At 35.2% G+C, this 72,089-nt stretch overlaps 2 protein-coding genes, 1 long non-coding RNA gene and 1 pseudogene across 3 annotated transcripts; all 4 read right to left on the bottom strand.

Moving 5' to 3' along the window:
- Positions 1-49,510: 49,510 nt before the first annotated feature.
- Positions 49,511-51,305, bottom strand: LOC132272530 (uncharacterized). The gene is made up of 4 exons (XM_059773660.1): positions 50,577-51,305; positions 50,215-50,355; positions 49,932-50,053; positions 49,511-49,547 (listed from the first exon to the last, which is right to left on the bottom strand). Exons 1-4 carry the CDS (start codon positions 51,303-51,305, stop codon positions 49,511-49,513), a joined length of 1,029 nt encoding a protein of 342 aa, XP_059629643.1.
- Positions 51,249-52,126, bottom strand: LOC132273741 (uncharacterized). The gene is made up of 2 exons (XM_059774790.1): positions 51,465-52,126; positions 51,249-51,346 (listed from the first exon to the last, which is right to left on the bottom strand). Exons 1-2 carry the CDS (start codon positions 51,987-51,989, stop codon positions 51,311-51,313), a joined length of 561 nt encoding a protein of 186 aa, XP_059630773.1. The 5' UTR covers positions 51,990-52,126; the 3' UTR covers positions 51,249-51,310.
- Positions 52,090-71,703, bottom strand: LOC132272529 (uncharacterized; annotated as a pseudogene).
- On the bottom strand, positions 54,981-55,461 carry LOC132273742 (uncharacterized). The gene is made up of 2 exons (XR_009470233.1): positions 55,288-55,461; positions 54,981-55,186 (listed from the first exon to the last, which is right to left on the bottom strand). It is a non-coding gene; the product is annotated as an uncharacterized LOC132273742 (long non-coding RNA).
- Positions 71,704-72,089: the final 386 nt, after the last annotated feature.

Here is a 72,089-nt window from a genome sequence, read left to right as displayed (position 1 = left end):
AAGTATCCCAACAAAATTAACGAGTGCCCAAGCTTTTGTAGTCACAAGCTAAACTTGCTAGTCATAAAGGAAAATAAAAAAGATGAGAATGAAGGCAGCAAGGAGGAACAAGTCAAACTCGTTATATCTTAAACCTGTATTTCCCACAGCGATTCAGACTCAGACCACAAGTCGACTCCAGATTTGTAATTTACCTCTTCGATTGTTAGGTCTTTTGCAATTTTGAAACCCTACAACATGTACTTGCATAAAAAAAAACTATGGTGAGGATCATTAAACCGAAATGGATTATATGAATGTCAAATCGAAGATGGGGGTTCTTTGAAAATCGAAGAAAAAAGCATAATCCCTAAATTTTAAAAAAATAAAAATGTTGTACCTTAAGATTAAGAGTGGCTGTCGGAACGATTGGATCATTCGGCTATTGCTGGTGGAAGAGGGTGGAAGAGCCTCTGTCTTCTGCGACGGTGGAAGAGGGTGGAAAAGCCTCTATCTCCTGCCACGGTGGAAGAGGGTGGAAGAGGCGTGAGGGTTGGAGGCGGATTGAGAACTGAAGACTATTGGGTCTGAAGATCGACTTTAAGTATATGGTTGGGTTTTCAAAAAATAAAGTTTTAGGGACAGCTTTTAAGACTGTGCCTAAAAAAGAAGGTTTTAGGGATAGTTTTTAAGATGGTCTTTAAAGGATTGTCACTAAAATTCATATTTCTTGTAGTTAATTTTTATTGTTTTTGTTTTTTAAATTTTTATTTTATTTTTTAATTAAATCATAATATATTTTAAATTGCATTGAATTTTATTCTTCTAAGAAAATTAATCACAAAATTGTATCGTTGTGTCTTAAAATTATCCCTATCATATTTGTATATGCCATGCCCCCACCCTTGCATATTCAACTAGAATTTTTTTTTTCAAATCCAATACATCTCTAGCCATGTCTCCGACGACACACATTCCGCGGAGCCACATTGGGACCAATGGGGGCAATTGCACTGGAATTTCTTTTTCTTTGTATTTTTTACACATAAGTTTTGATAATTCTAAAAGTGTCCTCACTGAACTTTTAAAATATTCATAAAAGACCTTAAAAAAAACTTACAAAAGTCAACATGATACCCCAATTTTTTACTCATTTGTTGAACAAGATTTTTATATATCATTCAGAAAAAAAAATAATAATAATAATAAAAAACTCATGCTTAAGAATTAAAATTCAAAGAAGACTTCTTTGCTATTAAATTTCTGTTATTTGTATTTTCTATACACAAATCTTAATAATTACAAATATTGCCCAGTGAGCTCCTAAAAATATCACAAAACACCTTAAGAAAAACTTCCAAAATTCACAGACCTCTCATTTTCTAACTCATTTTCCAACCAAAAATTTCAAAATTCATAAAAGACCCATGTCTTTTCTCCTCTCGCATGGCCGCAAAATCTTAGGAATCAAAATTTAGAAAAAAAAAAAAAAAAAAAAAAAAAACAAAAAAAAACAAAAAAAAAACCGTTGTAGCTATTTATTATTTTGGTTCAAAATTTCTTATCATATCATGTTGTATTTGGTGTACAAGAATGGAATGCAATGCAAGTAAGAATGGAATGAGAAAGTGAATGGAATGGAATGGTCTTTCTAGCTCATTCTAGTGTTTGGTTGCAAATATGAAATGTGTAGGAATGTAATGATAATAATCACTCTAGTGTTTGGTTGGACCAATTTAAAATTTAGAACGAAATAAATTTAGATTGAATTATCCAAAATACCCGTCTTAGTAACAAATAAATTAAATTAACAAATTAAATAACATTCCTCTATAATTTTTTTAAAAGAAATGGTGGTAGTGCTAGATGGCGGTGAAAAAGGTGATGGGGGTGGAAAGCGGTAGTGGTGTATGTGGTAGTGGTGTAGGTAGTAGTGTTGAAAAGCGACGGCAGTGGTGGCAGATGATAGTGGTGTTGGTGGAAGGCGGTGGTGGAAACAGTGGTGGAAGGTGTTAGTGGGATAGGCGATGATATATAGGAAGGCAATGGCAGGGACAGTGGTATGGTGGTGGTGGAATGAGATAATGGTGGAGGTGGTGGTGGTGGAAGGTAATGGGGTGACGGTTGTGGTGGTAGTGGAAGGCAGTGGAGGTGAATTTTTTACTCATTTGTCCAACAAGATTTTTATATATCATTTAGAAGAAAAAATAAAAATAATAATAATAATAATAATAAACTCATGCTTAAGAATTAAAATTCAAAGAAGACTTATTTGCTATTGAATTTCTATTATTTGTATTTTCTATACACAAATCTTAATAATTACAAATATTGCCCAGTGAGTTCCTAAAAATATCACAAAACACCTTAAGAAAAACTTCCAAAATTCACAAACCTCTCATTTTCTAACTCATTTTCCAAACAAAAATTTCAAAATTCATAAAAGACCCATGCCTTTTCTCCTCTCGCATGGCCGCAAAATCTTAGGAATCAAAATTTAGAAAAAAAAAAACGATTGTAGCTATTTATTATTTTGGTTCAAAATTTCTTATCATATTATGTTGTATTTGGTGTACAAGAATGGAATGCAATGCAAGAAAGAATGGAATGAGAAAGTAAATGGAATGGAATGGTCTTTCTAGCTCATTCTATTGTTTGGTTGCAAATATGAAATGTGTAGGAATGTAATGATAATAATCACTCTAGTGTTTGGTTGGACCAATTTAAAATTTAGAACGAAATAAATTTAGATTGAATTATCCAAAATACCCGTCTTAGTAACAAATAAATTAAATTAACAAATTAAATAACATTCCTCTATAATTTTTTAAAAGAAATGGTGGTAGTGCTAGATGGCGGTGAAGAAGGTGATGGGGGTGGAAAACGGTAGTGGTGTATGTGGTAGTGGTGTAGGTGGTAGTATTGGAAGGCGACGGCGGTGGTGGCAGACGACAGTGGTGTTGGTGGAAGGCGGTGGTGGAAGGTGTCAGTGGGATAGGCGATGATATATAGGAAGGCAGTGGCAGGGACAGTGGTATGGTGGTGGTGGTGGAATGAGATAATGGTGGAGGTGGTGGTGGTGGAAGGTAATGGGGTGACGGTTGTGGTGGTAGTGGAAGGCAGTGGAGGTGATAGTTGTGGTAGAAGGTGGTGGTGGTGGTGGAAGGTAGTGGAGGCGGCAGCGGTGTGGTAACGGTGGTGGAAGGTGACAGTGGTGTAGGTGGTGATGGTGGAAGGTGGGGGTGGTGATGACGGCAATGGCAATGGTGGCGGTAATGGTGACGGTTGTGGAAGGTAATGAAGGTTACGCGTGGTCAAAAGTGGTGAAAGGTAGTGGCAGTGGTGGAAGTTGGTAGTAGTGGCGGTGGTAGAAGCTAGGCAGGGGAGGCGGCGGCGATGTGGTGGCTGAAGGCAGCTACAATGGTGGCAGTGGCAGTGACGATGGTGAAAGGCAATGGAGGTGGCGATGGCAGTGGTGAAAGGCGGCGGCGGTTGTGGTGGTGGTGGCAGTGGCAGCGGTGATGGTGGAAGGCGATGGCGGCGGTGGTGGTATTTGGACTTTAAACATGAGGGTTTTTTGAAAACTTGATTTTTTTTTTTTTTTTTTTCGGGAATAGAATGGTCATTACATACCAGAAATAGATTTTCATTCCAATGGAATGGTTATTCCCACTTTAGATTGCATACCAAACAAAGGAATTGTTAGAATGGGTATTTCATTCCATCACACCAAACGCATCATTATTGTTAATGTACGTGCCCGCTGAACTAAAATTATGGCTTCGCCACTGTGTCCATGTATCCAATACTGCAAGACAATATATGAAAGAGTATGAATAAATGATAAGTAGTTCGAAAGTATTTGACTATTTTATGTCAGCAGAAGATTACATCATTATGATGTCATTAAATATGATTTATTCATATAAATTTAGTAGGATGTGTTTCACTGTCGAACTCTTCACTCTCGAATTCTAAATCATTACTCAAAGAGTATAAGAAGGGTATTTTATTTCTGGTTAAAATTTTCTTTCTCAACTAGTCCATACATTATCAAGAATTGTTGTATCATTACAGTAATTCAATCATTTTTGCTATAGCAATATATAGATATGCTTAATATACCATATTGAGTTAGTTTTGTGGTGGTGTCCTATTCCATTTTCAATTGTTGAAATCCCTCTATTTTGACCTTAAAATTTTGAATTTTCAATTGCTGAAATCCCTCTAGTTTGACCTTCAAATTTTGAATTTAGCCAACTAGGTATGACCCAAAAATAATAATAATAATAATAATAATAATAATAATAATAATAATCTTAGAGAGAAACGTTTGTTTATAAATGTGTAGTGTGTACATATAGCTGCATTTTCCGATGAACATGTGTAACTTGAGAATCATGTCGTCTAATCCGTACAAGGTCCCTCTCCCTCCTCCCTCTTTTCCTCCTGGATATACGTATAATATAAGAGAAAGAGAAAAAAGAAAAAAATAATAATAATAAAGAAAGAGGAGGGTAATTAAATAAATAGTATAATATGTATTTTGTTAATTAGTCTATCAGGCGAGTGGTTGACAGTACGATTCTTGTCAAATGTGAAAATGGTTGTTATTGTTTAATGAGTAGTCACATGCTTAGGTCACGCTAGAATTTATTTTTTCATTTCCAATTTGTCAGAAATCCTGGAATGCATGGACGACTTTGTTTCGTGGAAGTTTGAAGGAAATTTCATTCATAAATAGTAGGGGTGACAAATTTTTGTTATTATTTATTACTCTTTCTGTTTTTTTTTTTTTAAAATATCCTATTTATGAAAACGTAATTTATAAATGTGTGAGTTAGGATTCTCTAAACAGAACATTTTTCTAAAATAGAGGGATTATTTAATAAAATATTAAATATTTCATTTTAATAAAGAGATTATTAAATAAGTTAACACGTTTATTCGTTTATTAAATAGGTTGGGTTGGTGTTGAAAATTTTTGACACGATTATTAAATGAATCGGATTTGAACTTACTTATTTAGTATTACCGTTATATCGATATGATACAGTTATGATCTACGAATACGAATTGTCACCATACTAAATAAATAAATATATATATATATATATATATATATATATATATATATATATACTATTTGCATATTTTTCACTTAATAATTAATGGTCCACGGATAGAACCGCACTGGGTGAGCCATTGCACTAACTCCTCTATAAATCGTAAATGCATGCTGAACTGTTGTCTTGACCAGTTCTTTAGTAGATTGAGACAAGGAGGAAGTAAATATGTTAATTTTATTATTATTATTATTATTATTTTTTTTTTTTCTAGCGTGTCAACTTGTTGAGTATTAGATTCAGTGAAAAGTTCTGTATTATATAATTTATCCAAGCGTGTCACTTTGTCATTGGATTTAGTGAAAAAAAAAAATTTATTACATTATTTACTCAATACTTTGTCATGACTAAGGCTGCACAGTTCGATTCGGTAATCGATTACAATGGTTTCTTAAAAATGAAACTGAAATTGGAACCATGTGTATATGAAACCGAACCAAACCGAATCGGTATTCACGGTTCTGTTTTACGGAACTATTGACTAAGGAAGATGAGACGTGTTACACTGTTGCTGACTTCAAGATATACAAATCTCTTTTAAGAATGTTGACAGAAGATAAGCCTCCATGAGCAAATAAGATAATATCATCATGAGTATAATATGTTGGTATTAGTCTTCATAAAACTTGGTTGATATAAAAAATCAGTACACAAAAATAATATTTTAGTATATTATCATATTATGGCAAGATTTGGACCGTTAAAAAATAAAAAATAAAATAAATAAAGAAAACATGATACTTTATTTAATATAATATAAATACCAAAATATATTTTAGATGCATACTGTTCTGGTAAATTGCATTCTCTCTATTTTTAGAGGTTCCATTTGTCTTGACAGTATAGTACTATACTTACTAATTACTATACTGACAGTATACAATTAAATATAAATATATAATATAATCAAATATAATATATATATATATATATATATAAAGTTTCGGTTCGGTTCCCACGGGCTTGGAATCGGAATCAAAACCGGTTTCCATTCCACGGTTCTTTTGTGCACTCCTAGTCATGACTCATGAGATAGTATAGATGAAGGGAAAAAAAATTAGTTATAGTAAATCCTAACAAATAAACTATATTTACAAATAACTTCTCCATCCTCAAAGATAAGGGAAGGTTCGAATCCCAAAAAAACAAAAAATAAAAAATAAACAGATTGGGGGGAGTAAACGGATAAAAAAAAAAACCCAGAGAAGTGGAAGCAATTAAGTTACAAGTAAAAAGATGTTGTAAATAAAAAATATAGTTCAAGAATTAAATTTTATTCAACAACTGCTTTAATTTTTAAAACAAATTTGATTACTTTGGAGAGAGAGATGTTATTATTACTTTGATGAAAGATTAAGATAAAAAATTGTAACATTTTAAATAAACAAAATTTAATCGAACATAATTACTAGGAACAAAATAGAAATAAATGTTTTACTAATTTACAAAAGGAGTAGTTATAGAATTTGTCATCTAACAAGTATGCATTATAATATTATTGTTGTTGGCATTCTTGTCATCTTGGTCTCACAATATTTTTGTTTTTTATACTATTTAGGAAAATGACTAATAAGAAAGGTTCATGTATTTTAATTTAACATGAAAAAACAGTAATGTATTTTTTTTTTATTTTCTTCCTTCATTGCGTTATGGACACTTATACATGTGTATGGGTAAATGTAAATGAAATAATAATAAATGATAAAAAGGTAACATTGAAACCCTGACTCTCTCACATGAGTGGCCGATTCCATACAATGTTGTGATGGGGACACCACATATGTGAGCGAGTAGGGGGTGATGTTAGGTGGTGTATCATGAAACTTTTATTTATTTGATAAGATTTGTGCTTTCAAAACTAAGCTAAATATATCCAAATTGAAAGTTTATTTGTACTACTTGAGACTTGAGTGAGTTACAAGAGTAAGTTTTTTGTTCTCTTTGTTGATAGATAATTTTTATAAATTATGAAAATATTCATCTAAAGAACAGTAAAATGTAGAATGTATGAATTTCTTTTATCAGGTTTCTTAACTAATTTTCGTCATATTATACTTGTTTTTTTTTAACTGTTATTGGGTTTATTTTGTCTATTTGGGCTAAGGCCCATGCTGTACCCGGTCTTACATATATAGTGTACAATTTGGTGAAAACCAATGAACAAATTGCTTAAGCTAGTTCAATCTTAACTTCCATAATAATAAAAGAGTGGCGCTCTGCAATAATACTCTTGTGCTCCACTTTTATTCTATAAATGAAATTACAAATGAACTCTTACATCACATAAGTTTATGTTTTTATCATTTTTAATACCATAATTGTCCTTCCCTATTAAATGAGTCTCTTCCTATTCTTTTTATTTTTTCTCCTTATATTTAAGGATAACCCTTCCTAATACACGAATTGTAATCAACTCAAAAATACATTTTCTAAAGAAGAAAAGAAAAGTAGAACAAAAGAGTAAAAATTAACATTATAGTATACATTAGAAGGGTTGGCTGATTCATAGTATATTTATATATATATGTATATCATGTATCATACTAGGATATATGTATATATTTTATTTTATTTTTCTTCCTCTTAGAAGCAGACTTGGGTTCCTTTTAGGATTAGGGCATAATTTATATATGCCTATATATATACAATTATAGTCTGCTAAGGGTTAAAACCCTATTCACATATATAACTTAGAGGTAAAAAGAACGGAGAGTTTGAGAGGCAACCGTGAGAAGAGAAAAAGAGATTTTGGCCAAGGGTCCAATGGTGAACTCTAGGAGGAAGAACGAGAGGTTGTTCGGGGGTTTAGGACTGAGCAGTAGAGGGTTCAACAGCAACCACGGTCGTCGGAAAAATCGGAGGAAGAAGGGGTTAAGGTTTCAATTCGAAGTCTTAGAGGCAAGTTATTCTCCTACTATCTCCCTTAGATTTGTGTTTTATACATGCTTAGGACAATTCCAGGATTAATCAGAAATTATTTTGATCATGTATGTACGCCTAATTAGATTAAAACAGTGAGTATATTTGTAAATTGATACCTCATTGATCTTGATTAATCTTTCATGAAAACTTGTTTTAATTAAATGTTAATGATGCATAATGATTATACATAATTATTTGGGATTGTCTGGGACTTTGTACAGAGGGTTAGAACCATTAACAGAGGCCATCGGAGCAGCTGAAAGTCGCCGGAGACGGAGAAAAAGGAGCAAAGCAGGGAGAGAGCCGGCTCTGAGGTGAAGGGAGGCGGCTCCCTTAGTGAGGAAGTCGGCTCCATGAAGGAAGGAGGCGGCTCCCTTGCTGGAGATGAGGTTTTTGACGTGTTTTTGGGACTTTTGGATACTGTTTTGGGTTTTGAGATGTTCTAGGACTATGTAGATTTAATTGGGTGTTTTAATGTCTACAATGATCACGTTAAATACTTAGAATGCATAATTTATATTCATAAATTTGGAACAATATGGAAATCTTAATTGAATTTGCATATTATTGATGAGGGATTTAATTGCGTAATTATTATTGTAGCAATTTAAATTGATATTATATGATTTTGATCATGTATCAGTAGTATAATGTGCTCAGTTAATTATCTGATTTTGTTATACTTATCTCTGGAGTAATTGATGTTTTATTTATTTCATCAATTATTGGATTGTATGGATTGATGCACCAGTATGGGACGGTGGCATTTTAGGGACGGATTAACTTATTAGTTAAGTCATACCTACCTGTGTTAATAGGGACAGATTAACTAAAATATTAAGTCCTACCTATCCTGATGTAGTAACTTTTTAATAGTATTCTCTCTAGTGTCTACCTTTTCATCATTTGCAATTGACGCAAATTTTCATTCATGTGGCGGATTGTTGGAAACAGGGCATACAAAACAAAAACTTTGGAGTACATTCCGTTAAGAGTTTTTTGCGAATCTATAGACGAACGCATTCCTCTTCGCAAGGAGATGAACTTGGTATATTTGCTTTCTCAAATCCATTTCCGGTTGAATGAGAAATTAACTTCAAAGTGAGGTGGTTGATAAGCCTAAATGGGTATGCAAAATATGGAAAGTACTTATCCCACATGGAAAAAATGATAAAACCAATTGGAGTTTAAATAAGCTAAGTTTGGGCTTGGGCTTGGTGTAATACTTCTATATTTTAAAGAAATTATTTATAGTGATTAATTATTTTTATTTCATTTAAAAATGATTTGTTTGATTTAATTGGGTTTAATTGATTTTATTTTATTTTTATATGATTTGTTTTTATTTAATTGAGCACTTAGATTGATTGTTTTATTTTAATTAAATTATACTTCGTGATTGATATGATGATTGTTGTGTGTGTGTTTGATTATTGATTGAATTATTGATATATTGATTTTATTGGTATGGTGTGACTTGGTTGTAATTTCTTATTTTGTTTATGTGATTCATGTAATTAGTTATTTTAATTTAAGTGTTTATTTAATTATTTAATTTATTTAAATTAATTGGATTTGGGCTTAAGGGAAGTTAGACCAAAGGATGTGGTCTTGGGCTTGTATGAAGCTTTGTTGGGTTAATTAATAAAGGCTCATGGTTATGTGATTTTTTAAATGATTATTTTTGTATAATTATAAATATATATTTAATTATATATAAATATAATTATTTAATAAGTGTTATGGAAGGATATATATATAGGTATATACGATTTAATTAACTAACGATTAATTATGGAAAGTATATATATATAATATAATAAATGTATAAATATATTATTTAAAGATTATTATTTTATTTGGTAGTCATAGTAGGATTAGGATTTGAAATTTAATGTGTATAAATATACACATAAGACTTTAGGATTAAAAGTTTACACGTTAGAAAAATAAGAGAGGCAGAGAGACAGAAGAGGAGAATGCTAATAAGGAGTAGGCCAGATCTAAGAAAGAAGACGTCGGGATTGGAAGAGACAATCAAGGCTTGAAGCGTCAGTTTCGTTTCGAAACCTTCAGGCGAGTTCTTCTCTAAATTTCCTCTTAAAACTCACAAAGATTTCACCTTGAGTATCAATGTTTAGATTAACTTTATTTGCTTTAAATTATGGTTAAATCGGATTAATCAAAAGAATGATTTATTATATTTTATTTTTAAAAATTTTGGATTTTAAATTGTTAGATATATGTATTGTATTTATTTAAAATCAACTTATATGCTTGATCTTTGACCGAAAAGGGTTATTTAGGGTTTATAGACTTTCTGGGATTTTTCTAAAATTTTCTTGAATTTTCTGGAATTGTTTGATAATTACTGAAATATTTTTAGAATTTATTTGTATTAATGTTTGGGCAATTATAAAATTTATTACACAGGTGGGGATGTTGCTGTGAATCAGTGCAACAAAAGGACTTGGATTTGGTGCGGCCTGGTGCGCAGCACTTCGGTGCATCTCAAATCAGGACCATAGGATGGTCCTGATAACCAGTGAAAGTTTCGATGTGTTGTAGCGCATGGGGAGATGGTACACCACTGATCTGGACTATGGGTGAAATGGATGGATGTTGGATTGATCCAGTACATCGCGGCGTATGGAGACATGGTGCGCGCATGCCTCTGGACCGTAGATAGGGTCTAGTCAACATAGGAATGATCCAGTGTGGCGAAACTCAATAAAACATGGAGTACCAACCAACCAGAGGACGCCACGTCAGCCAGAGGAGTAATTAAGCGTGTGAGCGCGTGTGTGGGTGCGTGAAGACACGTGGCTTCTTGTGGAGGCACGTACAATGGGTCTAGGTGCATGTGGTGGCACGTGGGGGCGCGTGCAGAGGTGTTTGAGGTCTCGGGAAGTTGCTGTGGAGTCCGTTGATGTCCCATAATTGATTTCAAACTTGTTAATATTGAAATCAATTAGTAGAAGAGGCATTTTAGGTATTTAAGGGCTGTAAGATGCTACTAAGTTATTTAGTTGCATTTATTTGCATAATATAATTAATTAATGATTTATTACAAAAGGAAGTGTACATACATATATATATATATATAAAATTATATATGGTTTATTTAACTTGTGATTAGTATGGTAGGAAGTATTTATATATATATATATTATATATGTGTATATATGGTTTATTTAACTTGTGATTAGTATGGTAGGAAGTATATATATATATTATGAAAGGTATTATACATACATATATATATATATATGTGTGTGTGTGTGTGTGTGTGTGTGTGTGTGTGTGTGTTTATGTATATATTATTTAAGATGATTAATATTATTAGTCTTATTTGGTATAACTGGATAGGCTGGTTATGAAATTAATTGTATGCATATGATATGCATGGAATGCCTAAGTATGAGTTGTTTTGTTGATAAGTTAATTTGCCTATGTATGAATTGTTTGGTTAATAAATTAACTTTTAAAATCTGGTACATGCTTGAATTGTAGGCATGGATGAGTTGGCAAAAGTGTAAATATATTGCCTAAGTATTTGTATGAATAAAATACATACATAGGAAGCATGGATGAATTATTAGTTTAAAAGTATAAATAAAATACATACATAGGAAGCATGGATGAGTTGCTAGTTTAAAAATATAAATATATATACTTGTCGAGTCATGGTTGAATTGCCAATGTATAAATAAATATAGTTGTAAAAGTATGGTTGAATTGCCAATGAATAAATAAATATACTTGTGTAGGCATGATTGAATTGCTAATGTATAAATAAATATACTTAAATGAGATGGTTGAATTGCCAATATATAAATAAAGATATTTTTAATGGCATGGTTGATTTGCCAAAGCGTAATTTAATTGCTATATGTTAGATGATTAAAATTTTATCCATGGTTATTGTATGTATAAGTTGGATTACGATTAGATATTCTTATATTAGAATAATCTAGTACTTATACGTTAGTTAATTATTTTATAATAGCAATAAAATATTATTGGTGGAGACATGGATGATTTGTCAAAGCTTAAGTTTTGGATATGTGATTTAAATAATTAAAATCATTATCGGGTTTTGGGATTAAATATAATATTCCTTTCTTATAATTTGTTGTTTAAATGATTAAACAACTGTTTAGGATGGAGCTAAGGTTAAGAGAGTTTCTTTTTAAAAGAAAAATAAATTGTAGATTGGTTTATGAATGATTATTAATTTAATCATTATTTATTGGTTTTGAAAAATTAATGAACCTAGCAATAGATGTGATTACTATATTGTATATAATTATTTATATATATGTATTTTATTGTATATTAAAGATAAAAAACTTTATTAGGTTTTGTTTTGGTCAGAGATGATTTGTTCATTGGTTTTCAGAGGCCTGGTAGAGAGAACTTGCTTGTAGGTTTAACCCACGATTTATTTTTCAGGTTATTAAAAATTCCGGTCTCTAGGTTGAGGATCCGCTGCTGGGAGACTGTTATTCATCTACTCATCTTGTTTACTTTGAAGTAGTATAGTTATTTATTAGATAATGTTTTTAGGGGTCCTTAAATTACGGGATTCCCGAATTGTAATTTTGGTGAAATATTAAATGTAAATTATTATTCATTAGTTTTCTTCAACGTATTATTTATTCTTTTATTTCATTTTGTAATCTGTGCTTGTTTGAAATACTTTAATTGTTTTGATATCCCCTAATTTTGTGCACTGACTTGATCAACCTATAGTCTAAAATCAGGGAGTATCACAGTTGGTATCAGAGCACTCCAGGTTTAAGTGTCCCCAGGGTGTCTTTCGTTGTGTGACTTTTGCATTGTGTATTCTTTTACTTAGAGCTTAAGTTTAGGATTCATTGTATTCTATATTTAGTCTGTTAGTGCGACCTAAATTTAAATCGTTTAGTCTTATTAACAAATGGTAGGACACCAATTTGGAATGTATTTGAGAAGGCAAGAACATAGGTGCTAGGATCGTATACTAAATCAGTATGTAGGGAGACAATATTTATTATGGAAACTGATTGAATGACATAGATTACGACGGTCAATAGTTTACGTTCACACAGTAAACACAGGTGCAAGACAGAGTAGATAACTGAATTGTGGGAAATTATTACTTCTACACTCAGTATTGTTCAGGGAGGATGAATGTAGTTTCAAATATTCTCTAACGTCAACACGATACAAAATGGTTAATATGTGGAGAAGTAATCTGGTTTAGGGGTCTAACCAAGATTGATTGAGAGTATTAAATAAAGCTCTTGAGGTTGCTTGTTGGTATGGCATTGCTTAAGGATTTGTATGGACGATCTTTTAAGATTTTCTATTCGTGGATCGTTGTTTAAAAGGAGTTGAGTTATGAGTTCTACATTGATTAAGGACATATTTATGGAGATTACTCTTTGTAGAGATCTTGTGTGCGCTGCTAGAATTCGCAAAATAGTTAGGTTATTGTAAACTTGTATATTAGAGTTCGAAAATGGGAAGCGGGTTATTATCTAAAGCATTTTTTCGTGAATAGTCTAACGTGGTTTAGTTATAAAGAGGAGATTATTACCTCATTATGTGGATGATTCATATTTTGTTTGATTAGGCAATAACCTGTTGTTGGCAATGTTATATATTTTAAGTCATGTGTGTAAAGGGGTTATTATTTGTTTTGCTGCAAGAAAATACAGCAATGGGGATAATTCCCAACGCATGTAAGTTGGTGAGGTTAGGTTGCAAATAAATGCAACGAGTATGGATTAGCTTAGTATAGTCTTAATAAATTACGAGATATGTCTGCTAATTATAAGTATGTGTGGATAGGTTAATTTCTACACGCAAAAAGGTAAAATGAAAATTTGTAATAAATAATCAAAATTTTCATTCCATAGATTCGTGAATTCCGATGACGGAATTCTTTTTGTTGAGGGTGAAGAATATAATACCCCTATATTTTAAAGGAATTATTTATAGGAATTAATTATTTTTATTTCATTTAAAAATGATTTGTTTGATTTAATTGGGTTTAATTGATTTTATTTTATTTTTATATGATTTGTTTTTATTTAATTGAGTGCTTCGATTAATTGTTTTATTTTAATTAATATATATTTCTTGATTGATATGATGATTGTTGTGTGTGTATGTTTGATTATTGAATGAATTATTGGTGTGTTGATTTTATTGGTATGGTTTGACTTGGTTGTAATTTCTTATTTTGTTTATATGTTTCATGTAATTAGTTATTTTAATTTAAGTGTTTAATTAATTATTTGATTTATTTAAACTAATTGGATTTGGGATTAAGGGAAGTTGGACCAAAAGATGTGGTCTTGGGCTTGTATAAAGCCTTATTGGGTTAGTTAATAAAAGCCCATGATTATATGATTATTTAAATGATCATTTTTGTATAATTATAAATATATATTTAATTATATATAAATATAATTATTTAATAAGTGTTATGGAAGGATATATATATATATATATATATATATATATATATATATATAAAATATATGTTAGTACTTACACGTTAGTTAATTATTTTATAATTAAAATCATTAGTACTTACACGATAATTAATTATTTTATAATAGCAATAAATATTATTAGTGGAGGCATGGATGATTTGTTTAAGCTTAGGTTTTGGATATGTGATTTAAATAATTAAAATCATTATCAAGTTTTGGGATTAAATATCATATTCCTTTTATTAAAATTTGTTGTCTAAATGATTAAACAACTATTTAGGATGGAATCAAGGTTAAGGGAGTTTCTTTTTAAAAGAAAAATAAATTGTGGATTGGTTTAGAAATGATTATTAATTTAATCATTGTTTATTGGTTTTGAAAAATTAATGAACCTAGTAATAGATGTGACTGCTATATTGTATATATTTATTTATATATATGTATTGTAATGACCCGGTCATTTTATTTCTTTTCATTTTTCTTCAAATTTTACGGATAAATTCTTTTCGCTGTCTTTTCTATTCTATGTTTGGTTCCTCGCCACTTAATGTCGTCTCGAGTGCTTGGAAATAGTTTCTGAGACTTTTTCCTTTGAATTGACAACTTCCTTTAAGGACCGAGTCATTTCTACATTTTTCGTTTTTTTGACACTATTCACTTTTCATCATTTTCCCTATTTTGTCTTTTCCCTGTTAGTCACTTGTTGGCATAACCTTACTTTCTGTGTTCGGAGTTAGTTTTTGACTTCACGTATCTTTATTCTAAGTGGTTTCTATGAAATACGTATCTTTACTTTTACAGTAAAGTACTCTGATTGCTCCCGGTGTCTATAGGGGCATGGATGCATAATTTTTCAGAATCTTTTTCTTTTCTTGGGGTATTTTTCGTAAATATTTTTTGAAGATATTTTATTTCAGTGGTTTTTAAAAAAATATTTTTTGAAGATATTTTCATTCTGGGTAATTAGTGCAGTTTTCACTTTTTTGAGGGACCATTGTGCAATTAAGGAAAGTTATTGCAAAAATGTCTCGTTTTGAGCCTGGATCCTTGTACGGGATTCATTTTCACTTTTCATCAAGTCGCGTACTCTTAGAATTACCTCCTAATCGTTTTCCCCTAGTCGTAGGGTTTCTGGCCCTAGTTGCCGTTGAACTTGTTCAGGGCATATCTTTCTACTCGGAACTCAGTTTTTGACATTATTTTTTCCATTATTCATCTTTTCTCATTTTGGTTCTTTTTCGTTCACAGAGTTTTGCCGTTTGAGCGCGTCTGCTCAAATTCCACATTTCTAGACCCAGCGAGGCCCTTTCGGGGCACTTTTAGGGTTTTCCTATAAAAAGGGGGTGAGATATTTCATTTTTGACCTTCTCCTCTCTTCATGCACGACCAGCAGCTGCCATGGCAGCCAAAGGGGGGCTGCCACCCTTCTTCTCTCAATTAAACCTCCTTAACTTTATTAAAAAGTCGTAGTGCCTTTATGTTTTGTGTTTGTCTCGACTACGCGCATCTTTCCCCCTTATTAGAACTCATTTTTGGCCAATTTTTGAGTTCGAGTTTGAGGTCAAGTTAGGATTTTGGTAGGTCCTCTTTGGAGTTTAATGTTCACGGCGTTGTCTCCGACAAAACCCCAAAGTATTGTCAAATTCGGAGCCATTTCATTTTGGTGGCTTTTGAGATTTTTATCTCAAATTGAGGTAGGGGATGTCTTAGGCTTTTATTTATGTTGTATTGATGATTTTATAAGCTTATACCACTTGTATGCATGTTTTGTATTAATTCTAGAATTTAATTTAATTATTTTCCTTGTATAGAATTTAATTCTCAAGGATGTGCATAGCTTAGAATTAAAGTATAGCGTGCTAGTAAATTTGGCCTTGGTATTGTTGTTGACATATATTAAATTTGGGTCATTTAAATAAGAATTATAACTTTTATTTAATATTTTTCTTTTGTGAAAGATTAATTCATATGGCCGTACCTTGTATGAAATTAAGTTGTGATAGGCTATTAAATTAAGTCTTGGCATACTCTTTAACATACTTTAATTTTGGAGCATTTGGATGAGTACGAAAATTTAGAGATTTTAATTAAAAGAATAAATTAAAATCGATTTAAGGGTTCCATTGGCTTAATTTAGTTTTAAACTTGATATTTGAAATGACTAGGACTTGTTTACTAGCATATATTAATTTGGGACAATTTGAAATTGCTTCAGAAGTTAGAGATTTAATTATCATGATTTAATTAAATTTTACTTTGTTGTTCCATTGGTTTAATTAAGATTTTGAATAGATGTATGTAATAACCATGCAATGTTGTAATGATCATTTGATTGAGATTTGAAACTTAGGAAATTAATTAGTTAATTTAATTAATTTCCGTTTCTATAGCGTTAATGATTTAATCATGTGTTTGACATTGGTTATATGTTTAAATCATGATTTTGAACTTGATGATTCATGAGTTTATGATTTCAATGTTGAGATATATTGTTATAACGTGTAATGAATCGCAAACTGAAGATTCGACATTTGTCATGCCTTAATAGTGGTGGATTTAGAGTATATATTGTATGTGTTTCCAAATTTGGTTGTGCATGGTAGATAGTTGATTATCTTGTATATACATGTTGATATATACGTTGTTGCATAACTTGTTGATTTTGAAAACTTGGGAATGTCGTTGTTTGACTACGGCTAGGACATGGCTCTAGTACGGGGGATTGTCCCTCTATAGTCTAGTGCGCACATAGAGAGGTTACCTATGGGCTAGTAACCCTAAAGTAACTATGGTGTCGGTTTGATTCGGTGTGATGTCCAAGTATCCACTTTGTTTGATTTCGCATTTCATTTCAAGTTGATAACTAGATAATATCGTAACTTATTGTTCTTTAATTGATTTCCCATTTTAAGTTTCAAGATGTTAACTTAGAGAAATCACCCTTTATGCATTGTATTGGAAGTTCCAATATTGGTTAAATTGCATCAATATTGTGATTTGTGTTTTGATGTTCAAATGTAACTTAGGAACGATCTTATAGATTCATTTAGAACATAGACGTTATGTGATACCCCTCGGATTCGAGACCCAAACCCGAGGGAATATCAAACAATTAATATTTTATAATGAACACGGAATACAAAATAAATTAAGAAATGAAATTAAAGCTGGAAGGAACTAAAAATAGAATCCGCAAAATATTATAATTATTAAAATCCATCAAACCCAAACTCCAAAACTCCATCAGTTTACAACTTGGGAATCCATCTCTAGTGGACCCCTATTAAACATCCAAACGGAAGATAGAACAAATGTAATAAATGTCCAGAAATAAAACTATAGAGAGAGCCCTACATCGTCAGAAGAGTGAATAGAGACCTCTGCTCAGCACAAACATGTCTAAGCCTGGAACTGTCGTGTACCTGAAAAATAGAAGTGGGTCAAGCCCACGCGCAAGTTCTATACTACTACAATCCAAACAGAGTCCCGATACGCATGTACATCCTAAACAATTCAACAATAGCTAATAGTCCGTAAATATATATATAGTCACACTAAATGACTCTCACTGGACTACAGGCCGGTCTCAACCTGAATAGAGGTAACATGCTAAAACGCACACGAAGTGGGCATATGTACCTATACCTAAACAGGGTACACCTCCAACCATCGTAGCCAGCTACACATCACGATGCATATACGCTCCCTAGCCATCGGTCCTGAGGCTCAAGCTCATACCGAGGCACCATAACAGTACATATATAAAATCCATCCAAAATCCCTGGTATTGCCGCTCAACAAGTAGTTGCCATGACAATACAAATCCACGGGACTTAACTTTTAATTAATCCCATTCTTATTCCAAGTAGGTGGGTAATGGTATTGATTTAAAAACCAAACCCATCCTTAGTATGCCACCGTCCCATATCGGTGCCTACTTTCCAATCCTCCAGTAGTCAATAATACCAATAAATCAAGTATATATCAACTAAATTCCAACATCCAACATTCAATGTTAGCAGTGATAAAATAAGCATTGATAAACAAGGTCACAACAACAACATATACATGCCCAATGTAAGTTGTTCCCTTTAGTCTGATATAAAGACAGAATTAATTAAAACTTCCATTTAACACCTTACAAATGACATACAGATATGTAGGATATGTATCACAAAATCCTAACCTCCACAGTTGATACAAACTATGATAATGTAAGCATCAAAACAATATTCACAGTATGTATGTTGACATGCTCAAATTATAGTGTTCCACAAAACCGATCTAGTGTTAAACTCAAATCATTCTAGTATTTAAGTTCCAACAGTTGCTATTACAGAAGTTAAGATAGCTATCATCTAGACCCATCCTTCCAATAATTTATACTAGCAGTGGTAAGGAAAAACGTGAACCACAGAACCACAATGCATCCACAAACATGCTTAGTCTAGGTTGAACAAACATATTACACTACTGTAACTACCAGTTTCATAGCAAAACAGATATCATTTTAGTTTGGTTTAATCTTCATTAATCCTGGAATCATTTAAGAGTGCAAAGAGTATGAAGCATAAGGGAAAAAGTAAGGATCTTGCCTCAGAAACATTTATTCAAAGTTTCAACGTCGTCTTCTTAAAAAATCCCGGCGAGTTCCAAAACCCGGTTACTGTTTACGGGTACGAAACACTATTCCCGAGGTCAAACTCTGATCTTCACCGTTCAGATTGTACATCACTGAGTCGTGAACCTCTCCTCCAAAATTCAGCTCGATCAGACCACGGACGTAGCGGGATCGGATGTTCGATGCAATCTGGGCAGAATGGAAAAAACCTGTGCGACCCAGTTACTATTTACGAGTACAAATCACTGTTCCCGAGGTTAAACTCTGATCTCCACTGTTCAGATGGTGCATCACTGAGTCATGAACCTCTCCTCCAAAATTCAGCTCGATCGGACCACGGACGAAGCGGGATCGGATGTTTGATGAAATCTGGGCAGAATGGAAAAAACCTGTGCGACCCAGTTACTGTTCAGAAGTACGAATCACTGTTCCCGAGGTTAAACTCTGATCTCCACCGTTCAGATTGTGCGTCACTGAGTCGTGAACCTCTCTTCCAAAATTCAGCTCGATCGGACCAAGGACGAAGCAGGATCGTAGCTTTGATCAAACCTTGGCAGAATGTGAAAAACTGCGTTTTTCCTTCTACACTTCCACAAAACGTGTGCTTTGTTTAAAAAAACCTTACACAGACGTCTACCTTATACTTATAGAGTTTTCCTAAACCCTAGGTTCATTTAAGTCCAACTCACAATCCTAATCGGCCCATCCAATTAACGTAGAAACCTACGACGGCTATAATAGAAAACCCTAATTTATACTGTAATTAAAACCCTAGTTAGATGTATTTACCTAATTACCCTATTCACCATTAAATACTTAACAAATAATCTAATTGAACAAAATAATAATTAGTAAACCCAATTAAACCAAATAAGACACACATAAAATAAGACACACATAGAATAATTAAACCAATTACACTTAAATCATTAATGCCAATTAAATAATTAAAACACTAACAAGTAATTACAATCAAATAACTAAAAATAAATATCATTTAAATAAATTAAATCACCACAAAAGAAATAATTAAGCACCTAATAAAAAAATAATGACACATAATCAAATAAAATGCACTTAAATAATAAATTAAATACCATTAAATACCAGGAATATCCTTTTTAAAATTAGGGGTATTACATTCTTCCCCCCTAACAAAAGGAATTTCGTCCTCGGAATTCACTCTTACATTCTTCCAATATTTCAGGAAACCGTGAGCGAATGACATCCTCTCGTTCCCAAGTGGACTCAGACTCATTGTGATGACTCCACTGAACACGAACCAAAGGAATAACCTTATTACGAAGAATCTGATCTCGTCGGTCGACAATACGACACGGTGGCTCTAAATAAGTTGCATCCGGCTGCAACGCAATCTCCCCAACATCGATATGCTGATACCGATCCTCATCTCGAAGAAATTTCCGCAACATGGAAACAGGAAACACGTTGTGGACGCGATCCAAAGTATCCGGAAGTGCCAACCGATAAGCAACAGCTTCAATGCGATCCGTAATCATGAATGGACCAACAAATCGCGGTGACAACTTCCCTTTCTTCCCAAAGTGCGTAACACCCTTCATAGGAGACACTTTAAGTAGAACCTGATCCCCAACCTGAAACTCCAAAGCCCGAGTACGACGATCAGCATAGCTCTTCTGCCTACTTTGGGCAGTACGCGTGCGATCTCGAATAAGAGCAATCTTTTCAGAGGTATCCTTGATAAACTCAGGACCTAAGAATCGATTCTCTCCAACCTCCATCCAACAAACAGGTGACCGACACGGTCGACCGTACAATGCCTCAAATGGTGCCATACCAATAGTCTTCTGGAAACTATTGTTATAAGCAAACTCCACAAGTGGCAAATATTCCTCCCAGTGGCCCTTGAAATCCAGAACACACGACCGAAGCATATCTTCCATAATCTGATTCACCCTCTCAGTCTGTCCGTCAGTCTGAGGATGATAAGCAGTACTAAGGTGTAACTCCGTACCTAAAGCCTGCTGAAAACTCTTCCAAAACTTAGATACAAAGCTCGAATCCCTGTCCGATATAATAGATAATGGAATGCCATGTAGCTTCACAATCTCTGAAATGTAAAGCCTCGCCAACTGCTCCGAAGTGTAGTTAGTGCAAATAGGCAAGAAATGAGCTGACTTGGTCAACCTATTCACAATGACCTATATGGAATTATGCCCCTTGAAAGAATTTGGCAACCCTTCCACAAAATCCATAGATATGCTCTCCCATTTCCACTCCGAAATTGGTAGTGGCTGTAGAACTCCTGGCTGCCTCTGATGATCAATCTTAACCATCTGACAAGTACTACATTGAGAAACAAAAAGAGCAATGTCCCTCTTCATACCTGCCCACCAAAACTGCCACTTCATTTTTTGATACATCTTATCGCCTCCTGGATGAACAGAGAACTCAGAGTGATGAGTCTCAGTCATCACATCCTTCCTCAAATTATCAGTAGAAGGTACCACTAACCGTCCCTTGTACCTTAAACCTCCATCAGCCCCAACATAGTAGAATGGAACCTCTCCAGAAGCTATCTTTGCGACCTTGTCGACACACTGTTGATCGGTGAGTTGTGCTTGTAAAACCTTGCGAATGATGGAAGGTGTAACCACCATGCAAGCCATAAAAGCATCCGACAACTCATCCACACTCTTTAAAGCATTCCACTGAGTAGTGAATAGAGCAGAAAGACTACCAACAGGTCGGCGACTGAGTGCATCCGCCACTACATTCGCTTTCCCTGGATGGTACTGTATAGAAAAATGATAATCTTTTACAAACTCCAACCACCTGCGCTGTCTCATATTTAGCTCCCGCTGAGTGAACAAGTACTGCCGACTCTTGTGATCACTGAATAATCTGAAGGACTCACCCAACAGATAATGCCTCCAAACACGCAAGGCAAAGACCACTGCTGCCAACTCCAAATCATGTGTTGGATAATTAAGCTCATGAGGCTTAAGTTTCCGAGATCCATAAGAAATCGGTCGCTCCTCCTGCATCAATACACATCCAAGACCCTGCAACGAAGCATCCGTGTAAACAAGATACTCTATCCCGCTCTGCGGAGTAGCCAGAACCGGTGCAGAAGTCAGCTTCCTTTTCAGCTCATCAAAAGCTCACTGACAGTGTTCATCCCACACGAACTGTACACCCTTCTTGGTCAGATGAGTGAGTGGTCCTACTATCTTGGAGAACCCCTGGATGAATCTCCTGTAATATCCTGCCAGACCGAGAAAACTCCAAATCTCAATAGGTGATGTAGGCTGTCCCCACTCAACCACCGCTGAAACCTTGGCCGGATCCACTGCTATCCCCTTTTCTGACACCACGTGACCCAGAAATTTCACCTCCCGCTGCCAAAATTCACACTTCTCGAACTTGGCATATAACTGGTGCTTATGAAGCGTCTGCAAGATTATGCGAAGATGTCTAGCATGATCGTCCTCCGACCGAGAATAGATCAAGATGTCATCAATAAAGACAATAACAAACTGATCCAAATAAGCCCGGAAGACTCTATTCATTAAGTCCATGAATACTGCAGGTGCATTAGTCGTCCCAAACGGCATAACTCGAAACTCATAAGAACCATATCGTGTGAGAAATGCTGTCTTAGGAACATCCTGCTCCCTGACCCTCAGCTGATGATACCCAGAACGCAGATCAATCTTGGAGAAATATGTGGCTCCCCTTAACTGATCAAACAAGTCATCAATCCTGGGCAAAGGATACTTGTTACGAATCGTAACCTTGTTCAACTCCCTGTAATCTATACACAGACGAAGCGAACCATCCTTCTTCTTTACAAACAGAACCGGTGCTCCCCAAGGTGATGTACTCCTACAAATAAAACCCTGGCTGAGTAACTGCTGAATCTGATCCCTCAGCTCTCTCATCTCTACCGGTGCCATCCTATAGGGTACTCTAGAAATAGGCGCAGTGCCTGGAGCTAAGTCTATCACAAAATCGATCTCGCGACTAGGTGGCAACCCTGGAATCTCCTGAAATACATCCAGGAAATCCTGTATAATCGGTATGTTATCCAATGACACAGTAATCCCCTCCTCATTTTCTTCCTCCACATGGAACAAATAGGTGCTATCGCCCCCTTTAGAACGTGGCATAGCTACTACATACATATCCTGACCAGGTATGGTAAAAATAATAGATCTGTCAAAACAAACAACTTGGGCATGGTAGTGAGACAACCAATCCATCCCAAGTATCACATCATAAGTGTGCATGTCCAGGACCAATAGATTGGCTAGAAATCTGAGTCTGCCAATATCTAGTGTCACAGGCCCATCACTCTCATGTATAATAGCTGTATCACCCAATGGTGTAGAAATACCCTAAGGTCTAGTGCATACCCTCGTCCTCATCCCAGACAAAGCAACAAAAGTCCTACCTACAAATGAGTATGTAGCACCCGTATCAAATAAAACACGTCCATGCAAACCATGAATAAGAAACTTACCCTCAATAGTCTGAGGTGCCTGAACATCCTGTGGCATGGGGTTATACACCCTGCCATAGTGCAACTGCTGTGGTGTCTATCCCTGAGTCTGCGGCGGTGCCGGTAAAGCCAGATGTGTCTGTCCCTGAATCCGTGGAACCTGTGGAGCTGGTAGAGGCACTGGCGCCCTCTGTCCCTGCTGCACATACTGTCTCTGTCCCTGTCCTTGTCCTGCTTTAGGACACTGCCTGGTGGTATGACCATACTCTCCACAAGTGTAACAACTACCCTGGAAAGTACCAAATGGCCTCCTCTATCGGTTAGCCTGTGGCTGACCCTGTCCGGCCTGTGGTCCTCCATTCTGTTGCCTCTGAATAGGTGCCCCATTCCGGTGAGCATCTGAACCACCTTTGTGCTTCTTCCAAGGCTGTTGTCCTTGGAACTTGCCTTTGTCATTCTGCCGGTGACCATTGCCATTCCCCTTTTTAGCTGACTGATTAGTAGAGTCTTTATCTCCCCGCTTCTCACCACGAGCCTGTCTGATGTCCACAGTCAACTGATACTGTTGTAGAGCGGCGTCTACCACCTGAGCATAAGTAGTATAGGCTGGACTACCTGTAATAGCTCTCTTGATAGACCACATCAGTCCCTTGACAAAACTGTTGCGCTTCTTCTCCTCTGTATCCACCTCCTCCGGTGCAAAGAGAGACAAGCGTGTGAACTGCTGCTCATACTCCGCCACTGTCATGTTTCCCTACTGCAGACTTAGAAACTCGGTTTTCATAGCTACCCTGACTGCATAGGGAAAATATTTCTCATCAAAGCGAGCACTGAACTCATCATAAGACAATGTCATCCTCTCCTCTGAGGTGGTAACTGACTCCCACCACTGTAGTGCATCCCCAACTAGCTTGAAAGTAGCAAGCATCTGCTTCTGAACCTCCGTGCACTGAACCAAACGAAGATGACGCTCAATGTCCTGTTTCCACTGGTGAGCTGCTCTCGCATTGGTTGAGCCTGAGAACACAGGTGGACTCCCCTTTGTGAAAGAGCTCCTAGCCTTTCCCCAAGAATCCGTCTGAACCACTGGTGCTGGTACAGGTGCCGGCTGTACCTGAGGCTGATTCCGAAGTGCAGCTGTTACCCCAGCCTCTATAGCCCGAGCAACGAGGTCATTGAGGTGAGGAGGAATCTCTGGATCTCTGACCTGGTCCAGAGTCTGTTGAACATTCTCCTGTTCCTCTTGAAACTGATCCATGTCATCTTGAAACCCAAGCCTTTGCTGCTCTTCCTCCATTTGCTGACGCCGTAGGAGATATTGTTGCCTATGTGCCGTTCTCCTTTCCTTCCTAGTTCCTTGCATGTTTTGTCCATTTCTAGCGTTAACCATCTGTTAACACGAAAAGACAGACGTCAGTACCCTTTCTATACGAACCATAAGGAATACAATGAATCCTAACTTAAGCTCTATTCAAGAGAAAACGCTACGCAGAAGACTTAATACGAAACATCCTAGAGACACTTGAACCTGGAGTGCTCTGATACCAACTGTGATACCCCTCAGATCCGAGACACGGGTTGATCAGGCCCAGGCCCAAACCCGAGGGAATATCAAACAATTAATATTTTACAATGAACACGGAATACAAAATAAATTAAGAAATGAAATTAAAGCTGGAAGGAACTAAAAATAGAATCCGCAAAATATTATAATTATTAAAATCCATCAAACCCAAACTCCAAAACTCTATCAGTTTACAACTTGGGAATCCATCTCTAGTGGACCCCTATTAAACATCCAAACGGAAGATAGAATAAATGTAATAAACGTCCAGAAATAAAACTATAGAGAGAGCCCTACATCGTCGGAAGAGTGAATAGAGACCTTTGCTCAGCACGAATACATCTAAGCCTGGAACTGTCGTATACCTGAAAAATATAAGTGGGTCAGGCCCACGCGCAAGTTCTATACTACTACAATCCAAACAGAGGCCCGATACGCATGTACATCCTAACCAATTCAACAATAGCTAATAGTCCGTAAATATATATATAGTCACACTAAAGGACTCTCACTGGATTACAGGCCGGTCTCAACCTGAATAGAGGTAACATGCTAAAACGCACACGAAGTGGGCATATGTACCTATACCTAAACAGGGTACACCTCCAACCATCGTAGCCAGCTACACATCCCGATGCATATACGCTCCCTAGCCATCGGTCCTGAGGCTCAAGCTCATACCGAGGCACCATAGCAGTACATATATAAAATCCATCCAAAATCCCTGGTATTGCCGCTCAACAAGTAGTTGCCATGACAATACAAATCCACGGGACTTAACTTTTAGTTAATCCCATTCTTATTCCAAGTAGGTGGGTAATGGTATTGATTTAAAAACCAAACCCATCCTAAGTATGCCACCGTCCCATACCGGTGCCTACTTTCCAATCCTCTAGTAGTCAATAATACCAATAAATCAAGTATATATCAACTAAATTCCAACATCCAACATTCAATGTTAGCAGTGATAAAATAAGCATTGATAAACAGGGTCACAACAACAACATATACATGCCCAATGTAAGTTGTTCCCTTTAGTCTGATATAAAGACAGAATTAATTAAAACTTCCATTTAACACCTTACAAATGACATACAGATATGTAGGGTATGTATCACAAAATCCTAACCTCCACAGTTGATACTAACTGTGATAATGTAAGCATCAAAACAATATTCACAGTACGTATGTAGACATGCTCAAATTATCGTGTTCAACAAAACCGATCTAGTGTTAAACTCAAATCCTCCTAGTATTTAAGTTCCAACAGTTGCTATTACAGAAATTAAGATAGCTATCATCTAGACCCATCCTTCCAATAATTTATACTAGCAGTGGTAAGGAAAAACGTGAACCATAGAACCACAATGCATCCACAAACATGCATAGTCTAGGTTGAACAAGCATACAACACTACTGTAACTACCAGTTTCATAGCAAAACAGATATCATTTTAGTTTGGTTTAATCTTCATTAATCCTGGAATCATTTAAGAGTGCAAAGAGTATGAAGCCTAAGGGAAAGAGTAAGGATAGAATCTTGCCTCAGAAACTTTTGTTCAAAGTTTCAACGTCGTCTTCTTAAAAAATCCCGGCGAGTTCCAAAACCCGGCTACTGTTCATGGGTACAAAACACTGTTCCCGAGGTTAAACTCTGATCTCCACCGTTTAGATTGTGCGTCACTAAGTCATGAACCTCTCCTCCAAAATTCAGCATAATCGGACCACGGACGAAGCGGGATCAGATGTTTGATGAAATCTGGGCAGAATGGAAAAAACCTGTGCGACCCAGTTACTGTTCACGAGTACGAATCACTATTCCCGAGGTCAAACTCTGATCTCCACCGTTCAGATTGCGCGTCACTGAGTCGTGAACCTCTCCTCCAAAATTCAGCTCGATCGGACCACGGACGAAGCAGGATCGGATGTTTGATGAAATCTGGGCAGAATGGAAAAAACCTGTGCGACCCAGTTACTGTTCATAAGTACGAATCACTGTTCCTGAGGTCAAACTCTGATCTCCACCGTTCAGATTGTGCGTCACTGAGTCGTGAACCTCTCCTCCAATATTTAGCTCGATCGGACCACGGACGAACGGGATCGGAGCTTTGATCAAACCTTGGCAGAATGTGAAAAACTGCATTTTTCCTTCTCCACTTCCACAAAACGTGTGCTTTGTTTAAAAAAACCCTACACAGATGTCTACCTTATACTTATAAAGTTTTTCTAAACCCTAGGTTCATTTAAGTCCAACTCACAATCCTAACCGGCCCATCCAATTAACGTAGAAACCTACGACGGCTATAATATAAAACCCTAATTTATACTATAATTAAAACCCTAGTTAGATGTATTTACCTAATTACCCTATTCACCATTAAATACTTAACAAATAATCTAATTGAACAAAATAATAATTAGTAAACCCAATTAAACCAAATAAGACACACATAAAATAAGACACACATAGAATAATTAAACCAATTACACTTAAACCATTAATGCCAATTAAATAATTAAAACACTAACAAGTAATTCCAATCAAATAACTAAAAATAAATATCATTTAAATAAATTAAATCACCACAAAAGAAATAATTAAGCACCTAATAAAAAAATATTGACACATAATCAAATAAAATGCACTTAAATAATAAATTAAATACCAGGAATATCCTTTTTAAAATTAGGGGTATTACACGTTAGGTGCCATGATCCACTTTAGTTATTTTCGTATTTTAGATTTTAAGTTGAGGACCTTGAGAATCTATATCTTGTTACTTTGTAAAACATGTTTCTATGTTGTTTAAATTGCATGAATGGTGTGATTTATACTAGAAATGATCTAAGGTAACTTAGGATACTCCCTGAGTCTTATCTTGACATAGACATTAGGTGGCATCAGCCCCTTTGACTTGTTTCACCTTAAGGTGATAGTTTTGTAAAATGCTAGGTCAATGCATACTCATTTCCTACGAGTAGCTTTATGTTACTTACCCTGAAGTTATTGAGGATTTGTTTAAGGTACGAAGGCTTGGTTTGTGATGCTCATCATTCCTTGGATGACTTGTAGCTTTTAAATTTCCATTTTATGCAAATGTTAGCATGAAATGTCATTTTGTAGCTTTGTATATCAAAACTTGTATATTTGATTCCATACATGTAATGTGTATATAAGTACACTATTTTCAACGTATTTGACATGTATGAGTAGAGGCCATAGGCCAATGGCATCAAATATGTATTCTATGCACTTTCATTTTCAAGGTTTATTATGAAAATATTAAAAAATGACAAGTCATTGCTTCACCATATTTGTATCGGATGTAGAAATTCCATTTTTATTTTTTCATAGGGTCTCATTAATCATGTATTAAGTGTGGCTAAGGGCCAAATGGTAATTTGAAGCCGTTTCGTAATTTTAAATTTCAAAATTTTCATTTCATTTGCATTTTCGCCTTTTTGGCCGTTGGGGGTCGGATTTTGCATCGGCAATATTTTTAAGACATGGACCATTGTAGCACATCCTAATAGGTAAGTTACATTTATGTGCATGATCGTTTTGAAGAAAAACCTCATCATTGGTAATTTGAGCCTCCTATGGACTCATTTTGCATTTTTTTTGCATAATATGATTTTAGGGCATTTTGGGGTTTTCCTTCGATAAATAAATTCCGGTCTTCACATGGTCACTTAGAAAATGTGATTTTGTGGGGGGGGGGGGAGGGGGGGGGGAGATTCTTCTTCGTGTTTTTTCAGAAAATGTCGTCTTGGTACCGGAAATCCCTCGTGAAGTTCAGTTTTCAGTTTTGCACTTTAGCAGCTTTTTAACCCTCATGACCTAATTTCATGGAGGGGCATTCTGGGTATTTCCTAATATATTTTTTTTCATCTTCTTCCATGTAACCGGGTAGAAAACTTAATTTTAGGGGGGATTTCTTCCTTGTGTTTTTCCAGAAAAATTCGTTTGATAGCCCGTTTTTGCTTTCAAATGTGGACAATTACTGTAGTAGTTCTTTTTGGCCCTCTTGACCTTTTCGGATCTAGGGTCATTTTAGATATTTCATAGTGAGTTTTTTGCATTTTCTTTTAGGTAGTCAGGTAGAAAACTCGATTTTAGGGGGGATTTCTTATTCGTGTTTTTTTAGAAAAATTCATTTTGGATCTCGTTTAGGCTCTTAGCTCTGGCTTAAACTTTTTTTCCCCTTGGCATGTCATGGTGCTTGTCATGAAGCTCGTGGGGTGCTCGTCTCGACATCGATTCTTGTTTTCGCTCGTTTTCCTTCGTCTAGACTCCAAATCGAGTGAAACTTTTTTTGAGCTTGACTAATTTTTTACTGTCTTTCCAACGGTGTGCTCGGTTGCACCCGGATCTTCTTAAAAAATTACCAGTTTTCCCTTTTAGCCTTAAGTGCTCGTTTTTCTTCGTCATGCCATTTCTCCTTCGTCCAAACTCCAAATCTTGTGATTCTTGAGTCCATCTTGATTAGTTTTTCATTGTCTTTCCAGTGGTATGCTCAGTGGCACCTGAATTCATATTTTTAGAAAATTATTATTTTGCCCCTGGGGCTTATTTGTCATATTTTCGATCTTTTGCTTCCGCATCAGTTCTCATTGAGTTCCACGACCTTATGGAAGGTCACTTTGACTTCTTAGAGTCTTGTTTTCTGTTTTCGCTTTTGCATTCAGATCCGTTATCGGGTCAATCTTCGGTTCATCACAGGACACACTGGTTTGAAAAACCAGGGCCGTCACATGTATATCATTGTATATTAAGGAAAAAAACTTTATTAGGTTAGGTTTTGGTCAGAGATAATTTATTTATTGGTTTTCAGAGGTTTGGTAGAGAGAACTAATGGCTGGTCTAACTCCTGGGCTGGCTGAGATGGCGGTGGTGGTGGAGATGGTATGTGCTCAGCCTCAGTATCACCCTGTGAAGAAGATGCCTCGTTTAAAGACTGTAGGCGGTTGTCAGCTGGAGACCGAGGTAGAGTGGGTTCCTGGGCATGAGATGGACCTGCCTCGTCGTCCAAACTCGGCCTGCCCCAGCGGTGATAGTGTCCACAGGCTACAGTCTTGACCTTAGTCATGATCTGCAAAATAAAAGGAAAAACTTACCAAGGAAGTCAGTGCCGATATAAAGAATTAAAGCACAGTTCATAGAATCATGTATGTCAAATAGAATAGACAAAACAGATAGGGAACATGAATCTATTTAAGTGACAAGGAATAAATGACATGATGTGAAACATGCTAGACAGTATAAGTATAGAATGCATCTAATGTGGAAAACACAGGCATTGGGCATGTATGAGATGGTATGAAACACAAGAGATGGTGTGTGAGATGTGTGAAACAAATTTGTGAAGTTCGATCGATCATAAAAATGTGAGATCGATTCAAGTTCGATCGATCAAGAATAAGTGAGAACGATCTGTTATAGATCGATTGAATAAAAAGTTCGATCGATCGAACTGTGAAGTGAAACTCAAAAAGTCACAGATCTGTGATGTGGATGGCATGGGGCCTTCACGAACATGGTCGTGGGCCCATCAACACAACAAATCAACCTATTGGGTCACTTGGTTTGGCCCATATTCCAAAAATCGAATCAAAATCATGAAAAATACAAAAACATATTGATAAGTGCTTAAATGTTGCACATTTCAGCACCTAAGCTAGGGTATTTCAGTCTTTGTATCTATCTTAATTTCATATTTTAGTCCTAATTTATGTTTATGTGTATTTCAGGGCAATAAAGTTAAAATGAGTTAAGAACAGTCCATTAAAGCCTTTTTAGAGTCAAGCAAAGATATTCAGAAAAAGCTCAGAAAATGGCAAAAAGGAGGTCGCAGCCCATTGCTCGTATAGTGTGTTTATTCTTCAAAAGCGGTCAATCTTAGGCCTTTGATGATGTTCCCAAATATGAAGAAGCAAACTAATGAGCCTTGGGCTAAAATGGAGCTAAATAGGGCTTAAAGGAAATTTCCAACTCTGGGAGGATCGATCCCCCAGGGTGGGGGATCCATCCCGCAGGACTTGGCAATATTATAGAGTTTTTTTATTGTTTGGGCATATTTTGTGAACTATTGGACTTCAATAGGGTTGTTACTTAAGGCCCAGTGAGTCATTAGATTAGGGTTAGTATTTATTTTATTTAGGTAAATATTATTTGGATATTAAGTTTTGAGTATTCTGTATCGATATTTTTATTCTCTCTGGAAAACACGAAGAAGAAAAAGTTAGGGTTCTTGAGAAAAGCTCAGAGAAGAAGAAGAGGAGCCAGATGAATCAAAGGATGGGGCTTGTTGACATCTTGCATCCATCAACCATGAGTGGCTGATTCTTCAACTTAGGGTTGGATAAACCCTAAGCATGTAACCTAATTCTTAACTCTTGACTTTTGGGGATTAATTTGTGTAATTTATGTTATAGCCTTGATAGATATATATTAATTCTTTCATTTGATTGTCTATGTCAATTTCATATTGTCTTATATGTTTTTGAATGATAATCAATTTCTACACTTGATTTCTTTGTGACTTGAATCTTGTGATGGCTATACATTGTATTAATTAGATGTAATTGTGTTTTGATTTGATGAAAATTACTTTTATTAGATGGGTTGTACTACAAAATTAGGTTAATGTCTTGTCTAAATAGTTTAATTTCAGGCTTAGTTAGTTTAATTCAAAGTTAATTAATTTAATTGCAATTTAATTCCTAGGTAAGTAGACAATCCATACTAGTGCTTAAAATCCATACTTATTGTCACAATTGCATTACCCTCTAGATTAATGTGTGTTGAAATTGTAACTTAAATTGATGAATCATGCTTTGAATTGGTGAATTACACTACACTTAGTTTAATTGTCATTAGGTAGTTGATTCATGCTTGAAATTGATGGTTTATACTTTTTATTGCAATTATTAGCCACATTCTAGATTACACATTTTTATTCCCCAATTAGTTAAAAGTTAATGAGTTAGAAAATGTGCTTAGTGGTGAATCCTACACCCTAAGTCTCTTTCCAATCTTTTATACTCTACTCTTTATTTGCATTATTAAGTTTAAAATTAGTCTAATCACAAAACCAAACCTTTTTAGCAATCACATAAGCACTAAAGTATAATTCAATTCTGAAAAACCTATAATTGTCTAGATCTCTTAGGACGATCCCTGCTCACTTCATACTCCATAGTATAAGTGTTTAGTGGTTTTATAAATTTTAAAATATGGTGCCCACTTGACATTATTTCTAAACCTAAAGTGTTGTGCATTATTTTGTGCACACGCTCGATCGCACCACATATATATACAAAGAGCTCAAAGCTTTATCAATGGAGTTATTCATCATGGAAACAACTTAGATCTAACATTTAGAGCATGTATGAATCAAATCTAAGCTTGAATCAAAGAGATGAGGTTCGAATCTCACCGGAGTGAAGAGAGAAGTGGAGATGCGAAGGGGGGTGAGATGCGAGTCAAGATCCGAGAGGAGAGAGAGTGATTCGACGCTTGGGATGCTTGCCGGAGATGGAGAAGAGTTGGGATGTAGCGACGAAGGGGAAATGAGGGTCTGAGATCGATTCTTGTTGAATCGATCAAATGACCCTGAATCGATTTTAAAAACATTCCCTTACCAGTTCGATCGATCGAACTGACATCGATCTCTCCTCTTAAGTAACAAAGTATTTTTTTTGATTTTATTTTATTTTGGTTTTTTGAATAACATATTTTTGGAAAATAAAAATAATAAAATATATATATATATATATTGGAATTTTTGAAATTTAAAACAAAGTCAAAACAAAGTCAAAATTGAAAAACAAAGAACAAAGATCGATCTTTCCAAGATCGATCACAGAATACCTTCGATCGATCGAAAATGCATAGAATTGAAGAAATGTTCGATCGATGAGACAGAAAGGCTTTTGGATGCAGGTTCAAAAAATTTCTAAGTGTTGGAACTGCAAATCGATCCAAGATGAAGTTGGATCGATCGAAGAAGTTTAGATCGATCTAGGAACAAGTTCGAACGATGGGACAGAGAGCTGAAATATGCAGGTTTTGTTCGAACCATTGGACAGAGAGTGATTTAGATGCAAATTTGATGCACGTGGGAAGTTCGATCGATTGAACTCATTTTGAGATCGATCAAACTTATGAAAAATGCTCAATTTCAACATAAAAGTGCATGCAATCCTAATCACAGTTCCTAGCAATGCATATGAACCCAAAGCCAATATCTAGACTTCGCAAGAATGAAATTAAAGATATAAATGAGGGAGGAATAGGGTTTTGACACCCTACGAAATGGCTTGCTAGTCTTTAACATCTTTAGCAAGACGTTTGGCTCTTTTAGCCTAGATCAAACATCTTGTAGTGCATCCCCTCCTTGATGGGGTGATAAGTGCTTTGAACTCCACCCAATAAATGGTTCTTTAAGGAACTTGTTGGATTAAGCTCAAAAGACGGTTTCGGTCCTTGGTCAAGACAATCTTTGGGCTTCCACGCCCTTTCAAAACAAGATTTTGAAACAACTTTCTTAGGTTTTAAGGTAGAAGATGAACTTTTTGAAACTTTGGTCTCACACAAAAACTCAATCCCTTCACTTTTAAAGTCATAACATTTCTTTACAACATTCACTTCTTCATGCTTGTCAAATGAGTTGGGGGTTGGATTGAAAATATTCAACTTTACCTTTATGTGGCCAAATGAAATCTTCATTATCCTCGTCCTACAATTAATGTTGGCATTCGCGGTTGCCAAGAAAGGACGGCCAAAGATAACAGGAATTTGGTTCTTAGGATTTGGGACCGGTTCTGTGTCAATGACAACAAAATCAACGGGAAAGAAGAATTTATCAATTTTAATTAAGACATCCTCAATGATACCCCTAGGATTTTTTATGGATCGGTTGGCAAGTTGTAAAACTATCGACGTCGGTGAACCGAGTATGGAAGAAGATTAACACTTACTCCTAATTCAAGAAGAGCCCGATTAATGATATGATCACCAATGATACATGAAGTGGTAGGTGAACCGGGGTCCTTAAACTTTGGAAGAGTGTTATGCTGCAAAATTGAGCTTACTTGCTCGGTTAAGACCACTTTTTTAGATGCTTGGCTTTTGTTCTTCCTCTTTTGGGTGCACAAGTCTTTTAAGAACTTGGCATAAGCCAGAGTTTGCTTGATTGCATCCAAAAGTGGAAGATTGACTTTCACTTGCCTAAACACATCCATGATTTCATTTACTTTGGCCTTTTGCTTGTCATTTGAAATGGATCCTTTTAAGGTATCGGGGAATGGAGCTTTTGGTTCAAAAATATTTTCAGAATTTTTCCTTGAAGTCTCTTCAACACAAGAAGTTTTCAAATCATTTCGCAAATCTTTCTTTTCAAAATCACTTTTCACATCACTTTTCAACACATTCTCATTTATATGGTCATGCACATGCAATGAAGGAGGAATATGATATGAAACGGGACGGGTGTCAACTTGTGGTTGCACCGGTTCACTCTCTTCATTGGACATACCCACTCCATTGTCCACAACTTTTCCACTTCTTAAGGTAGTCACTGCATTGACATGCTCAATTGTGTGACCTTCCGATGAGGAATGAGTCTCCACAACAAATTGTTGCTTTTGTGGGGCATTCAAAGGCATTTTTCTTTTCTCTCTAGTATTTAAAGTGCTAGCTATTTGCCCTACTTGGGTTTCTAGCTTAGCAATAGATTGAGAGTGAGAATGAAGTAATTGTGTGTTTGCCTCTAAAGTGTCCAAAGCGGTCAAAACTTTCTCTTCAAAAGCAGGACTTCTAACATTCCTTGGGAATATGATGGTTGATTAGAAAAATGAGAATTAGAGAATTGGTTTCCTTGTGATTGGTATGATGATCTAAAACCTTGGGAACCTTGGCCTTGCATTGGAGGTGGAATGTACTTTCCTTGAAAACCACCTTGGGAAGGGTTTGAGCCCTCCCCTTGGCTTTTCCAAGAGATATTCGGTTGATTCCTCCAACTAGGATTGTAATGATTACCATAAGGATTGTTCCCTGATTAGCAAAAACAGCATTTACTTGTTCATGATGCTCACTTTGCACATGTCCATGGGAACAATTGGAAGTAGAATGTAAAACACTTGAATAGGTCATACAGGTCTCATTAGATGCATGATGAGAATGGTTAGGGAAAGAAGATACTTGATTCGCCGAGTTTTGGTTGTTCAAAAATTGATCAAACCTTTAAGATAATGATTTCATTTCGGCGGCAATTTCATTGGAGTGGTTAACTTGATGTAAGCTAACACTCTTCCTACCTTTAGAATTTCTACCATTCTTCGAAGATAAAGTACGATGCAAAAGAATTTTCACTCATGCTCTCATAAAGACGCCACACGTCATCCTCATGCCTATCAATGTAAGAGCCACCCATGGAAGCATCAACCATGCACTTGTAATTATCCGATAAGCTCTCAAAGAAATATTGAACTAATTGCCATTTAGGCATGTCATGATATGGACACTTCCTAACCAATTCATTACAGCGTTCCCATGCCTCATGAAATGTTTCCTCATCCCCATATAAAAATTCCCTAATTGAAGTTCTCATGGCATTGGTCTTAGAAACCGGATAGTAATTCTTCAAGAACTCTTGTTGCATTTTTGCCCAAGAAGTTATTGAAAAGGGTCCAAGATTGTTAAACCAATATTTTGCCTTGTCTTTAAGGGTGAATGGGAAAAGTTTAAGCCTTAAGAAACTCATCCAAATGCTTGTAAGGTTCTTCACTTGGAAGTCCATGATAGTTAAGAAGCATTTATATGGTTTGTGGCTTGATTTCATAGTGGTGTGCTCTAAATGGTGGCAATTAAATGTATGTGGGTGCATTATATTCATTAGGCACATAGTGATCTTTTAAATCAAGGGGAGGATTAGCAATTGGAGGTGCAACATGGGCACCTTGATTGCGTTAAATGATGGGAGGTGGTGGAGCATAGATTGGCCTTGGCATTCCCATTGGAACTTGGCCTTGTTGTTGTGGTGATTGAACAAATTGTCTCGGCATGCCTAATGGAACTTGCATGTTATCATGATGCACATTGGGGTGGAGGATGCCTTGTTGGTCTATGTAACCAAGGTCCTCCACATAGTCCTCATTGTGTCCTTCCATTGACGAAATGGATTGACTAAAACTACCTCTTCCCCTAGGGTTTTGAACAATGGATTCAAGATGAAAATTTAAAAGGACAAGAGTGGGTTTCAATGATCTACGACCTTGCATGCACAATGCAACACAATAAGCAATAAGAACAAAAACTTCACCTTCACAACAAATTAACAATCATCAACTTTCCTTCACATACAATGTTCCCATACTCCCATGCTTTAACAAAAATATGCAAGAAAAGTAAATTGCCTCCACGTGGGCTTACAATTTATCTAAGTATTGAAATATAAGCCTCCACGCGAGCCGACGATTTAACTAAGAGTTTGAGTAAGAAAAAGCTCACAAAGGTCCTTTAGCACTTCAACTCCAAATTTTTAGCTTTTAGCTTAGCAATTTTTTTTTGGATTTTAGCCTTTTTTTTCCTTGCTTGCTTAACTCCTTTGCTTGAATGTTCTTATGCTCGCCTCTTAGCTCAATGCACCTTGTCAAACAAGAACAAACACAATAAGTAACAAAATTTGAAAACAAAGTAAAGACACGATCAAAAAAGTACTAATTCCTAATTGATTCCACAAATATGACGTTGCCAATCAATCAATCCCCGGCAACGGTGCCAAAAACTATGATGACTTCCCGAGCATGCGCACAAAATAATGCACAACACTTTGAGTTTGGAAATTAGTGTCAAGTGGGTATCATACTTTAAATTTATAAACCGCTTAACACCTATACTATGTAGTATGAATGAGAAGGGATCGTCCAAAAGGATTGAGGGGTCATACTAGGTTGAGGAATTAAGATTAGGGTTGGTAGGTCGAGTGATCAAAATAGTGGTTGGTGGTTGAATTACACTAAGATGCAATTTAAACTAGAGTAAACAATAATGCAATAAGGAGAATAAAAGAGAGAGAGATCTTGGGGTTTAGAGATCACCACTAAGCATATTTTTCTACACCTTTAATGAATGATTAATGAGGGGAAAAATATGTATTAAAACAAAAGTGTGTGTGTGGTTATTTCAAAAAGCATGGATGACAAATTAAGCATATATTGTCTAAAGAACATAGTGGATAACACAACATATCAAATTAAGCCACTAATCCTTTCTTTAAGCTCACAACCAAACACATCACAAGGTTAGAGATATATGTTACTTGCTTTCATAAGTATAGAACATCAACAACAAGCATGGATTGTCCACCCATTTAACAACTGCACTAAAACTAAGCTAATGACATGAAATTAAACTAATTAAACTAAGGAAGAGGTACAATCCATCAAGAAATGAGTATGAACTATTAAATAAACTACAAGAACATTCCATTAAGCACTATGTCTTAAAAATCTCTAGATCTATAGCATCAATACACATAAACATGCATCAATAACACAAGAAATAGAGACAAACACATGAACATTTATTCTAACATACATAGACATATTGATAGAATGAAATGATCAATTGGAAGCATTAAACCACATAAATCATTGAATAAACAAGATCTATATATATAAAAGTGTCAAGACATGAATCACAATACAAATTCCCTCAAAAATACATAAATCAAGAAGTAAAAAGCATGCTTATGGCTAACTCTAGCCCCAAAAGGATGTCTAGCTACTCATGGATGATGTCCTCCAACCCTCAAGGGCAAGCTCTATGGAAGAAATCTGCTCCTTGGTTGATGAAGAGTCTGCAATGGTGTCTCTAGCCTCCTCCTCTCCTTTACTTCCTCACTAAGTATTATCTTCTTTAAGTATGTCTCTCCCTCTATAAAAGTGGCTCATATTCCTTATATAGGTAGGTCAAAAGTCACCCCAAATGGGCTGGGCTCGTACACCAATAATTCTCTAATGATTGGATATGAGACAACTTTTAATGAGTTGGAATTTGAATTTTTCTCGGGATTTGGGAAGTTTAATCAATCAAACTTGAGGTGAGATCGATCGAACATGGCTGAGATCTATCGAATTGAAGCTGAATCGATCCTCAATGGCAGCGCCTTTTTGGATAAAAACAAATCTGAGATATTTTGAAGATATTTTTGGGAAAAGGATAAAAGTGGTTGGTAGGGTGGTACAGCCGGATAAGATCTGGCATGTGGATAAGGACAAGAAGGTTCGATCGATCAGAGAATGATGTTGGATTGATCGAACTTTTGGGATCTCTGAAAATGACATCATGACCTGGATCTATCTTGAAGTGCTGAGATCGATGGAAGTTGGATCGATCAAACTTTTCTTGAGATCGATCGAAGTTTTTGAAATTCCACCCTTTGCTTCCTTTTGCTCTACTTTGCTCCTTTCTTTGATTCATCCCAGAATTGCTTCATTTCTGCTCTTATTTAGCTGAGTTAGCTTATTTTGGGGATAAGTACCTGAAAGTAGAAATAACACGAAATCAATCTAAAACGGGAAAATAAGATAGATAAAGGTCCTAGAACACCTAAGTTTAAGGGGTTTAAATACGCACTTTTTAGCGCTCATCACTTACCATATTACAGTATTAAAAATTGAAACCTTACCCAAAACTAGCGCAAATGTAATAACTCGGTCTTTTTCCTCCTTTTTCTTTTCAACAATTTTCTTTTTTCGTCTTTTCCCTATTTCGTCTTTTTGCCCTTTTTTATTTTTCCTTGCATAACCTCACTTGTGCTCGGATTTGATTCCAGTTTTGCATGCATTCGTGATATTTGATTTCCATGACATTTGTATTTTTACTTTTGTAGAAAATACATTCTAGTTGCTTACTTTTTCATAAAGGACATGGATGCATTTATTATTGTAATTATTCATTACTTTTGGGGTTTTGGTGTAATTATGTAAAAATAATTATTTTTCGTCTTAGGAACCTTTTTGTAATTTAATTTGTAAGATATTTTGAAAAAGGACATTTTTGTAATTTTTGAAAAATGTGACAAGTGTCACATTCTCATGGTGCCCATTTGTTGGCAATGGGGTGGAGTGATTTGGATGTGTAATCTTTTGACATTTGGAGGGCTCCATGCACCCACATATTGGCCTAGGATTGGTGCATATGTTGGCTTTGATTGTTAACAAGTGTAGGCTTAGGATTAAGCCTAGGAAGGAGCCTTGGATTGTGACAAGTGTAGGATCATGATTTAGTCTTGCATTGCGTGTGTGTGAGAGGTAGTGTAAGAACACATAGTGAGTGGAGGATTTCTAGCCCTTCCACTCACCATTTCACACTTTATCTTTTTCATTTCACATGTTCTTCAAGAACCCTAGCCTAGCCACCATTGGAGAAAAGCTTGGTTAATAGCTTTGACTTCATTTTTGGCCTCCTTCCATTCACCCTAAACTTAGAACCTTGGAATACAAAAGTTTTCCCTCACTCTCCTCTTCATTAACCCTAAACTTGTTTTCCATTTTGAGCTTGGTTGTTTGGATTATAGAGATTCAATTCTCTATTGAGGTAGGGGTGGTAGTATGTTTATATTTTAAGTGTTTTAAAATCCTTTGGGGTTTAATATATATTGTATACATGCTTTTAGAATTGTAGTATTGCATACTATAGGAAATCCTTATGATTGACTTAGGATTTTGTTGATTAAGCATATATATTGTGTATGTATCTTGAGTAGGATTATTGATGTCGTATAGAACTCTCATTGATTTGAATTACTATACTATTGTAATGTTAATCCTACATTCTAGTAGATTACTATTGGTAATTGTGATTATTTTAGAAGCTTATTGTTAAAATGTTAAGATTTAATGTATAAAGCTTGTTGTTGAGGCATGATCGAAGTTGATAAGTTAGTGGTATTATTTTGCACATTATATCATGTTAAAGACTTGTCATTTAGTATATCATTCTAGACTTGAAACCCTAAGACATGGTTTGTGTGGTTTCAAAATGCTTGTGCATGGAAGGTGGTATATAAGCCTGAATATTATGTATAAGTTTTGAACTTGATGTATTTTGGATTCTCTTGGGACATGGTTACAAGTGACATGGCTAGAGTTTGGCTCTAGTACGGGAGGTATGAGTTATCCCCAATTGAGATAGTACGCACTTAGGATGGTTTTCCCTATGGGTTAATGCCCGGAATAACCGTTGAGGTCTCGGCAGAATTCCAAGCTTAGATGTCCAAGGATTCCACTTTTTGATTTCGCATTCAATTCCAAGTTGACAATCAATGTTTAAGTTGTAACTTGTAATTTTAGTTTCATGCGATTTGATGTTGTTAAGTACATCCATTTTGATATTGTGTTGCTAGATTCATTTAAGTTAGCTTAAGATGATCCCTTAGAACACCTTGAACATAGACATTAAGTGGAATGCTCCCTTGTATTCGTCTATATTAATCTTGCAATGATATTGAAACTTTAGGGTATACGCATATACTTCTTCCTACGAGTAACTTGATTACTCAACCTAGTGGTTTGGGTTGTTTTTCAGGTAAGGAGACTATGTTCTTGGATGCTCATCATCCTTAGAGGCTAATGAGCAATTTGGAACATTTTTGTACATTGACATGCAAGTGTTTAGCATGCTTAACTTTTGATGTCATATTTTGTATACCATGGGTGTATGGTACTTTAGGAGCTTATGTAACTTTCTTGACATGTAATGATACTTAAGTATTCACTTTTGACATTATAATCATGTATTATGGAGGCCAAGGGCCAAGCATGATTACTTTTGTACTTATACTCTTTTGGTATCAAACTTTTCTTCAAAAATGTATTTTAACCATCTTGGAGGTTTGCCACATGAAATTCTTGTAATTGACATGTTCATATGTTCAATCTTCCTTAAAATGAATCAATTTTTGATCTATGCATGTGGGTAGAATGAATCCCATAGGTTCCATTGTAATTCCATATGTTTGGAGGAGCTTTCAGCAGCATTTCGAGGAGTTTCAGTCGACCGAAACACCATCTCGGTCGACCAATCCCTTTTTGAGACCAAATGAATAGTAAAAATCAGCCTTCAGACATTCTGCGAGTTTCGGTCAACCAAAACTCTAAGTCGGTCGACCGAAATAGCCCCTGTGCACCGGCACTTCCAGATTTCAATTCAGCACTGATGGTCTAACTTCGAAAGACCATAACTTCTTCATTCCTTATCCAAATGGGGTAATTCTTAAGCCTAAACTCAGGGATTTTGAGTCAGCTTTCCAATGATACCTATGCCATTCTCAGATTCCAAACACAGTGAGAGATATTCACGTTTTAGTGGAGTAGTGTCAGTTTTCACTTCAACCGGAAAAGGGCAATTTGTGGGATTCTTAGCCAATGTTCTTAAAACCTCTTGGAATGTCTTAAAATGATTAGATTAGGTTGTATTCACCTTGTTTGACTTGTTTAGAGTCAAGTCTCTCTCTTTAATTGTGAATTAACCATTTTGCCCCTCGGATAACGAATTTTGTCCTTTTTAACCTTTGTTTCTGCCTTTTGCTCTCTTTAGGTCGTGTGATCTCATGAAAGGTCACATTTGTACCTTAGGAGTGATACCTATCTCTTAAGACCTTGGTTTATCATTTGCTTCCGCATTTCGAATCCGTTATCGGATTAACTTTCGGTTCATCACTGATGCACCGAGTTGAAAAACTTGGGCCGTCACAGCAAAAAAAAAAAATAATAATAATCTCAAGAATATGTATGATTCATAAAGTTTTATAAAAAAAAAAATATTAAACAATAATAACAAAATACTTACCGTATTACAGTCTTCACTCGATGGGTGGTTGTCACCAAATTGTAGCCTTCATAAACCCGATTCGGTTTTATAAGCGACTCTTCCAACAAAACCCAGTTACCAAGTTTCAGCGTGCGAAGTTGAAATATGGGGGCAAAATCGTTCTTATCAGTTAGTTCATAGACAGCATTATCATAAAAGTAGATAGTGTCACCACTAAACTGGTAGGCTCTCAGATCTCCATGGTTGGTATCCATCCGTTCGGAATTGTTATATGTAACGCCATTTAAGGTTTTAGAAAGTAGATTGAAAGAGTGAGTTTTAAGGGTTTTGCATAGGCAAGAAATATTTCTTGAGACAAGAGAGGGAGTCAGCTAGAGAGAGAAAATAGAAGAAGATTGAAAGACTTGGAAGGGTTTGTATAGACGGTTGAGACAAGAAAGGGAGCCAGGAGAGAGAAAATGGAAGAATATGGTTTTATGGTTTGTTAAAAAAGAGAGAGCGAGAGAGAGGACGTAAAAGTAGGATAAGAGTTAATATTTTAACATTAACTAAATAAATGAACGATCAGGATTAAATAGCTAGTTGGCCAACTGTCAAAACGATAAAGAAGATCAAACCAGTGCTACGGTTATTTACACACACCTTTTTGAAAGAAAACAAAAGACAACAAAAATACATATGTATATACTTTAGATGATAGAGAGAGAGTGAGTGTGTGTATATATGTATGTATATGTGGAATGGATGATGGTGATTGAGTATGGAGTGTTTGGGATGGATGGATAGTGAATCATAATAATGGGATAATGAAAGTGTTGTAAGATTTATATGTACCACTCGCAAGTACACGAATCTTTGTAGACTGGGTTTACTTGTAAGGGTGTCGTACCCAAGGAACTTGTGTAAATTAAATTTGTCAACAAATTTCTTAAATTCCAAATTAACTTGAAAGTAGGATAATTGAATTGTGATGATTTATTCTAAATTAACTAAATAGAAAATTGGGATGTGGTGTGATAGCCCAGTGGTAGGGCATGTGTTGTTTGTTGCCAAAGGCCCAAGTTCGAATCCCCACTCCATCAATAAATTAAAAAAAAAAAAAAAAGTATATAATAAATTATTAAATTATTTTGTGATAGGTCATTGGTAGGGCATGTGTTAGTTGTGGCCAAAGGTCCAAATTCGAATCCCCACTCCATCAATAAATTAAATAAAAAAAGAGAATATATAATAAGTTATTAAATTATTTTTTTATTTATTTAATGACAAATATATTGTTTATATACATACAAGTATATTTTAAATTGAATGTGGTGTGATAGCTAGTGGTGGGGCAAAATCCCCACTCCATCAATAAATATAAAATATATATATAATAAATTATTAAATTATTTTGTTATTTATTCAATAACAAATTTATTATTTATATACATACAAGTATATATTAAGTTAAATGTGGTGTGACCTACTACTAAGTGGCTTGTGGCCAGAGGCCATTGATATATTAAATTTATTCCAAGTTAATCCCCACTCCATCAATAAATTTAAAATATATATATATATATAATAAGTAATTAAATTATTTTGTTATTTATTCAATGACAAATTTATTATTTATACATATATACTAAAAACAAAAGATATTATAAGTTATTAAATTATTTTGTTATTTATTCCGATACAAATATATTGTTTATTATATACGTACAAGAATATATTAATTTGAAGTTAAAAAAAAAAATTGAGATATTAAGTTTTTAAATTATTTTGTTATTTATTCAGTGACTTAATTTTGTAAAATTATATGTATGTATCGTATCAAGAACACGTCTGCGTTCAAACTTCATTGACTTATTATTCTACAAAAAAAAACTGGAAAAAAAATTCCAGCCGCTACACGGAATGGGTTGAAAATAAATTAATAAATAATACGATAATTACAAGACAGTTAACCTTATGAAATGCTAGTTTAAATACGATAATTACAAGACAGTTAACCTAATGAAATGCTTCTAGTTTTTGACAATGGAATCTACATTATAACGTTTTACAAGAAAAGACTCCGTCCCCATTCTCTCTCTCTACAATACTTCGTCACCGTTATCTCTTTCAATTTTAGTTTCTCTCTCTAGACTACCATCAATCTAGTTGTCTCCCTTCAATTCAATTCAATTCAATTCCCGATTCGGTATCCCTTTCTTCCCCAAACAAAAAAACCCTAATTTCTTCAGAGTTAGGGTTTGGTGAAAGGATCAGATTCTTTGCAGGTAAGTGATAGAATAATCGAAACACACCATTAGCAAAAGGCGAGGTTTTCTTTTCTTCGAAAGAAAACTCGCCAATCATGTCAAGATCTGCTCGCTGTCTCCTCATCTTCGCCGCCGCCGTCGGGCTGTGCTCTTTCCCTCCCACCGCCAGATCACAATCCCTCATTCGCTTGCCGGGCGATTACGGCTCCGGCGAGATAAACGGCGGAGATCTGTGATCCGGCACGGCGTCCCCACCCTCCTGCCCCGTCAATTGCTTCAAAACCGACCCCGTCTGCGGCGCCAACGGCGTCACCTACTGGTGCGGGTGTGGCGACGCCGTCTGCGCTGGCACTCGCGTGGCCAAGCTAGGGTTTTGTGACGTGGGGAATGGGACCAGCGATGTCTCTGGTCAGGCACTGCTATTGGTTCATATGTTGTGGCTCATCTTGCTTGGCTTCTCTGTCTTGTTTGGCCTTCTCTAATGCACATTCTCTGCTCTCATCTTCTTTGATTTGAGGTTAGATTTGTTACAATTTGATTATTCGGCGGTTTCTTGTTCTAATTTTTCTTGATCTTTATATATATATGTATGTATGTATGTATGTATAATTCTGTATGTAGAAGGGAGATTTACACCATTGTTCCCTTGATTTTGTTGTTTTTGTTGTTGTATTCTTTTTTTCAATTAATGAAGTCATATTCTTTGTGTAGTTATCATTAATTTGCTTGCAATTCCAATTTGTTTTTAACTATATTATAGTATCAATTCTGAAGAACTTAGATAATAAATGTGGAATATCTTGTAGTTGAGTGAAGTTGATTATACACTTTCATACTAGCATTACAGAGAGAATTGTTTCCCTTCATTGATGTACAAGCCACAAAGTTAAAGAAACTGTTTGTTTGAATCTTCATTTACTGTGATATTGATTTGTGTGATATTGATTTGTAATGGACGCATTAGCGAAAATATATTTGAATATGTTGCATATGGGACCAGTGTTTGCAATTGTATAAATTGTAGAATGGATAGTTAGTCCTTTCTAGAGGTGTGTTTTCTTAATCAAACCATTGTAGCTGCTTTTATTTGCCATCTCTACCGACCTTTGTATCTAAAGTAATAGTAGTATCAGTTGGAGTGAGTGATGCAACTCACGAGTTCTATGGCCATTACAAGATTTCTGTTCCAATTCATCTGTCATGTTGATTTACTATCCAAGACAATTGCATCGTAGAGTGAAAGTTTCTTAATTCGTTCAAATTCCAATTCGGCCAAGATTTAAAAGTACCAAATTGATTCACTACACTATATATGTTAGAAAATCTACTTATTGGCTATGATTGGTTCCGCTGCATAAGCGATCTTTTTTCCGGATTTGCAACTATCCTTTGCAAAGAATCCAGTTCTTACAAGTAAATATTCATTGATTTCCAATGTAGCCATATCTTAAATTTTTGGTTTTTACATCCCAAATTTTCTTACTGCTTTGTTTAGTTGTTTTCGCCAGATCCTAATCTGGCGAAAGATTTGAATTTACAGCTCTCGGGAGCTGACTTAGTTGTTAATAGGCATATTTTGTAGAATCTTTCATTAATTTTTGGTTATCAAATATCTATTGTGATTGTGATGAGTCTCGGAAAAGAAGGAGAAGAAATAATAATAATAATGAAGGATCATACACGTTGTTTATCCATTTGAAAGTAGTTCAGCAAACAGATCATTTGATCATGTTAGAAAAAATGTGAAATGGTAGGAAAATATTTCAATTCAGTTTGACGCAGGATCATATGCTTAGTATTTAATATCGTCTCTCACCTCCCTCCCATTTCATTTGTATTTAAAGGCGGATAGTATTTTTCATGTTCGACCTTATATCTCAGTGAAAGAACTCTTTGATATAGAGATAAGGACCGCGAAATTGAAACATAATCTTAACCTGGACTGTGCACTCACAGTAAAGAATAGGTCGGCTCTGATGTTCTTGTTCTTTTTTGGTGGGTTCTGATGTGACATTGTATCATGTTGAATGCAAAATATGGGTATAAGCGTTACAATTTCTGCGTGATTATTGACAATGTAATAGTAAGAAGAGGCTAGTTTTATTGACAATGTAATATATATTATGATATATATGTGTATATACATATTTGGTGCGAGTGTTGGGGAGTTTGTTGTTTGGTTGGTGTTAGGTTTGTTTTGGTTTGATACCAAGGCAGCTGGGATCTGATCGTTTTTAGGTTGGTTTATTGAAAGTCTCTTTTATTTGGGCATTTGGAAATAATTTAGTATGTAATAGAAAAGTTTGGAAAGAGGCCCCTTTTATATGGGATTAAGGCAAGGTGATGATAATGAATCCATTGGGTGGTTCGTTTTGTCGTTGTGCTCTTATGAACATGCTTGAGAAGCCTTGTATCTTGAATGAATCTGTGTAATCATCGGAAAGTTTTCCTACGTTCCTTCGACATAGTGACATGATTGAGAAGCGTTGTAGCTTGAATGAATCTGTATAATCACCGGAAAGTTTGCCTATTGGGTAATTAGTTGCTGGGAGTTGGTGCATTGCAGTAGTATACAAAATTAGGACTCCTGAATAGGGGATGATGGCAGTTAAAAGATTGGTACTTGTTCGGTTCAATTAATTTATTATTTATTAGGGTTTTAGAAAATACTTCTTAGAAAATTACTGAAGAACATTATCAAAAACTAGGTCCTTTTCAACTCCAATTTTCCAGAAAATTATCAACCAAAATGAATTTTGGAGCTGTTTTCTATTTTTCAGTCGAGGATATATACATGGTATATATGCCTAACTCAACTCTCTGCTGATTTAGTTTACATGTTTCAACAAACGAGAGAGTTTTAGAGCTTGCAAATATTAAAATCTTGTAATGGTTGAATATAGTTTCTCTATGAATAAAGAGAAATAAATTTACATAATTTCTAAAAAGAAACTGTCATCTTGTTATTGTTTCATTTCAGCATATTGATTAACAATGCTGGGTTACTTCTATGTAGAACAATAAATTCTGAAACAATCAAATATCGATGAACAACATATTTCTCTAAAAAATAAAAAAATTACGTTCGATTGCATTTCTCAACGCAAGTTACACTACCTTATAAATTTACGCTCAACTTGGAGAATAATACAATCAGAAGCTTTCTACCGCTAAAAAAGAAAACAGTTTTTCTAGCAACACAAGACAATCAATTGAATTTGATTTATTGAAAATGATTTATTTTATTATTATTATTTTTTTCCCTGACAAATTAGGGGGAGCCCATTAAAAAAGGGTTCAATGAGGTGTAGTTGGCCAATTAACATTTCACACCAGTATTTATGGTGAAAATTTGAGCAATATAATGAATACCGTTTACTTTAGCACAGAAGATTAGAGATCGCATTTGGCCGGGATCTCATTCTCTATCCTCGCTTAATTTTTCCATCCCCATAATCACTCCAAAATTCACTGGGATTTTCAAAGCAGTTTTCATCCCGTCCCCATTTACATAATCGGTTTCTCATAACAGTCCAAAATGGGGCGGGCTCTGCCAGGGTGGGAATATTTGCCATCCCTACTCGCAACTCTCTTTTTTCACAAGACTTGTAAGGGTTAGAATTTTCCTACTATGTGTGTGCGTATATGCACACACTTAAATATATCATAGTATGTAAAGATAATTTGATAAATTTATAATATATTCGGGACAAGGTAACCCTACGCATAAAACGCCCAAAAGCCCGAAGCAACTCTCATCCCCCATCCCAATTTACAAAATCGATTTTTCAAAACCTCACCCAAATGGGACTGGGACAGGACACCCCACCGGGTTGGGGATACAGAAGACCAAACTATAAAGGCAAAAGTGCAATTTACCCCCCTGAACTATTAGAAATCAGCAATTTATCCCCCTGGACTACAAAAATGAACAAATCAGTACCGCAACTATCAAAAATCGTGCAAATTAATCCCTGAAACGCAATTCCGGTCACTTTCCGGCCCACAAGCTCAGCACGTGATTGTCTTTTTCATTTAATTCCAAAATTGCCCTGGATTATTACCGTTGTAGCCCTTTGCCTATAAATGAACCCAGTTGTAGCTATTTTGTTCATTTTGCCTTTCTCCATCCTCTAAGTTGCTACTCCACCTCTGCACCAAATACTCCAATAATTTGAAGAACAAAGTTTAAGGTAAGAATATATATGTATATATGTAAATATATATGTATGTGTGTGTGTGTGTGTGTGTGTGTTTCTGTATTTTATATATATATATATATACACGTGTGTGTGTGTGTGTGTGTGTGTGTTTTTTTTTTTTTTTTTTTTCCTGTATTGTACATATATATGTATTATCATATATAATGTAGTACTGGACAATACACGACTCTATATATATGCTTACTATTAATTTTATTTTTTTAAGTTTTTATATATTATCAAATGTAATGTTATATTTACTGGAACATATATATATAAAATTGTGTGTTTACTCTTTAATTAATTATTTTTGAAGTTATATAGTGAGTATAAATTTATGAAGTTGTATAAATTGTTTGTAGGCATCCATGAGCTCAAGAAGCTCGAATAATGTACCATATCGTGGTAGAATGCATGAAGATTTGTATTGCTATTGTGGAGTAAAATCTCCTTTGAGAAGAGCAACAACTGCTGCGAATTTAGGGCGAAGATTTTATGGATGTGGAAGCTATCCGATATGGTCCTGTGGGTTCTTGAGATGGATAGATCCCCAACATAATGAAGAAGAAAGAGAACTTAATTGGAGCAGAATGGAAAGAGAAGCAGCTATGAGGATAATATCATGTTTGAGAGAACAAGTTGCAATGAAAGACATGGAAGTGGAATAACCTGTAGCTATGAGGACAAATTTCAATGTTTTTATGTTAGGATTTGTATCATGTGGTATTATGATCTTAATTTTATGGTTAGTAAATATAATGTAATGTAATAAATATAATTGGAAGTTATTTATATTTTTTTCATCATGTGCACATTGCTAACAGTAGGTTTCTTTAACACACAGACAAAATATATATGCACATTGTCTTCGTGTATCACATGACCACACAATTGAATAAGCAGCAACACTAAGTACTCAGTGAAATCACCTGAGAAAAATAACACAAATTCCTTATTACACCAACCTACCAACATCATAAAGTCCTTACTACACCAACCTAGCAACATAATAAAGTTCATAAAAATAGTAAAAGTCACACAACTGCAATAAAAGAACACAACTGCACAGACCTGTCATAATTAATAAACCATTATAACACAAGAAATATAAACCGTTGTACAATCACAAATATAAACCATTGTACCATCACAGACCAAAACATACCAAAATAAAAAAGCTGTTTTTTTCCATAACACTGTTCATCTACCCTAGATACCCCAAAACACAGCAAAAAACAACATTGGGATTAAAAGTTGTATGTTGCCATCTACCAAAAGTTGTATGTTGCCATCTACCAAAATAGACCAAAATATCAGCTGCATACTCTAAACCCAATAGTGCCTAAAGTCTTGGATCCATTGTAGTGGGTCTGCCATAAGAAAATATTAACAACATTGGAATTACAGTGAGATAATGAACTTCACTACTATGGAAATCAATTTAAATATATATACCTTCCTGATGATGATGATGCTTGACTACTCCATAGGACATTCAAGTCAACTAATGATGATGATGGTTGGCTACTCCTCAAATTGTTCAGCATAGTCCCATATCTTGATGGTATTGTAATGACCTAAGTAAAAAAAAAAAATAAAAAAAATGAAGATAAATATTACTACAATTGTGAAATCATAATAAACTATGAGAACATACAATAATTTAAACAATATACCTCCTATAGTTGCCTTTCAGTGGCAGCTATAACCCTTCCAAGCCTTCTTCTTCTTGCACTACCTTCAGCTTCTCTTTCTTTTGCACCACCTCCAGCTCATCTTCCTCTTCCATTAGCTTCATTACCTCCAGCTCCTCTTCCTCTTTCATCAGCTTTATTACCACCAGCTCCTCTTCCTCTTGCATCAGCTTCATTTTGTATATCTATATGGTCTGGCAGTACAGCAGGTACACTAGAAACAACAGGCAATCGAGATCTACCTCTTTTACCTTTTACTTGACCTTTTTTCTTAGGTATTGCCTCAGTTGCCTTGCAAGTCCTAGTGTTGTGGGCTATCTCCCCACATCTTCCACACCTTAGATACTTTTTTTTTCTGCTAGCAACACCAGGTTTACTAACCTCACCAATTGCCTTTTTTTCTTACCTTTTTAGGCCTACCAGTTACAGGCTTAACAATAGGTGGGTGTATAGGATCAGTGCCAACTTCTCGTTGCAAGTTCCTAAGGGGCATAGGGTATATAATATGGTAATCTGTCCTGAAATAAGTCTCCCTATGATAAAAACTGTCCACATAATTCTCAGGCTGCCCCCTTTCAGATATTATACATGCAATGGCATGAATGCATGGTATACCTTTCACATCCCATTCTCGACAGCTACATGTTCTATTTGACAAGTTAACACCCTCATTAACACCTTTATAGTAAACCTCAAAAATATCATCACCTGCCTTTGTGGTACTACAATGTCTGCAGTCATCCATTATATTCTTCAAGTCAGTTGCTATGGTAGGGCACAACAACCCAGTCTGATTCTGAATCCACTGCCTTCTGGACTGATTGCGATGCATCAAATAACTACGAATCCACTCCAACATAGTAATGAGTGGTTTATCCCTAGCATCACCAATGTTGACATTCCATGTCTCAGCGAGATTGTTGACAACTAAATCACACTTTGAATTATCCTCAAATTTATGCCTTGACCATAACCTAGGAGGCACATTTGCAAGCCACTCATAGGCTCTCTTATCAATGTTCTTTATAATCTGCATGTGATACTTAAATACACTCTCAGTAAGTGCACGTGATGCATTCCACATCTCATTTCTTAACTTCACCCCCTTAAACTTCTTTTTGAAATTTTCATACATGTGTTTTACACAATATCTATGATGACAACCATGCAACATGTCTGCAAAAGTGTCAACTAATTCCTATCAAAGAAAGAAACATATAAACATTAATTAAATGAACATGGAAACAAACATACATTAAAAAAAACATAAATTAAATTTAAATTAAATTATTACCTTCTGTCTGTCAGACATAAATGTAAACCGATGTAATGGACCCAAAGCCTTCTCTAGTTGTTCCATGAACCACTTCCATGACTGCTTTGTTTCAGATCTTACCACAGCAAAAGCAATAGGAAAAATCCCATTGTCTCCATCCCTCCCAAGTGCACTTAACAGTTGGCCTTTGTAAGGACCCTTCAAAAAACATCCATCCAGTCCAATGAATGGTCTGCACCCTTCTAAAAAACCTTTACTCATTGCTTCAAAACAAATGAATAACCCTTCAAATCTTGCAGGCTCTTCAAGTGTTGGTCTGTCAATAGTGGTGACTGCAATGCTACCAGGGTTTGTAGATTGAACTAGATGGCAGTAGTTTCTAGCTCTTCTGAATTGTAACCCATGGTTCCCCTCAATGTGTGAGACTGCCTTCTTCTTTGCTCTATAAACCTTGGAGCTAGAAACAATCACATCCAAATCCCTCAAAATAGCCTTCTTCATTGCACCAGTCTTCCATGCAGGTTCATCCCTCAAGGTCTCCATGTATTTTTTTGCCAAGAAAGAAGATGATGCTTGCTTGTTAATTTTAGTATAAGAGCAATGATGAGTTGATTTGAATGTCTTTATCTCAAAACTGCCATCTTCAGTGTTAATTGATGCATGTATCCTCCACCCACAATCAGAAGCACATTTGGCAGTAACTCTTTCTCGTTCATTCTTCACAAATCTAATGTCATACTTCTCACTGATAGCATGAGCCCTCAAGTCCACTCTGAACTTTTCTGTTGATTCATATTTTTTTTCCCACTTCAAAGCCAGTAACCCTTGGATTCTGCCGGCCTCCGTCATTATTCTCTTCCTCATCTTCATCTTTAGATGAGCCCTTTAAACTTTGAAACTCATCACTTGGAGCATATGTTGATTCAATGTCAGAAAAATTGTATTCCCTCTCATGCAGATCAAGGTCATCAAGATCCACCCCAGAATTGGCATGTTCATTGTTCTCAGCAACAGTAGGCTCCACCTCACCATTTTCATGTGCCATTTCTTCTTCCATCTCATCAACAGTAGACTCCACCTCACCATCTTCATGTGCCATTTCATCTTCCATCTCAACATTAGTAGCCTCTACCTCATCATCTAGATGTCCCATGTCAGCACCTTCCATCTCAGCATCATACCCATGCTCTATCTCAGTATCTTCTATTTCAGCATCATACCCATGCTCTATCTCACCATCTTCTATCTCAGCATCAATTAAAGCTTGTTCCCCATCACCATTGTTCATTGACAACTCAACATTATCATTTGCCACCTCAGTAGCCCATTCTAGGATTTCATCTTCCCACTCAGCATGCTTTGATCTATCCCCCTCCCCATCAACCACTTCAATATTAGGTGAGATGATGAACATTTTAATTAAACTAAACCTCTGATGACAAGTAATGCAACCCAAAACATCTTCATCCTTTAATATTTGTTTAATCCCTTCATCACTGCTCACCATTGGATTCCTATAATATAATTCAATCCTCATAGCATCATACCCAAGCTTCTTCACCACACGATTCAGATCAAAATAATTTAAGTAATCCAGATCTATATTATGAATCAAAGTTACAGTGCCACCTGTATAATTAAGGGGTGTGCCCTCAAAAGATCCTCCATGGTGTACCTCCAAACTAACTAACCTAGACATGATCTGTTAACAAAAAAACAAAATTAATTAATTAGCATTGCAATTAAAATTAACAAAACAGAAGGCAATGACCTACTTATGCAATAAACTATGTAGATGACAAATACAAGACAATGACAACAACTGCAACACATGGACAAAAAGCAAGAACCAAACCCCAAAAGCACAACACAATGACACACAGTGGGGTCAATACACTTTAAGAAATATAAAGGCAGTACCAAAAAAATCCAATTATTGTGCTGACAGTACCAAAAAAACCATTAAAATCCAAAAGAATTCATGCATTATAATGACCGATGTATATTATATAGACAAAAAATACGCACATGTTTGCCAATATCTCAATTATTGTGCTGACAGTATAATATATATATATATATATATATATATATATATATATTCATGCATTATAAAAGGTTGAAATCAAGATTTCGGAAACCCTACCAACAATCACAATATAAAACAAAGTCCATACCCATGCAAAAATTTCTACTATAAACCCTTAATAGAAAAAATGTCAGAAACCCTAGAAATTTAGTGACACTTAGTATTCAGAAACCCTAACAAACAATAACATCAAAATAACATGAAAATAATACATAAAGTAGCTATTTTGAAAGTAAATTGCACTTTTAGAATAGTAAGCACACTTATGATTCAACCCTCTTTCTTGCACGATCGATTCCGAGACTTAAGATTTCTTCAATCTTTAATACAAAACACCAAAACCACAAAATAACTCCTTCAAATCGTAGTTCAGAGACCCTTAGTCTTCATCGCACTTAAAAGCCCTAGATTCGCGACCTTGCATCTTCTCTTCTCTAAGCACCGACAGGGTTACAACTTCAACACTTAGGCAACGTTTGGGAAAACTAAGTGTATATCCATGAAGGGCATTCACGGTATTTCACTCTTATTATTTATTTTCGTATTTTTTTTTCTTAATTACGATGGGTAGTTTTGTAAATCTACATTGAGGTCGGCCGGAAAGTGACCGGAATTGCGTTTCAGGGGTTAATTTGTACGATTTGGATAGTTGTGGTACTGACTTGTTCATTTTTTTAGTCCAGGGGGGTAAATTGCCGATTTCTAATAGTTCAGGAGGGTTTTTTGCATTTTTGCCAACTAAAAATACCGAAGTCTCTCACATTAATGAACATGAAAGTACTTTCTCGAATGAGCTTGTGACTTTAATATTGTGGGGGAAAAAATTGGAGAGGACTTTGCTCCCAACCTTATAAATTAATTTCTGATTGCAATTCTCATCACAACCTTATAAATTTACGCTCAACTTGGAGGATAATACAATCAGAAGCTTTCTACCACTTAAAAAAGAAAACAGTTTTTCTAGCAACACAAGACAATCACATTTCACACCAGTAATTTGAGCAATATAATGAATACCATTTACTTGATCATACAAGACCAAACCAAAAATAATGAAGTCATCATGAAATCGCTCTCACATTAACTAGTGCTTAACATGAAACACTACACCTAAAAAATGGTAAGGACTTTGCTCCCTAGACAAGTAATGGTGCTGGCAAAACAGAAAATCGTTTTGAATCCGAAAAATTGTAAATTATTTAGCGTCCGGCTGTACAGTGGGGGATGACGGGCTGACTCGCATCAAAACAGTTGCCATTCCGCTACACCTAAACTCTATGATGGCGGACTAACCAGCATCACACGGTTCACACTACACTGTAGCAGTCTATATAGACAATATCAAACCACACGAGCAAACTTCAATTAAACAAGTCTTCCCTGTTAATCTGGGCAAAAAGGAGAATCCATAAAGAGTTGGCAAAAAACAAAACGTTGCTTTCGAATATTGTTCAATTCCTTCTTCCTCTAAATCTTGTAATAGTTACCAAAATGACATCATATTCACCTCCACAGCGCATGTGCAATAAGAATTCACTCTTAAAAAGAAAAAAGAAAAAGAAAAGCCCAGAATTAGACCAGCTTAAGCCAAGTTTTGGGAGGCATAGACTTGAACTTACTTTCCCATTGTCTAATGCTTGTCAGCACGGAACTGTCCAACCAAAAAACCCGGCAGTGATTCCGAATTAGAAAAAGAAAGGCCGTATGATCTAAAAGTCTACAAAGCTAACACAACCGAAAAGCACAATAAACCTTTCCATTACTGAATGAGCTCAGTTGCATTGATGAGCTTTGATTATCCTTCTTGGAGCTCTGGAGGGAAAACGTCAGTTCACCTACAGGGTCTACATTAGATGCTTTACTCTCATTCCTACTTTCATCCGAGGGAGTAGTAATATTCTTCATCTTTCCTTCATATTCTTGGGGGGGGGGGGGGGGGGGGGATCTGATGAAGCGCATTGCCAGCAGACTCGGCACCAATCACATTCTTATACATCTGGAGAGCTACAGCCATTGCGTTGGCAAGATCTGTAGTATTTGTAGGAAGCGACATTGTTATGCCCCGAGAAGACGAAGAAGGAAAATAGAAATCAAACGCTTTGGTCATTAAGCATCAAAACCAATAATATGATACAATCTTAAAATAGGTCCGGGCTTAACCTCTTCGGCTATATTGCAGAATGCGTGGAGGTATTCCCCTGCCATTCTTAGACATGCTGGCTGCAAATCCAACCACAATCACGAGCCTTAATGCATATCAAATACGAGCTTCGTAAATAAAGAATATTTCAGTATATGCAAATAAATTTAGACTCAATAATTCATGTCTGAGCTTTTGCAAATGACATACCATATTCTTTGTACATCTTTAAACAATATCAAAAGCACAGTTTTTACCAAAGAGGTGAAGACCTGACAGATTGCATATGTAAAGTAGTGACAACACATTTCAAGTGAGGAAAGGGCAAGAAACAGTGAAACTCCGCAAATTGCAGAAAAGAAGGAAACACTATGAATTCCCAAGGAAGGCATGCAATGGCTGACACAGACTGATTGGCATAACTACATTTTGTAGATGTAAAGGGACAGCATGCAGAAAGATGCAACTCCAATGTGTAACATTGTTATCGAAACTACCAGAAACTTGCAATAACCATTTTGTCCCAATAGACGTCGTGTAACAAGAACAAAAGTAAATAACAAAATGTGTGATAGTGTAAGAAAAATTTGACTTAAATCAACCAAATAAAATACAGAATATTTTTAAGAATGCACTTGGATGAGAGCCAGAAGGGGGGAAAAATAATCCAAATCACTCTTCCAATAGAGAGAGACAGAGAGAGAGAGAGAAAATTCGTAGGCTGGCTGTAAAGCTATTCAAAACTCCTGCCACAAGTACCTTCTGTTTCACTAGAATGCTGTCCTGTGGATTTTGATGGATAAGTTCTTGAGAAAGGAGGGTAGGAAACTTCCATAAGGAAAAAACACTGAATGGAACACCTCCTGAAAATTGCTGATGGCAGTGAGAGCATCTATTGCCAACAAACTAGAATTTAGAATGCTCACAACCTATTGCAAAACTGTATCAATGTGTTCACCAATTTGTGTTTTATCTTATTCTGGGTATCAACTGATTTTATTATTGCAATAGAAATAACCCTATTCATAGTTTAGTCATCCAGAATGATAGTAATATAAAGCAAACTGCCAGCCAGCTAAGTGATATACTCCCTCAAACACCACGCACTTGCCAAAAGAGAGAGAGAGAATGGCCAAGAGTTACTGCAGTTCAATCTTGAAAGTAAAAACTAAAAACCCCACATAACAGTTGTCATGGGCAATTGTGGTGTCAGTAAATGCAACTAATCACAAATACAAATATCATAACCACCACTATATATATTGTCAGATCAATTTAGATGTATCACAAGCTGCAAAGTAAGGTTACCATGTACATCAACTAAATTTCCAAAAAACCATCAACCCAATATAGTCGACTTGTATCAATGTGTTCACCTACTTGAGTTTTATTTTATTCTGGGTATCGACTGTTTTTATTATTGCAACAGAAATTACCATTTTCATAGTTTAGTCATTCGGAATATAAGTGATATAAAACGAACTACCAGCCAGCCAAGTAATATACTGAGAATCCTCCCTGAAACATCATGCACTTGCTGAGAGAGAGAGAGAGAGACCAAGACTTACAGCAATTCACTCCAGAAAGTAAGAACCCCACATAACAGTTGTCATGGGCAATTGCGGTGTGTCGGTAAATGCATCTAATCAATCACATATGCATATATCATAACAATCACTATTTATACTAACGGATAAATTTAGACGTATTACAGGCTGCAAAGCCAGGTTACCGTGTACAACAACTAAATTTCCAAAAAACTAAAACATCAATTTAAAATGCTGTAGTCAACTTGTAGCCCAATCACATGGAAAAGTTCTACAGTTAAAGATGAGGAATTTCTGCAAGTTAGTAAAATATGAAAGACTTATGCAAGGTATGAAATCCCAACACACCATACATGCAATCAAGAGTAATGAAGATCATTACCTCTACTCCACCATGCTCTTTAAGGGCCTCTGACACCATCACTGTTGCTTGTGCCCTGGCAAAGATAGCTGATGCTTCTACTGATTTCACAGAAGAATTGAAAAAATTGTCAATGAGTGGAGGATATATAAGAGGTGGAGCAACAATACTGCAGACGCATCAACATCAACATAATCCTTTGAATTATCCAAATAATATGGATAAGCTAATACAGAAAGATTGCAGGATAGGCTAGTAGAGAACAGTTGCAGGGTCAAGAATATATAGGACTAGAGCATCATTGAACATAAAGCGCTCCACAAATTGACATCTACATAAAGTTCACCACTATTTTTTAGAAATGTCTACTGAATAATCAACAGTTAATTATGTCCAACACTACATATAGATATAGCTAGCCAATCACTGCTGCTCTATGGTGGTTAAATTAAAAATTAAATGAGGAAGCTATAACTAAATTGATGAAATCATGAAAACTATCCTTCCGCACGGTTAATTATAAAATCATGAAACTAACCTTCTGATGCAAGGATCAATGAATACTTTTTCCCATCAGCAATATTAATTTGTGCCTATCGTTCTCCTGTTAAATATAATTCACCAGTAATCAAGAATATAAGAGGAAAAAAGACTCTGGAAACAACATTCATTGGTATAATAGGTGTTACGACAAATGCCGTAAACCAAAAAACAAATCAAGAATCAAGCTGAAAAGTAAACACGCCACACACAAAGGACACAAAGATTTTTATGGTTCGGCGTAAAGCCTACATCCACAATGAAGATCCGGCGAAAGATTTCACTAAGCAAAAATCAGGAGTCTAAAGTTGCAACCACCAAACCCTAGCTCTCTCTCTCTCAATCTCTTCCTGCAATTTTCAGTGTTCTCGCATATCCCACTACAAACCCTAAACGCCCTTATATACTAGGCTACATGAGAGTCCTACATAGGGTCCAAGGTCCTCAGGTGGAAAAACGATTCAAAACCGGGTCACAACACGGCCCAGGCCGAAACAAAATTCGGGCCACATCACAATAGGTTTGTTAACTTCCCTTCGTTAGAAGCCAAAATTATGTGGTTGAATGAGGTGGAATCTTTTCTTGACAAACTCTGTACTTTTAAGGCAGTGGGAAATGGCTAAAATTAATTAGCTTGGAGATAAAGTACAATGGTCCCATTTGGGGGCAAAATCTTTGTTGAATATGCTAAGGCTGCTTGACTAATAAAAATGTTCACATCAGGAGGATTAATAGGTCAACTGCACTTTTAAGTGTAACCTCTTGGCTTGGACGATGACATAAGATTTTGATATAACTAAATTGATGAAATGAGGAAGCTATAACTAAATTGATGAAATCATGAAAACTATCCTTCCGCGCGGTTAATTATAAAATCATGAAAACTAACCTTCTGATGCAAGGATCACTGAATACTTTTTCCCATCAGCAATATTAATATGTGCCTGTCGTCTCTTGTTAAATATAATTCACCAGTAATCAAGAATATAAGAGGAAAAAAGACTCTGGAAACAACATTCATTGGTATAATAGGTGTTACGACAAATGCCGTAAACCAAAAAACAAATCAAGAATCAAGCTGAAAAGTAAACACGCCACACACAAAGGACACAAAGATTTACATGGTTCGGCGTAAAGCCTACATCCACAATGAAGATCCGGCGAAAGATTTCACTAAGCAAAAATCAGGAGTCTAAAGTTGCAACCACCAAACCCTAGCTCTCTCTCTCTCAATCTCTTCCTGCAATTTTCAGTGTTCTCGCATATCCCACTACAAACCCTAAACGCCCTTATATACTAGGCCACATGAGAGTCCTAAATAGGGTCCAAGGCCCTCAAGTGGAAAAACGATTCAAAACCGGGTCACAACACGGCCCAGGCCAAAACAAAATTCGGGCCACATCACAGTAGGTTTGTTAACTTCCCTTCGTTAGAAGCCAAAATTATGTGGTTGAATGAGGTGGAATCTTTTCTTGACAAACTCTGTACTTTTAAGGCGGTGGGAAATGGCTAAAATTAATTAGCTTGGAGATAAAGTACAATGGTCCCATTTGGGGGCAAAATCTTTGTTGAATGTGCTAAGGCTGCTTGACTAATAAAAATATTCACATCAGGAGGATTAATAGGTCAACTGCACTTTTAAATGTAACCTCTTGGCTTGGACGATGACATAAGATTTTGATATAACTAAATTGATGAAATGAGGAAGCTATAACTAAATTGATGAAATCATGAAAACTATCCTTCCGCACGGTTAATTATAAAATCATGAAAACTAACCTTCTGATGCAAGGATCACTGAATACTTTTTCCCATCAGCAATACTAATATGTGCCTGTCGTCTCTTGTTAAATATAATTCACCAGTAATCAAGAATATAAGAGGAAAAAAGACTCTGGAAACAACATTCATTGGTATAATAGGTGTTACGACAAATGCCGTAAACCAAAAAACAAATCAAGAATCAAGCTGAAAAGTAAACACGCCACACAAAGGACACAAAGATTTACATGGTTCGGCGTAAAGCCTACATCCACAATGAAGATCCGGCGAAAGATTTCACTAAGCAAAAATCAGGAGTCTAAAGTTGCAACCACCAAACCCTAGCTCTCTCTCTCTCAATCTCTTCCTGCAATTTTCAGTGTTCTCGCATATCCCACTACAAACCCTAAACGCCCTTATATACTAGGCCACATGAGAGTCCTAAATAGGGTCCAAGGCCCTCAAGTGGAAAAACGATTCAAAACCGGGTCACAACACGGCCCAGGCCAAAACAAAATTCGGGCCACATCACAGTAGGTTTGTTAACTTCCCTTCGTTAGAAGCCAAAATTATGTGGTTGAATGAGGTGGAATCTTTTCTTGACAAACTCTGTACTTTTAAGGCGGTGGGAAATGGCTAAAATTAATTAGCTTGGAGATAAAGTACAATGGTCCCATTTGGGGGCAAAATCTTTGTTGAATGTGCTAAGGCTGCTTGACTAATAAAAATGTTCACATCAGGAGGATTAATAGGTCAACTGCACTTTTAAATGTAACCTCTTGGCTTGGACGATGACATAAGATTTTGATATAACTAAATTGATGAAATGAGGAAGCTATAACTAAATTGATGAAATCATGAAAACTATCCTTCCGCACGGTTAATTATAAAATCATGAAAACTAACCTTCTGATGCAAGGATCACTGAATACTTTTTCCCATCAGCAATACTAATATGTGCCTGTCGTCTCTTGTTAAATATAATTCACCAGTAATCAAGAATATAAGAGGAAAAAAGACTCTGGAAACAACATTCATTGGTATAATAGGTGTTACGACAAATGCCGTAAACCAAAAAACAAATCAAGAATCAAGCTGAAAAGTAAACACGCCACACAAAGGACACAAAGATTTACATGGTTCGGCGTAAAGCCTACATCCACAATGAAGATCCGGCGAAAGATTTCACTAAGCAAAAATCAGGAGTCTAAAGTTGCAACCACCAAACCCTAGCTCTCTCTCTCTCAATCTCTTCCTGCAATTTTCAGTGTTCTCGCATATCCCATTACAAACCCTAAACGCCCTTATATACTAAGCTACCTGAGAGTCCTAAACAGGGTCCAAGGCCCTCAGGTGGAAAAACGATTCAAAACCGGGTCACAACACGGCCCAGGCCGAAACAAAATTCGGGCCACATCACAATAGGTTTGTTAACTTCCCTTCGTTAGAAGCCAAAATTATGTGGTTGAATGAGGTGGAATCTTTTCTTGACAAACTCTGTACTTTTAAGATGGTGGGAAATGGCTAAAATTAATTAGCTTGGAGATAAAGTACAATAGTCCCATTTGGGGGCAAAATCTTTGTTGAATATGCTAAGGCTGCTTGACTAATAAAAATGTTCACATCAGGAGGATTAATAGGTCAACTGCACTTTTAAATGTAACCTCTTGGCTTGGACGATGACATAAGATTTTGATATCAGGTCACTTGATTAATGGAGGTTGGATGATTCCTAACGGGTGTTAGATGCAAAGAAATAAGGTGAAATCAGTGAAACATTTGCACATCCAATTACTAGATGCTATAGAGATTTGGTAACTCTTTCTTTCCACTTATGAGGCATTTCTAGATCCTGCCTTCGTAGTTGGTGTACTGTTATGGGAGTTGGCATTGCCAGGACCTTATAATTTTAATTTTGTTAGATAATCAACTTAATGCATGTTGTGTTGCATTTGGAAAGTAAATAGAAGAATCTTCTTGGTTGCTATGGATTTTAGAGATTCTTTCTTAAACGCGTATCCAGGTTGATCGTGTCAAGAGGGATGGGTTTTTTGGATATGTGCGTAGACTTTCTTTTGCTTGACCTAGTTGGGTTCCTGCATAATGCAAATGCTAAATGTACATCAGACATATCTCTCCTTTTGTTAGACTGATGTGAGTCACAATTACTTCTCAGTTGTCAAAGAAAGAATTTACAAAGCCATGTGATGAAAAATTATACGCATCTCTATTAAATAAGAAATCAGCCTATGGGGTATAACTGTCTGAATCAGAGTACAACCCTGATTCCAATCCATAGATTAGTCCATTATTCAACCACAGACAGAACTGAAATTTTAAAATAAATAAAAGGGGGCAGGAAAAAAGGCTACAGTACCTTCTGATTCAAGAACTAGAGCTCTCTTTTTGTGTTCAGCTTCTGCCTGCATCTCCATAGCTGTCCTAACTCCAGAATCAAGAATCATTTCCCCTAAAGAATACAAGATAATGAACTGTATATGAAAGCACTGTAGGAAAAATATTAATGAAGAAAAAGAAAAGAAGAAAGTTAGACAAAAAGTTCACTTACTTATATCATAACGAAGGCACTTCAGACCCCAATCTTTTGCAGTCTCATTGATGGCCACCTGAGATAACAAGACCAGTTTAAACTTAACTAACTGTAAGCATATAATTAAAAAAAAAGATAAAAATATAACCATAATGAACTTGAATTGCAACATACTTGCCATACAGAGTAGATATGACCTACTAAATAAGGTGCTAATCAAGTTCTACAACATTAGAACAGAAACATGATTCCGATTGCAGCATAAAGAGCAAGCAAGGCGTATAAGACTCGAAGATTCGGAATATGTGTGTGTGTGTTTTGTATCATAAAAACGTTGCCTCAGCTTCTTCCTCCTTCAGAATGATTGACCAAATTCGTTCAATTTTTGGTATCCCTTGGCATCAAACTAACTATTTTAAAATACTTAATATTAATTTTTAAATTTACACTCCATATAATAAGTTTTAGACTTTTTAGACTTACTATTTTTAAACTTTTTTAATTCAAACTAACCATTTTACCCTAATATACTCTCATTAACTAAGATCATCACCATGGAGACTTTTTCAACACACTCTCAGCTCAGTTCATTCCCTTTTTATTCAAAGTCAGTATATACCAAATAAATACACCATGCAAACTCTTTCAACATAGTTTCAACTCTGTATATTCATAAACAATGATAAGTGTGGCAACTTGTAATAAGCACCTATTATAAATTAAATTCACTTCCTTCTCACAAAGCTGCACCACACATTACCCGCGCTAGATAAAGTGCACAGTGCACTGAATGATTATGTCCACGAGTCTCACATACAATTGCAGAAACTTGCAATATTATCTTCCCAAGTACCATACAATTCCCATAAACCATTGAAGTCCGTGGTTCACTTCTTGATGTTCGTACAAAGTAGAAAAATTATGTGAATCTATTGAGATATGGTATGCGGTAGGTGAACATTTGTGGTAATGTCTTAGTTTATTTCAATTACTTTCTTCAAAATTCAAAGTACCTTTCACATTTTTTTTTTTTGATAAGTAAAAGTACCTTTCACAATTTAAAAGAGCATTATCCAATGGTTTCAATAATATAAATTTTTCTTGTAAATTATAAAAGAACATTATCCATAGCTTGGTTTATGATATGTCCACTATGTAAAAAAGACGCCATACTATGAGTTAAAAAACTGAATCAATGGAGTACTTAAAATAATCAACAACCTCCCAATGTCAAATGTTGATATTGGGACTACAACAAAGAACTCGTGCAGTAATTGGTGCAGTAATTGATGCTCGATGCTAACATAATCAGAGCTCAAACAATCCACTACCCAAAAGAAGGCAGACAACTATGAAATTCATCAAATCTACTGAAACCTCACCACTATCTTCGCATTCAGAGTGTTCCTTTCCTCAAATGTCCTGTCAAGTGTAATCTTTCCAAGCTCACTACGCATAGTGATCTGTGCAAGCTGAACAACTGCATACAATGGATTCTCAACACCATAGGATGCCAACCGAGGGTCCACAATCTGCAATCAATAACTTTCAATCCACCAATCCAGCAGAAAATCCAAAAAATCGAACAAAAACGCGAAACATACCTTAACATAAAGCACTCCGTCAATCAAGATTTGAACATTATCCTTCGTGATAACAAACTGTTCCGGAATCGGAATCGCCTGTTCTTTCAAAGAATGCACATACGCAATCCGATCCACCAATGGAACCACTAAGTGAATACCAGGAGTCAGAGTCTTCACATACCTTCCAAACTGTTCCACAACATAAGCTTTCTCTTCAGGTACTATTCGTATGCCCCAATTGATTGGAGGTGCAATCTCATACCTATTCTCACAACCACAAATCTAAACTTAAGTAAAAACTACTAAACAATTTAACACAACAGAAACCTAATATATACATAAACAAAACATATATGCAAACATATATATTCGCAGACATATGTATTGTTACTCAAATTGACAAGACTTATGAGAAGGAATCTCATACCAATTCACAAAAGGCACAAGCATTAGCTACTAAACAAATCAATATAGCAAAAACATAATCTATGTGTGTGTGTGTGTATATATATATATGAACGCATATACGTCTGCATATATATATATGTACGTATGTATTGTTGTTACCTTGAACTACTAAGCAATCCAACATAAAAGAAACCTAATGTATATGCATAAACCACACCTACATACAAATATACATTCGCATACAAGTATATTTTTCTCAAATTGACATAAATCAATATAGCAGAAACATAATCTATATACATGTGTGTGTGTGTCTACATAGATTATTAAGCAATTCAACAAAGCAGAAACCACAAAATTCAAGCTCGAGTAAAAACTACTAAGCAATTCAAAATAGCAGAAACCTAATATATGCATAAACCACACATATATACAAAGTATATACCCGTATATATCAATTGTCCCCCAAATTGATAGGAGGAATCTCGCACCAATTCACACAAGGCACACGCATTAGTCACTAAATAAATCAATATAGCAGAAACACAATCAATAGACATAGATAGATAGATGAACGCATATAAGTATGCATGTGTGTGTGTGTGATGTTGTTACCTGGAAATGGGATCGCGATTGGTGCACAGATGGCGGACGGCGAAGGGGAGTAGAGATGGGAGAGGAGAGGAGCGAGAAGGAGGAGATAAATGGTTGGAGAGGAGTGAGGACTGTTTGAGAATCAAGGAGGGAGAGGAATTGCAAATCCATCTGCGAGTGGGTGCCAATTGGCTTAGGTGTTGAAGAGATCTTAGTGGGTTTTGATGGAGCTCTGCTTGGCTATGTTCATGATTTCCGATTCTTGCTTGATTAATTGGATTTTGAGTCTGTGATTTGGGGATTTCTCCTCTTCTTCTACTAGTTCTACTTCTTGTTCTTGTTCGCCAATAAAACTGCGTGTGTGTTAGGTGACTGTTTGGGCACAGGGGTTTACAAAACCCTGGAAAACTGTGGAAGTCACTCGATTGAATTTTTAGTTCAAGACGATCTCTAGAAGAGACATTCACATAATCATATCTTTACATATAAATTTAAAGAATTAACAAAATTCTAAATATGAAGAACAGCCTTTGCTTCGAATGTGGGTGCATCAAATTTTCATAATTTACCAAAAAAAATTTGAGCTGAAATTGAGCTGTACGGCGGTTGGAAGTTTCATTGGCCGGCATTCCGTCACTTTGTGGGCACAAGCGGTCACATGCCACTGGTTCAGCACCAATTATTACTAGTAGTTGGCTCTTTGTGATGGAGAACGATAATGAAGCTGTGGATCAAGTTCAATCCCATCTCATACTTGAGTTTAAAATTTTCTTTTTATTTTTTCATATTTGGGCATTCTGAAAAGAGATTTAATTACTGCACCCAACAGTGAAAACACACTTTGGTCGGAACAAGTACAGGCTTGGTTGAATCCCACATACAGAGTTGTCATAGTCCCTTTTCAACTATCTTCAAGAACTATTTACGTACTTCAAGTTATAATCTGAGTTTTTTGAAATTTCAATCCCTGCTATAGATATAAGTGTCAGTGACTTTCATAATTTGTCATAATTATTTTTCCCAACAATAATCCCCGCTATAGATATAAGTGTAAGTGACTTTCATAATTTGTCATAATCATTCTTCCCGACAATAATCCCATCTCATACTGGAGTTTTCTTCACTCTTTGTAAATAGAAATTTTTTCTTCTATTCTTTCGTACTCTGACATTCCTAAAAGAGATTAAGTGCTATGCCCAATAGTGTATTGTGCAAATACATTATAGTTGGACCAAGTCCAGTCTTGGTTGAATCTTGGAAATAAAGCTGTCATGATCCCTTGCACCTTATGGGAAGCTATCTTCAAAAAGCGTTTACATGCCTCCAAGTTATGGTCCAAGTTTTCTTGAAAATTGTATTATGAACTTAGATAAATACATTCATGTATTTTGATATTTGAACACATTTATGGGGATTTGATTGAGGTCTATATAAGACCAAACTTCCCTTATTCAAGTATGAAAAATATAGAAAAAATATGCATGAAATATGGAGAAATTCAATCCGAACTTATACTCAAATTCTCTTATCACAAAAAATTAGAATTTTTCTCTTATATTTTTCATATTTGAGCATTCTGAAAAAAGATTAAGTGTTGCACTTAATAGTGTATCATGCAAATATACTGTGGTTGGATCGAGTCTAGACTTGGTTGAATCCCGGAGATAGAGTACCACGATCCTTTGCACCTTATGGGAGGCCTTGACTGTCTTCAAGAAGCGTTTACACTCCTCCAAGCTATGGTTCGAGTTTTCTGTAAATTTTATTTCTGCTTTATATGCAAGAGCAAGTGATTTTTATGATTTATCATATTTAATTCTCCAATAATATGAAGGTAGGGGTAATTTGGTCATTTACAATAGCAATTTGAGGGCATTTTAGTAAATTAGACAGGTCTGTTAGTTCATTTGACGGTCGTACTAGGAGGGGAGGTATATGTAGAAATGTTTTATTTTTAAGAGAGATCAATGTGATTTCTCAAATTATAGGGGGGATATCAATAATTATGGCAAGTCACAGGGGTGGTCCGTGTAATTAACCCTTCAATATATTAGACAAAAAAGTTATACTTACATTAGCTTTACGTTTGGATGTCAATGCACCTCTGACAGAGCTCTAAGTGAGAGATGAGTTTAAGAATTTTCACTATCGAATTCGACCTGTTAGAGCATCTTCAACCTCTACTGTCAAACTCTTCTTTTGCTGATACACTCCAATGGTGTGTTATACAACTTCTTAAAATATGAGAATCTCAAAAGTTTTCTCATATATAGCAAGTTACCATATGTTGAGATGCCAAGACTTTTTTGGATTTTTGTGCAGACATGGGATGGAAAGTCACGTGAAAAAGCAAGAATAATGCATTGAAATAATATTGTATCAAAAAATAGCATTTTGAATGAAATGTATCATTGAAGCACAATTGCTAAAATATTACATTTTGGAACTATAGCTACTCTTAAAATATAACTTTACCATAAAGAAATAACATTTTTCATTAGAGATGCTCATAGTTTTGAAATATAGTTGCGTTTTTTTTTTTTGGGCCCAAGTTGGTAAATTTTGTTGGGCTGATTGGCCCAACTGGTTAGGACCTTGAATTAAGTAAATTGACAGCAAAGCTCAACTCCATAACATAATCAACAACATTAGACAAGGAACATGTTTCACCCAAGCCTACATATTCAATTTCATTATGAGTAATAAATATTCAATTAATTTCATTATCACACAAAGTTCTTGGTCACATAATAAATTATGAAAATACTTTAGATAATAAATTATAAAAAAAACTTTATGAACCAAAATCCGAACGAAGTGACAGGGAGAAGGGGAGAGTGGGCCCTAGATTTCGTATAATAAGTATAATTTAGAACAGACAATGAAATTTATTCAATAATTTTAAAAAATAAATAGATTTTGCGACATTCGATTAATCCGGCAAGTGGGGATCCATCACAAACATCTGCATGACGCAAAGTTTTGAATTTTCCATTTATTAATATCTACTACATCAAAATCATAGAATACTTTTTTATATTTGTTTTTCACAAATTTTACATGTAAGATCATAACACTATTTATCAACCTTACTTTTGGAAGCTCACAATTTGAGGGGAAAAAATTATATTCTATTGCCTCCTCCCTGTTCTCTTGAATTATATTCACTTATTATGAATATTTTTTTATAATCAGATTTTAAATATTATTTTATATTAAAAAAATAAGATGTCTATTGTAACTAAAAAAAATAAAAAAATAAAATTGTAATTTATATTTCTTTTAGATTTTCTTTTAGAGTACTAATTTATTACATTCACATGAAAATTGCCCCTGAACTCATGGGCATGAGTTGGGCTTTGTCAGGCATGGACTTAGATTAGACCGACCCCGTTAGTCCAATGCGCGACCTCACCGGTCACTTTCAATCAAGTAATACACCGCGTCGATGAACCAAGTCTTAACAATCCCAGCAAGGTCCAAATTAAAATATTTGGATTAACTTAAAGCCCAAGAATAAGGTGTTCAAAAAATTCAATAAACTGAAAAATCGGATCGGATCGAACTGAACTGGACTATATTTGGACTAGTTGTATAGCAATTTGGTACGATCTTGGGCCCAAAATTATGAAACCGTAATTTTATATTCCAGTCATGGTTTGGGATCTTGCTGGATCGGCTCAGTCCGAACCGTTATATAACTTATAGTTTTGGCTAGACAAAAGCTACCCCCTTCCCACCTTTCTCAATAAAGCTACTCCCAATTTACTCAATTCCCGTATACTTTGAACTTTTCTCAGGCCATGATGAAAGCTAGCAAAGACCAAATAAGGCAAAAATAGAACATAACTATTAGGGTTCAGAGGAAATTATTGGTTCTTTAAACACTAAAGTGGAATAGACTTTTGTCAAATTGTATTAAAAAACATATATATAATAAATATATATACTATATTGTCGATTACCTGTTGATGTATTATATATAAGAAAAAATAAAAAATTTTATTTTTAAAAAATAAAATAAAAAGGAAATCAACTGAAACCAAATTAAACCGATCCGATTTTAGTAGTTTGGTTTAATTCCATGAGCATTATGATTTAATTTGATTTTAAAAATAATTAATCCATTATAAATGATGCGGTCTCAAAAAACTTTCATTCGATCTAAATCGTACCTTGTGGACCCTAAGACCAGTCTTTTATCGTAACACCTCACCGAGTCAATGGTCTCATGCAACCAATTTTTTATTTGGGTCTGGTCAATCAACACGTCAATGAACCCCAGTCAACCCCTGCATGGTCCAAAAAAAAAAAAAAAAAAAAACATGGCATGTTTGAAGTAATAATATATTCACATATATTGTACTATAAAAGGATTGCTTCATTTATTGCAAAACAACAACTCAATTCAATCCAATCCAATCAAAGAAAGAGAAGGAAATGTGTGAATTTACAAAAATGTGTTACGAGATGGAGTGTCAGACTTGTGGCAAGACTATTTGGGATGGCTATGGATTTCATGTGTGAAAGGTTTATAAACAGATTTGGCCAGCACTGTCTTTATACAAAATGGCCTGGTATTAAATCCGGTGACAATTCAGGCACCACCAATTTTGCTAAAGCTATCCCTATTATTTTATATATTTTTTTGGATCAGACACGGCCAGGACATCTCAGGGACACGTCGATCAAGCTTCAAAAAAAAAAAATTGAAAGAGAAAGAAGAATATGATATATATATATATGTATGCATATGTATGTATATATATATATATATATATATATACATATATCCATTCTCTATAACAATCTTGGCTCAGATCATCTACACATCGTTGGAGGACTTGAGAATGTGAAGGGTAGAGAAGGATCTGATGGAGCAGATCTTGAGAAATAGAGGATAAGGAAGATAAAGCATGTGATTGAAAAAGAAGGCGAAGAGAGAGCAGAGTAGAGACATCTCTCTCTCTCTCTCTTCGATGCGGCAGAAATTTTACAGCTTCTATAGAGTGACCTAAAAGTTCTTAAATGCTTTAAAAGTTCAAAACTTAGTTTGCCCTATGGGCCGTCTCTCTGGGCTTACTGTGGCCATACTTTTTGAATCTTTTTTTTGGGGCATATTGACTGCGGTAACGGGCTTACTAAAGCTTGTTTACTTGCATATATTTTCAACCCAAGCTAAAGCTCACGTAATTATCTGTATTATTATATTTAATTGATTAATCTTTCAAAAATAAAAAATAAATAAAGAAATATGAAATGTATGGTGAGACTAATTTAAATAGGTTATATTTTTTAATATAAATGAGAAATTGAGAAAAGAATAATTTCTTTTATATAACAATAAATTATATTATTATTTTATTACCGTATCCTTGTCGCGTCCGTATCCTGTTTTTTTGAAATTTGTCATATCGTCGTATCCGTGTCATGTCAAATCATACCCATGTCCCGTGTCTGTGCTTCATAGATAGTCACTTATGGGTACTATAGATTATAGAAGCACTACACATATTTTTAATGTTCCAAGCCTTAATATCCAAATTGTGGAAAAAAATTATAGAGAACAGGTTATAAGCCACCAAAGAAATTCAGAGAGTATTTACTGTGCATAAATTCATTCCTATTTATTGATGGTTGCATAGTAAAGTTGAAATTGAGTTGTCTAACAAAGTACATCATCCAATTAAGTCAAATTAGTAATATTTTTTTCAGCCAATATTCAAACGAGTTCATATATATATATATATGAATATATACGCGTGCACATATATATGTAAATATAGCATAGCATAATATTATAGAGATATAACTGAGAAATGACATCCATCTCCTTCCACCCTGCTATCAATCTGATTTATTTGTATCATTTGCAGAAAATGGATAATTTATTTATCATCACCATCTGACACGTGACAACGTTCTTTATTGAAAAAGCTGAAAGCTTTAAGGGTGTGTTTGGTTTCGAGGTGTTGTGTGCTTTAAGGATGATGTGTGACCTACCGAGAAATAAAAAAGGGATTTATTTTTCTTCGTAAAATATATCTTTGATATAATTGATTCCCAATGCCAAACAAATATTTGTTTCTTTGACAACAACTGACCATCAATACAAAGTATATATTAATAAAACTAATACAAAACATAAAGAAAAATTTTAAAATATTTTTCATTTAAAAATTAGAGGAGATTAAGTGATACGATGGATCAACATAGAAGACCAATTTATGTGGAGTTTTTTTTATAAAAAAAGGGTTCACACCTCAAGTCACAATTTAAACATTAGAGGGTGGTCAAAATTACAATATGTTTTTAAATATTATATTTTAATTATTCAATTAGTATAAAACATTTTTTTTTTCATTCTCAAAATGCACTGTTTGTCCAAACCTAAATACTAGCTTAATTTTATTAAACCATATAATTTTAGACTGCATCTACCATGACTGGACTATAAAGCAATATTTCTATGGACTAATCATGAGAATGTCATTTACTTAAATATTTCATGGCGCGAAGAAAAATTAAATTGGGTTTTTCACAAAATTAAGATTTATTTAAATATTTCATGGCGCACAATCTATAAGTAAAATTAATATGCAAATTAATTGTATTTTAAATGAGGGGTTTTGGTAATCCACGCACCTTAACAAAGAATGTGAAATTGTGTCCCCACCCATTGCCTAGTTTCTAATTGCTCGGAGACCCCAAATATTAAATTATAAAATGAATAGTTTGAGTCTTTATGTATCCAATACTATTACAATCAAAGAATTTTAATAATTTCTGACACCTAAAATTCAGATAGTATAAAATAGTTTGAATACCTAACACTTAAAAAGTTTTCTAGCACTTAAAATTCAAATTCATCGAACAACACCTAAAACTTGTATGCAGAGCTTGCTATAGTGAGGCTGATTCTAGTATTGATTAATATTTACAAATAAAAATACTTATATTTTAAAGGCACAATAGTATCAGCCTTACTTGAAAAAGACTATTTAATTATGTGAGATGTCATTTATATATAAAAATAAATAAAATAAAATAAAGTTTGTTCGACAAT

Source organism: Cornus florida, unplaced genomic scaffold (genome assembly GCF_030987335.1).
Source record: "Cornus florida cultivar Cherokee Brave unplaced genomic scaffold, ASM3098733v1 CherokeeBrave_3.0.0_Hap2_Chr09, whole genome shotgun sequence".
NCBI lineage: Eukaryota > Viridiplantae > Streptophyta > Magnoliopsida > Cornales > Cornaceae > Cornus > Cornus florida.
This window is presented reverse-complemented; position numbering and strand designations above follow the sequence as displayed.

What these genes read in the sequence shown, in the direction of transcription:
- LOC132273741 (XM_059774790.1), bottom strand. Translation starts at nt 51,989, where the DNA reads ATGGAGACCTTGAGGGATGAACCTGCATGGAAGACTGGTGCAATGAAG. An exon ending in TTATGTCTGACAGACAGAAG is followed by an intron (nt 51,347 to 51,464) that starts GTAATAATTTAA and finishes ACACTTTTGCAG; the next exon opens with ACATGTTGCATGGTTGTCAT.
- LOC132272530 (XM_059773660.1), bottom strand. Translation starts at nt 51,305, where the DNA reads ATGTATGAAAATTTCAAAAAGAAGTTTAAGGGGGTGAAGTTAAGAAAT. An exon ending in AAAAGAAAGAGAAGCTGAAG is followed by an intron (nt 50,054 to 50,214) that starts GTAGTGCAAGAA and finishes TTTTTTACTTAG; the next exon opens with GTCATTACAATACCATCAAG. An exon ending in GCATCATCATCATCAGGAAG is followed by an intron (nt 49,548 to 49,931) that starts GTATATATATTT and finishes TAATTATGACAG; the next exon opens with GTCTGTGCAGTTGTGTTCTT.